The following is a 70,776-nucleotide window of genomic DNA, read 5'->3' on the forward strand; positions in this document are numbered from 1 at the left end:
TCAAGGAGGCTAAACCCTAGAAGCTAGCCTATGGTATGATTGTTGTATATGGAGTTGATCGCCTACGGACTACAACCCTCCGGTTTATATAGACACCGGATAGGGTTAGGGTTACACAGAGTCGGTTACAATGGTAGGAGATCTTGAATATCCGCATCGCCAAGCTTGCCTTCCACGCCAAGGAAAGTCCCATCCAGACACGGGACGAAGTCTTCAATCTTGTATCTTCATAGTCCAGGAGTCCGGCTGAAGGTATAGTCCGGCTACCCGAACACCCCCTAATCCAGGACTCCCTCAGTAGCCCCTGAACCAGGCTTCAATGACGACGAGTCCGGCGCGCAAATTGTCTTCGGCATTGCAAGGCAGGTTCCTCCTCCAAGTCCTTCATAGAAGATTGTAAACACCAAGAGTAGTGTCCGGTTCTGCAAAATAAGTTTCCACATATTGCCATAGAGAGAATAATATTGACACAAATCAAATCTGCCGACGTATTCCGCAGTGCGTCATCACACTACGGCCAAGTCCTTTACTCGAATCGTTTTTACTTTTCCACCTCAGCATGTTTTGCGAGGCGGTTTCCTTGGCACGTCTTGTCAAAGCAGAGATCGTGTACCCCCTTTACGGGATTCTCATCAATACGGACGTGGGTAACCCAACCGCGCCATTTATCACGGCGCTTGGGAGGCAAGCGAGTTTTACTAGGCAGGTGGGGACGCACAACCGCATCCGCCCATATAAGGGGACAAGGATCCACCCTTTTTACCTACGCCTTCTTCCTCCTCTGCCTACCCATCTCCTGCGCACTCGAGCTCCAGCGCCCAAGCCCGCACTTCCCACCTCGACCTTCTCTAGCGATGTCTGGAGTAGGAGGCAAGTGGAAGGTCTCCTCCGTCACGGAGGGCGACGTCAAAAATCTTAGGAAGGCCGGATACTTGTCCAAAGACATCGCGCACCGGCTTCCCGGGAAGGGGCAGCTCCTCCCCACCCCAAGGCCCCACGAGAGGGTAGTATTCCTTCCCCACTTCCTCCGCGGACTGGGTTTTCCACTTCACCCATTCGTCCGGGGGCTCATGTTCTACTACGGCCTGGATTTCCACGATCTGGCTCCGAACTTCATCCTCAACATCTCGGCGTTTATTGTCGTGTGCGAGGCTTTCCTCCGTGTCCGCCCCCATTTCGGCCTCTGGCTCAAGAACTTCAACGTCAAGCCCAAGGTGGTGTGCGGCAGCCAGGCGGAGTGCGGAGGCGCCATGGCGGGCAAGATTGCCAACGCCTTGTGGTTCGAGGGCTCCTTCATAGAGACCCTAAAGGGGTGGCAAGCCGGGTGGTTTTACATCACCGAGCCACGCGATCCGAAATGGATCGTAGCCCCCAAGTTCTGGTCTGGACCCCCCACGCGGCTCATGTCCTGGAAAGAGATGGGCCTATCATGGGGTAACGAGGAAGAGGTGACCAGACTGAAGACATGCATCCAGTCCCTGGTAAACAAGCCAATCAGGCTTGTAAATGTAGTCCAGGTCATGCTCGTTCGCCGAATCCTCCCGTGTCAACAACGGGACTTTACTCTGTGGGAGTTCGACCCGGCACAGCACCGAACCCTTAACAGGCTCTTCGGCACGACGTATGAAGACGTCGGGAAGGCGCTAATCAAAGGTGCCGAGGCTCCCGCATCCGCTTCCGAGGACCGCGGATACAGCTCGCAGCATCACGCTAGCGAGGTAAGCTATTTTCACCTTTTACAGGGCGTTCAGCTTTTTTCATAGTTTAACTCTATGCGGGATCTAAACTCCCTTACCTTTGACAGGCTTGGCGGGCGATATCCGGACCGATTAACTGTCTGGCTCCGCTGCCCGAAGACCCAGCCCCAGCTCTACTAGTGAAGCTGCTAGCTCCGACGCCTTATGTGGTGCCGGAAAAGAAGGCCAAGAAGAAGAAGACCACGTGGACTCGAAAGAGTGCCCATAGCGTGGTGGTGTCGGACTCGTCGTCTGACGAGTCCGAGATGCTCTCCTCCCGTGAGAACGAGGAGGAGGAAGAAGAAAACTCTCCCCCTCCAGCGGGGGGGGGGGAAAGAAAAGGAAGGCCGCCCCAACGGGGGAGGCCGAAGGGTCCAGGAAGAGGAAGACCCCTCCGCCGAACTACTCCCCCGACGCCGAAGAGGACGAAGAGGAGTGGCCAGATAGGGCCAAGCGTCCGGCGAAATCATAAGTATTCGGATATCAGAGTAACTCATGACGTTCCTTTGTCGCACAGCTTTCCCTAATGTCGAACATAATTATGCAGCCCGCCCCGGGCCGAACTCAACGAGTCGTCGAGCGGCTCCCTGGATTCATCGAACGTGAACTCAGTTCCGCCCGCTGTCTTCCCCCGCACTGCGGACGACGCCGAAGTGGCGTCGCAACGAGCTCCGGGGCAGGAGGATGTGGTCCTGGAGGAGCCGCAAGGTGACCTCCCGGACCCCAAGAGTAAAGGGGACAAGACCCCCCAGGGCTCCAAGTCTGGCTTTGTGCCGGACACCGCGCCAGAATCTTCAACAGTTCCGGACCGCGGTAGGCGAACTCCTTCCAAGAGGAGCAAGCCTTCTGAGCCGGCGGCCTCCGTCCAACCGGAGGTGCCAGACAATCTGCTTGAGGTGCTTGACGGCGCCTCCATCGACGAGGAGCACCGTACTATTATGAGTACGGTGATCCAAAAGGTTCAGTCCGCCAAGAGCAGACTGACTGAAGCTTGCGCTAGCCTTCTAACAGGCTTCGAGGTAAGTAAACATATATAAAAATAGTACCGCATAGACAGTAGCCCCTGATGCTCTGTTTGGCGTTCGGAAAGAAAAGCCGAATAGAGGATCTAGTAAATTTCGCAGGAGTCTAACAATAAAGAGTCAATATGCGTGTGCAGGCTTCGCTGCTATCCACCGCCGCACTGACTGCGGAGGTGGGTGTCCTGAAACAGGACCTCAGGCGGACCGAGCAAGAGCTCGGCCTTGCCAAGCGGCAGCTCGAGGAAAAAGAAGGTAGGAAATACCTTACAGAAAAAGTGCCTATAGAGAGGCGTGATTGCAAAAAATAACAGGATTGCACTGCTTATTATAGGGGCCACGACTGAGGTGGCGACCCTCAAGCAGGCGCCGTCCGAGGCTGAAAAGAAAACGGCCGCGGAGCGCACCGAGCGAGAGAAACTTGGGGCTCAGGTCGGCGAGGTGCAGCAAGAGCTTCAGGCTCTCATGAAAAAACATGAGAGTTTGGAGCTTGAGTCAAAGACCCAAGCGTCCGAGCTCGCGGCGGCCCTTGGGACTGCCAAGTCTGCCAAGGCCGAAGCCCAAAAGGCCCTCCAAGAGTTGGAGGAGATGAAGAAGATACCAGCGGGTAAGGCATTCTTTATGCAAAGCAGAAATATAAAATTAAACTACTTGTTACTTACCCGAATCCGGAGTTCTCCAGGGGCATTCGCAGATCTTCCCCGCAGCGTATCCGACGTCGCCGCATTCTACCGAGCTGAAGAGGGAAGCTCGACGGAGAAGGTGTTCTGGTCTCAGTATGCTGAGGCCAGACACCCTGTGCCCTTGAGTGACCAGCTGAAACAACCGGTCGAGCTCCACAAGGCGGCCGAACAGGCCATGAAGGGCTTCATAGTTCGGCTGTGGCCTGGAGAGGCCCTGCCTGGGAGCTACTTCGGGCTGGTGCGGCGGCTGGTGGAGGCCTGTCCAAGGCTTGAGGTCATCAAGCGCTCCGTCTGCATCGAAGGTGCCCGTCGGGCCCTTGCCCGTGCAAAGGTGCACTGGGGTAAGCTGGACGGTGAGAAGCTTGTGAAGGACGGGCCGCCGCCGGGGAAGGAGCATCGCAAGCCCGAGAACTATTACAAGGATGTTCTTGCGGGTGCCCGCCTTGTGGCGAATGAATGTACCAAGGATGTAATTTTTGAATAAACTCGCTCGTTTTTATCCTGTGCGCTGAAAACTTGTTCATAGGCGCTTAAGCAATGCTTGTTGAATTTAAAATATTATTTTCTGTGCAGCCGTTTATTAAAAAATTGAGAGATGGCCAGTCGTCGGCTTCTGCCCCCATGCCACTAGTGCTGGGGTGTTCGGGATAAACCTGAGCGCTCTTTTTCCCATAGTTGGGTCCTTCGAGGGAGGCGCTCAGCACAACGAACCAGGAAATCGGACTATAATGCTTGAACACTCTCACTTAGCCATAGAACTTTATAATTTTAAATTTCGGCGAAGCCCCTAGTTCGGAAGACCGAGTTCGGGGCGCTATCCACACCTTGGTCGGACAAATCCGGCTCCTCGCTCGAAGCGGCATAAGTCTTTAGGGACTCGAAAAACCTCTCGAACAACGACCGGTCTCTTGCCTCATCATGACAGTCAGTTTTAGCTTTCTCCACTGAGGTGCTTAACCCAGCTCAACCAGGGCACAATCGCAGTGGTTCTCCTAGTGCTACCTTAGCCGATATAGCAGAACGTAAGGCACCAAAACATAGGAGCCGGGCAAACCCAACTATTGACCCAAATCATGATTCGGAGCCAATGCATATAGTGCTATAAGTTCAGGGTGCCGCACTTGTGAAAGTGTACGGACTTCTCACACCATATTAAAGGGTACTGAAGCCCCTGGCGTACTTGCCGTACCATAGTGTACGGGTGCAACATGTCATTAATGAACATATATAAAAGAGAGTAATGCAGAAAATAGACAAAAGCTATGCATTGTTTATATAAAGGCTGCTGTCAGAGCAGAACGATACAAGTGGTATTATAAGGTAAAGATATTGGACTATTTAACATGTCCTAGCCAGGGGCAGGCCGCGGAATTGTATTCAAAACAGGTATACTGCTCGTAATAGAGACCACCTGGGGGTTCCATAATGCGGCATGGCTTGTCTGCCTCCCTGGATCTTGCATCGTTTGTGCGGCAGTCGAATTGCCGAACAGGTCGTCCGAAGTATGGAGTCCTGAAAGTAAGAAAAAAAATTAAAAAAAGAATCTGGCAGCCCCTAGTACGTTTTAAGCCGTATTTTGGGTGTGTCGTTATTGTGCCCCTTCCCCTGTGCCCATGGTATTTCAAGGGCGTAGTTATGTACGCGAGGTACTGGTTTCGCTATGTCGCGACAGCTGGGGTTGGGGCCGCATTGCTATGCTTGCTCAGAGTGTGCTAGGCGGTCCTGCTGTGGGTTACTCCGGGCGCGCTTGGCAGTGTCTGACTTTTTAATAGCCGGACTGGAGAATTGCCTGAGAAGGCTACTTTGTACCTCTGCTGCGAGAGCCGCCGTATGCTCCTCCGTACGGAGGGAGCGTTCGGTGTTTCCATTGACCGTAATTACTCCTCGAGGGCCTGGCATCTTGAGTTTGAGATATGCGTAGTGCGGCACCGCATTGAACTTTGCGAATGTGGTTCGTTCGAGCAGGGCGTGATAGCCACTACGAAACGGGACTATATCGAAGATTAACTCTTCGCTTTGGAAATTGTCCGGGGATCCGAAGACCACGTCAAGTGTTACTGAGCCTGTATAGTTGGCTTCTACACCTGGTATAATGCCTTTAAAGATCGTTCTTGTGGGCTTAATCCTTGAGGGATCTATGCCCATTTTCCGCACTGTATCCTGATAAAGCAGGTTCAGGCTACTGCCGCCGTCCATGAGGACTCTTGTGAGATGAAATCCGTCGATGATTGGGTCGAGAACCAATGCGGCGAAGCTGCCATGACGGATGCTAGTGGGATGGTCCCTTCGATCAAAAGTGATTGGGCAGGAGGACCATGGGTTGAACTTTGGGGCGACTGGCTCTATCGCGTATATGTCCCATAGCGCACGCTTCCGCTCCCGCTTGGGAATGTGGGTTGCGTATATCATATTCACCGTCCGCACTTGTGGGGGAAAGCCCTTCTGTCCATTGTTGTTCGGCGGCTTGGGCTCCTCGTCGTCGCTGTGCAGCCCCTTGTCTCTGTTTTCGGCCCTTAACTTGCCTGCCTGCTTGAACACCCAACAGTCCCTGTTAGTGTGATTGGCTGGCTTTTCGGGGGTGCCATGTATCTGGCACAAGCGATCGAGTATTCGGTCCAAACTGGACGGGCCCTGAGTATTCTTTTTGAATGGCTTTTTCCGCTGACCGGATTTATAGCCTTTGAATCCGGCATTGACTGTCGTGTCTTCATTGTTGTCGTTGTTAACGCGGCATTTTTGCTTATTCCGACGTGTCCTACCACTTTTGTCCTTGGTATCCGAATTACTAGGGTTCTTTGATAAGTTGTTACTGCAAGCTAGCCAGCTGTCTTCTCCCGCGCAAAAGCGGGTCATGAGTGTCGTGAGGGCTGCCATGGATTTCGGCTTTTCCTGTCCCAGGTGCCGGGCAAGCCACTCATCGCGGATGTTATGCTTGAAGGCTGCTAGGGCCTCTGCGTCCGAACAGTCGACTATCTGGTTTTTCTTTGTTAGGAACCGTGTCCAGAATTGTCTGGCCGATTCCCCTGGCTGCTGAATTATGTGGCTTAAGTCGTCGGCATCCGGCGGTCGCACGTAAGTGCCCTGGAAGTTGTCGAGGAATGCGGCTTCCAGGTCCTCCCAAGAACTGATTGAGTCTGCTGGCAAGCTATTAAGCCAATGCCGGGCCGGTCCTTTAAGTTTGAGCGGGAGGTATTTGATGGCGTGTAGATCATTGTCGCGTGCCATGTGGATGTGAAGGAGATAATCCTCGATCCATACCGCCGGGTCTGTTGTGCCATCATATGATTCGATGTTTACGGGTTTGAAACCCTCTAGGATTTTATGATACATTACTTCATTCGTGAAGCATAGCGGGTGTGCGGCGCCTCTGTACTGGGCTATATCACGACGCAGCTTGGAAGAGCTATGTCTGTTGTGTTCGGCCCGACCGGATTTGTTGTATCCGGAGTGAAGATCATTATCACATGCCGTAGGGCGCCTGCGCGATCCGTAGATCGATCTTGTTTGTCTTGCCTTATCCTCTAGTATGTCTCGCAGGTCGGGCGCATTTTCCCGTGCCTTAGTTGAGCGGCGTCGGGGCATGGCTTGGGTGGAGGGCCGAGAGGCCTCTCTGTCGCGGCCGCGAGGTGGCCGGCCTGCCATGTCATGCGCTGGTGATGTAGGTGCTTCCTCCTCTGATCGGGGTAGCGGCCTGCGCTTCGGGTAACTCTTGGAGGGGCGTTCGAGTTTATACTCTTCGGCCGCAAGGACTTCAGTCCATCTGTCAGCTAGCAAATCTTGGGCAGCTCTAAGCTGTTGCTGCTTTTTCTTGAGGCTGCTTGCCGTGGCTAAAAGCCTGCGTTTAAAACGCTCTTGTTCGGCGGGGTCTGATGGTATGACGATTCGTCGTCATCAAGGCTTGCCTCGTCTTCGGAGGGAGGCGTATAGTTATCATCCTCGACCACTCGGTCTGCCGCTCTCTCATGAGGGCTGGCTTCTCCATCTTCCTGTGCCGAATCTTGCTGAGGTGGGTGTTCTTCGGTGCTATCCGGGGTAGTATTATCTCCCGTGCCGGAATCACCATTTTTGTTTTGGCGGGATTTAGAGCGGCGCCGCTGACACCGGTGCTTTGGCTGTTTCTTGGGGGCATCATCCCCCACTGTTCCATCGCCATCTCCATCTTTTGGAGTGTCCACCATATATATGTCATATGATGAGGTGGCCTTCCAGCGCCCTACAGGTGCTGGTTCCTGTTCGTCTCCTACATCGTCGTCCATGCCGTCGATGTCTTCGGAGCTGAAGTCAAGCATGTCGGTTAGATCGTCGACAGTGGCTACAAAGTGGGTGGTGGGTGGGCTTTGAATTTCCTCATCGTCCGTATTCCACCCTCGCTGACCGTAGTCCGGCCAGGGCTCTCCTGATAAAGAGAGAGACTTAAGAGAATTCAGGATGTCGCCAAAAGGCGAATGCTGAAAGATGTCTGCGGCGGTGAACTCCATTATCGGCACCCAATCGGATTCGATTGGCAGGGGCGCGGGGGGTTCGGAGTCCGGGGAGGAGTCCGGATCCTCGGAGTCACGGGTAGTGCAGAGTGCGGGGCTAGCATTCGGCTCGATCGCCTCTGAGATCGCAGCCCCTGAGGCAGCGTCCAACCGCTGATCCTCGATCGGTGCAGTAGGCTCCGAATCAATGGTCGAAACCGATGCGTATGCGGCCTCCAAGGCGCTGTTCGGCGGCAGAGCTATATCATGCCCATCGAGACAGTGCGGCGCGCTTGGTTGTGGCTCGAATCCATCGAAGATCAAGTCCCCGTGGATGTCAGCCGTGTAGTTTAGGCTTCCAAACCTGACCTGATGGCCAGGGGCGTAGCTTTCGATCTGCTCCAGGTGGCCGAGCGAATTGGCCCGCAGAGCGAAGCCGCCGAAGACGAAGATCTGTCCGGGGAGCAAAGTCTCACCCTGGACTGCATCGTTGTTGATGATCAAAGGAGCCATCGGGCCTAAAGGCGACGACACAGAGGAACTCTCAATGAAAGCACCAATGTCGGTGTCAAAACCGGCGGATCTCAGGTAGGGGGTCCCGAACTATGCGTCTAGGTCGGATGGTAACAGGAGGCAGGGAACACGATGTTTTACCCAGGTTCGGGTCCTCTTGATGGAGGTAAAACCCTACGTCCCGCTTGATTAATATTGATGATATGGGTAGTACAAGAGTAGATCTACCACGAGATCAAGGAGGCTAAACCCTAGAAGCTAGCCTATGGTATCATTGTTGTATATGGAGTTGATCGCCTACGGACTACAACCCTCCGGTTTATATAGACATCGGATAGGGTTAGGGTTACACAGAGTCGGTTACAATGGTAGGAGATCTTGAATATCCGCATCGCCAAGCTTGCCTTCCACGCCAAGGAAAGTCCCATCCGGACAAGGGACGAAGTCTTCAATCTTGTATCTTCATAGTCCAGGAGTCCGGCTGAAGGTATAGTCCGGCTACCTGAACACCCCCTAATCCAGGACTCCCTCAGCGGCGCTTGCGGCGCCGCTTTGATTGCTTCTCAAGGGAGCAAGCCTTCGGTGCATCCTTCCTCTCCTCGTCGTCATCTTTTGGTGTGTCCACCATGTATACGTCATATGACGAGGTGGCTTTCCAGGGCCTAATAGGCGCTGGTTCTTCATCGTCTCCTTTATCGGCGTCCATACCGTCGATGTCTTCGGAGTCGAAGTCGAGCATGTCAATTAAATCGTCGACAGTGGCTACAAAGTGGGTGGTGGGTGGGCTTTGAATTTCTTCATCGTCCGTATCCCAACCTTGCTGACCGTAGTCCGGCCAGGGCTCTCCTGATAAAGAGAGAGACTTTAGTGTCTTCAGAATATCGCCGAAAGGCGAGTGCTGAAAGATGTCCGCGGCAGTAAACTCCATGATCGGCGCCCAATCGGATTCGATCGGCAGGGGCGCGGAGGGTTCGGAGTCCGGAGAGGAGTCCGGCTCCTTGGTGTCACGAGTCTCACGGAGTGCGGGGCTGGTGTTCGGCTCGATCACCATTGGGATCTCAGCCCCCGAGGCGGCGTCCAACCACCCATACTCAGTCGGCGCAGTTGGCCCCGAATTAAGGGTTGAAGCCGATGCGGGTGCGGCCTCCAGGGCACTGTTCGACGGCAGAGCTAGATCATGCTCGCCGTGACAGTGCGGCGCGCTCGGCAGTGGCTCGAATCCGTCGAAGATCAAGTCCCCGCGGATGTCAGCCATATAGTTTAAACTTCCAAATCTGACCTGACGGCTAGGGGAATAGCTTTCGATCTGCTCCAGATGGCCAAGTGAATTGGCCCGCAGTGCGAAGCCGCCAAAGATGAAGATCTGTCCGGGGAGGAAGGTCTCACCCTGGACTGCATCGCTATTGATGATCGTAGGAGCCATCAAGCCTGACGGCGACGACACAAAGGAACTCTCAATGAAAGCACCAATGTTGGTGTCAAAACCGGCGGATCTCGGGTAGGGGGTCCCGAACTGTGCGTCTAGGCCGGATGGTAACAGGAGGCAAGGGACACGAAGTTTTACCCAGGTTCGGGCCCTCTTGATGGAGGTAAAACCCTATGTCCTGCTCGATTAATATTGATGATATGGGTAGTACAAGAGTAGATCTACCACGAGATCAGAGAGGCTAAACCCTAGAAGCTAGCCTATGGTATGATTGTTAATCTGTATGTTGTCCTACGGACTAAAACCCTCCGGTTTATATAGACACCGGAGAGGGTTAGGGTTACACAAAGTCGGTTACAATGGTAGGAGATCTACATATCCGTATCGCCAAGCTTGCCTTCCACGCCAAGGAAAGTCCCTTCCAAACATGGGACGAAGTCTTCAATCTTGTATCTTCATAGTCCAGGAATCCGGCTAAAGGTATAGTCTGGCCATCCGGACACCCCCTAATCCAGGACTCCCTCACTCGTACTCTCCACCGCGTGGGCAGCCACTGCCGTGTCTTTCCCGGCTCCGTGGCGTTCCCTTCGTATGCCTCGCCGTCGTCCACCGCCCTGGTGCTCTCGGCGCGGCGTGGTCAACGATGTCCATCCAACGACCGTAGTGCTTCTTCAACCTCTGGTCTTCTTGCCCCATCCGCCCAAAGCAGCGCCGGTCGTGTCGCATGCTCCTGCCTCCCGTGGCCGGCTGTGCTGCCGCGGAGGCCTCATCGCCCCCTACTATTCCCATCGCTGGCGAGGCCCTGCGGCGACGGCAGCCTCACACCGCAGCCGAACCAGTGAACCCTCATACTCCTCTCCGCGCGGGCTTCCGCTGCAGCGTCTTCCCTTCCTAGGCCTCACCGTCGTCCACCGCTGTGGTGCTCTCCGCGTGGCGTGGTCAACGTGGTCAAGGAACGACTTCCATCGGAAGAGTACTGTACGTGGAGAGGCTGACAGCTGGGTCCACGGCCGCACCCCAATTTTTTGTGATTTTCCAAGCAAGTCACTTTGCCAGGCATGTTGGGCTGCAAATCTTTCAAGACGAGGAGAGATTTTATTCGGCTGGCCGAGAAAATGGCCCATCAGTAATGAGAAATAGGCTGTACATTTTTAAAACACATCAAACAATTAATTTTTATGCGTGGAGAATTTGTTGGATTTTATATTGATATACATTTATTTTTAAAATCAGTTTGACTGTGAGTCGAAATTTCAGGATTAAAAACAGTTCGGACCGCACCGAAATATGCAAAATTTCGTATAATTTTTTAACCGTGGCCGCAATATGGGTTGTAATGCTAACAAAAAGAATATGGGCTCCAAAAAAACCTTAATAATTAGCAAATGGGCTGTAAATTATTAGAAATAATGGCAGATGGGTTGTATGCTGTTTCCCACAGATTTGAGGCTTTCCTAAAAAAAGGTTGACGCACAAGCAGTGACTGTTGGATGGCCATCCAACGGCCGTCGTGCTTCTTCAATCTCTGCTCTTCCTGCTCCAGCCGCTCAAACGGGCGCCGGCGGGACTGCCTGCTCCCTCCTCCCCGTGGTCGGCTCTGCTGCCGCGCAGGCCTCACCGCCCCACTGTACTCCCGTCGCTGGCCTAGCCATCCCTCTACTCACCCATACCTGCTGTTATTCTCCGGCGACGGCAGATGAACTAGTAAACCCTCGTACAGTCGTACTCCCCTCCGCGTGGGAAACAACTGCCGAGTCTTCCCTACCTCCGTGTCGTTCCCTTCCTAGGCCTCGCCGTCGTCCACCGCCCTGGTGCTCTCGGCACGGCCTGGTCAATGTGGTCAATGACCGACATGCATCTGAAGTGGACTTTAGGTGGAGAGGCCGACAGCTGGGTCCACGGCCGCACGCAAGGAAATGCCTCCTTATTACGCGCAAAATAATGATTCCTCCACTTGACATCTGGGACCCACCAAAAGGGCCTCTGTATTTTGCGAAAAAAATGTTATCGCCGCTGACAGCTCGGACCCACCAGCTATATCTTCGCACGCAAGGAAGTGCCTCCTTATTACGCACAGAAAAATGAATACTCCCCCTGTTAGCTGGGACCCAGTATAGTGGCAGGCTGACTTGTGGGCCTACTAAGTTGACGGGGACGGAGGGCTTTGTCAACTTAGTCAATATGCACGATTCTAGCTCCAGTGACCGTACGATGTCCATCCAACGGCTGTAGTGCTTCTTCAACCTCTGGTCTTCTTGCTCCAGCCGCCCAAACCAGCGCCGGTCGTGCCTCATGCTCCTGCCTCCCGTGGCCGGCTGTAATGTGGCGGAGGCCTCACCGCCCCCTACTACTCCCACCGCTGGCCAGGCCATCCCTCTACTCACCCACACCCCCTATTATTCTGCGGCGACGGTAGCCTCACACTGCAGCCGAACCAGTGAACCCTCGTACTCCTCTCCACGCGGGCTTCCACTGCTGCGTCTTCCCCGGCTCCGTGTCGTCCCCTTCCTAGGCCTCGCCGTCGTCCAGACCACCGCCCTAGTGCTCTCGGCACGGCGTGGTCAACTTGGTCAACGACCGACTTTCATCGGAAGAGTACTGTACGTGGAGAGGCTGACAGCTGGGTCCAGACGGCCGCAAGGAAGTGCCTCCTTATTACGCGCAAAATAATTATTCCTCCACCTTACAGCAGGGACCCACCGGACGGGCCACCTTATTTCACGAAAAAAACGTTTCCCCCCTGACTGCTCGGACCCACTGGACGGGCCAGTGTATTTTGTGAAAAAAACGTTCCCCCCGCTGTCAGCTCGGACCCACCGGAAGTGCCTCCTTATTACGCACAAAAAATTAATACTTCCCCTGCTAGTCGGGACCCACCATGGTGGGAGGCTGACTTGTGGGCCTACTAAGTTGACTGGGACGGGGGCCTTTGTCAATTTAGTCAATATGAACGATTCTAGCTCCACTGACCGTACGATGTCCATCCAACAGCCGTAGTGCTTCTTCAACCTCTGGTCTTCTTGCTCCAGCCGCCCAAAGCAGCGCCGGTCGTGCCGCATGCTCCTGCCTCCCGTGGCCGGCTGTGCTGCCGCGGAGGCCTCACCGCCCCCTACTATTCCCACCGCTGGCCAGGCCCTGCGGCGACGGCAGCCTCACACCGCAGCCGAACCAGTGAACCCTCGTACTCCTCTCCGCGCGCGCGGGCTTCCACTGTCGCGTCTTCCCCGGCTCCTCGTCGTCCCCTTCCTAGGCATCGCCGTCGTCCACTGCCCTGGTGCTCTCGACGCGGCGTGGTCAACGTGGTCAAGGAACGACTTCCATCGGACGTGGACTGTACGTGGAGAGGCTGACAGCTGGGTCCACGGCGGCAGCAAGGAAGTGCCTCCTTATTACGCGGAAAATAATGATTCCTCCACCTGATAGCAGGGACCCACCGGACGGGCCACCGTATTTCGCGAAAAAAACATTTCCCCCCTAACTGCTGGGACCCACCAGCTACACCTTCGCACGCAAGGAAGTGCATCCGGGCAAAAAAACGATTCGCCCCCCTAACTGCTGGGATCCACCAGCTACATCTTCGCACGCAAGAAAGTGCGTCCGGGCAAAAAAAAGAAAACCAAAACGATTTGCCCCCCTGACTGCTGGGACCCACCAGCTACATCTTCGCATGCAAGGAAGTGCGTTCAGGCAAAAAAATGATTCACCCCCTGACTGCTGGGACCCACCAGCTACATCTTCACGGGCAAGGAAGTGCCTGACAGTCGGGACCCACCTGGTCGAAGCGTACATAGCATTGTCATTCTGGTCGCGAACGTGTACGTACATACTGGTCGATGTAGAGGCGCGCACGTGTCGTAGTAGAGGCGCGCACGTGTCATAGTAGAGGCGCGCACGTAGCATGTACACGTACGTACAGCGGCCAGGGTGCAAGAAAGAAAATACGGCCACGTATGTGTACATACGGGCGGGGTCTCGAACGCCTACTCGCGCATACGTACGGCAAGGGCTCGTGTACATGGTTGGGTCGGAACGGAGAAACAGCGTCGTCGTCATGTTCATGGGGAAGCAACGGAATGTGTGGTCGTGTTTATCGGGAGGGCTTGGATGGAAGAGGCGATGGAAACGAGGCCTGGCGTACCGCACAACGGAGGAAACAGACCTCCTATGATCGAAACAGGGGTCCTGTTGATCGGGAGGGGTGTGGCGTACCGCAAAACAGAGGAAACGGACCTCCTACGGTTGAAACGGGGGTCCTGTTGATCGGGAGGGGTGTGGCGTACCGCAAAACGGAGGAAACGGACTAGTGTTGGAGCGCTACGGTCGAAACGGGGGTCCTGTTCATCGGGAGGGGTGTGGCGTACCGCAAAACGGGACTCCACGGGATATTGTTCATCTCCATCGTCGAACCCCTCCAGCCTCCACGAGCTACTGTTCATCCACCGTCGACCTCCTCCAGCCTCCACGGGCTCCTGTTCATCCAGCCTCCACCGCGCGCTACTCCACCGGCTACTGTTCAACCACCCCTCCACCGTCTACTGTTCATCCAGCCCTCCATACCACGGGGTCCTGTTCAACCACCCCTCCACCGTCTACTGTTCATCCAGCCCTCCACACCACAGGGTCCTGTTCATCCACCCCTCCACGGGCACCCCTCCACCGTCTACTGTTCATCCAGCCCTCCACCACACCACGGGGTCCTGTTCATCCAGAGGCAACGCCACCGCTCACTGTTCATCCAACCCCCCCCCCCCCCCCGCAACGCTCACTGTTCATCCCATCGATCGGCTTCAGTTAGCAGCAGTAGCCAAGGAATCGCTCGATCGGGTTCATTTAACAGCCATCGATCGATAGCTCGGGTTCAGTAACGCGTAGCCTACAGTGCAATCGCTTGGGTTCAGTTAGAGCCCAACGCCTCGCTCGGGTTCAGTTAGAGCCAACGCCTCGCACACACGCGTGTACGTGTACGAGAGAAACGCGCATCGCTCGGCCCCCGACCTCCCACCGTAACCAGGAACTCCCCGAAATTTTCCTCCCCCTCGCTTCTACCACGGTTTTTTCCGTCATGGACGGCCCAAAGAATGTCATGCAGCTGCGTCTCCGGCCCGCCCAGGATGAAAAGCCCATTTTCTGCCATGATTTTTTGTCATAGAAGTAGGGGCCCACCACATCTATGATGATACCGGGTTTTGTCACAATTATCGTCATAGAAGTGTCATATGTATGACAGAAAAAAAATTCGTTCGGCCCAAAATGTCACGGATGTGTCTTTTTTTGTAGTGATTAGAACTAAGTTCATGATAAATTAAAGTTCAAGTAATCATATTACTTAAGAACTCCCACTTAGATAGACATCCCTCTAGTCATCTAAATGATCACGTGATCCATATCAACTAAACCATGTCCAATCATCATGTGAGATGGAGTAGTTTTCAATGGTGAACATCTCTATGTTGATCATATCTACTATATGATTCACATTCGACCTTTTGGGCTCAGTGTTCCGAGGCCATATCTGCATGTGCTAGGCTCGTCAAATTTAACCCGAGTATTCCGCGTGTGCAAAACTGGCTTGCACCCGTTGTATGTGAACATAGAGCTTATCACACCCGATCATCACGTGGTGTCTCGGCACGACGAACTGTCGCAACGGTGCATACTCAGGGAGAACACTTATATCTTGAAATTTTAGTAAGGGATCATCTCATAATGCTACCGTCGTACTAAGCAAAATAAGATGCATAAAAGATAAACATCACATGCAACCAAAATATGTGACATGATATGGCCATTATCATCTTGTGCCTTTGATCTTCATCTCCAAAGTACCGTCATGATCTCCATCATCACCGGCATGACACCATGATCTCCATCACCTTCATCTCTATCAACGTGTCGTCACATGGTCGTCTCACCAACTATTGCTTTTGCAACTATTGCTATCGCATAGCAATAAAGTAAAGCAATTATATGGCGCTTGCATATTATGCAATAAAGAGACAACCATAAAGCTTCTGCCAATTGCCGATAACTTCAACAAAACATGATCATCTCATACAACAATTTATATCTCATCGTGTCTTGACCATATCACATCACAACATGCCCTGCAAAAACAAGTTAGACGCCCTCTACTTTGTTGTTGCAAGTTTTACGTGGCTGCTACGGGCTTCAAGCAAGAACCGTTCTTACCTACGCATCAAAATCACAACGATTTTTCATTAAGTGTGTTGTTTTAACCTTCAACAAGGACCGGGTGTAGTCACACTCGATTCAACTAAAGCTGGAGAAACAGACACCCACTAGCCACCTGTGTGCGAAGCACGTCGGTAGAACCAGTCTCATGAACACGGTCATGTAATGTTGGTCTGGGCCGCTTCATCCAACAATACCGCCGAATCAAAGTATGACATGCTCGTAAGCAGAGTGACTATCATCGCCCACAACTCTTTGTGTTCTACTCGTGCATATAACATCTACGCATAGACCTGGGTCGGATGCCACTGTTGGGGAGCACAGTATTTCAAAAAAATTCCTACGATCACGCAAAATCTATCTAGGAGATGCATAGCAACGAGAGGGGAGAGTGTGTCTACGTACCCTCGTAGACCTAAAGCGGAAGCGTTTAGTGACGCGGTTGATGTAGTCGAACGTCTTCGCGATCCAACCAATCAAGTACCGAACGCACGGCACCTCCGCGATCTGCACACGTTCAGATCACTGACGTTCCTCGTACTCTTGATCCAGCTGAGGCCGAGGGTGAGTTGCGTCAGCACGACGGTGTGTTGACGGTGATGATGAAGTTTCCGACGCAGGGTTTCGCCTAAGCGCTACGACAATATGACCGAGGTGGAAAACTATGGAGGGGGGCACCGCACACGGCTAAAGACCAACTTGTGTGTCTATGGGGTGCCCCCTCCCCCGTATATAAAGGAGGGGAGGAGGAGGAGGGCCGGCCTCAAGGGGCGCGCCCAAGGGGGGGATTCCTACTCCTAGTAGGAGTAGGTTTCCCCCTTTCCTAGTCCAAGTAGGAGAAGAAGGAGAGGAAGAAGAGAAGGAAAGGGGGGCCGCCCCCTAGCCCTAGTCCAATTCGGTTTGGGCTAGGGGGGCGCTCCACCTCTTGGCCTGCCTCCTCTCTTCCATTATTAGGCCCATGAGGCCCAATAACTTCCCAGGGGGGTTCCGGTAACCCCCGGTACTCCGAAACTTATCCGAAACGACCCGAATCATTCCGGTGTACGAATGTAGCCTTCCAATATATGAATCTTTATGTCTCGACCATTTCAAGACTCCTCATCATGTCCGTGATCACATCTGAGACTCCGAAAAACCTTCGGTACATCAAATCACATAACTCATAATATATATCGTCATCGAACATTAAGCATGCGGACCCTACGAGTTTGAGAACTATGTAGACATGACCGAGACACATCTCCGGTCAATAACCAATAGGGGAACCTGGATGCTCATATTGGTTCCTACATATTCTACGAAGATCTTTATCGGTCAAACCGCATAACAACATACGTTGTTCCCTTTGTCATCAGTATGTTACTTGCCCGAGATTTGATCGTCGGTATCATCATACCTAGTTCAATCTCGTTACCGGAAAGTCTCTTTACTCGTTCCGTAATGCATCATCCCGTAACTAACTCATTAGTCACATTGCTTGCAAGGCTTATAGTGATGTGCATTACCGAGAGGGCCCAGAGATACCTCTCTGAAACACAGAGTGACAAATCCTAATCTTGATCTATTCCAACTCAACCAACATCATCGGAGACACCTGTAGAGCATCTTTATAATCACCCAGTTACGTTGTGACGTTTGATAGCACACAAGGTGTTCCTTCAGTATTCGGGAGTTGCATAATCTCATAGTCGGAGGAACATGTATAAGTCATGAAGAAAGCAATAACAATAAAGCTAAACGATCATAATGCTAAGCTAACGGATGGGTCTTGTCCATCACATCATTCTCTAATGATGTGATCCCGTTCATCAAATGACAACACATGTCTATGGCTAGGAAAATTAACCATCTTTGATTAACGAGCTAGTCAAGTAGAGGCATACTAGGGACACTCTGTTTGTCTATGTATTCACACATGTACTAAGTTTCCAGTTAATACAATTCTAGTATGAATAATAAATGTTTATCATGATATAAGGAAATATAAATAACAATTTTATTATTGCCTTTAGGGCATATTTCCTTCAAATGGTACCATATGGTAGTATAAGCCATATTGAATTTTCACCCCTACAAACTGCACTAGAATCACAAAAATATTCGATGCATTGGTGAAGATCATGGGCACTCTAAGACATTGTATAGCCGGAAGTACCTCACACACGACACAGGGGTGGACGACACTTGCACGATTGGTAATCCAGCCGTTTGCTATTGTTTTAGACATGTCCGTGGATGGTGTGATATGCATGCCGTGCAATTATCGGTTGATAAATGCCGTCCTTGTAGCAATGCTCTTAAATAGCCGAGAATGATTAAAATAAATGTAATTTGTACAAATCTTTTATACTTATTTTTTGTGATGCTACGCTCTTAATGAGTAAGCTTAGTTTCATAGATAAACATTGTTGTTAAATATTAGTTATAGTGTGCTTTGTTATGCATTTGTAATGTAGTACATGTTTTGTGCGAAATAGAAGTTGTATTTTGTAATAAAAATGCTCCTTGAACTATTTTCGACAATCGCATCAATTACACAGTGCATATGTTGTTGTGTGTGATAGTGTATATATTAATATTATTAAATATCATAGTAGAGATCCCTTGAGCATATGCTTAAACAAATATCTTAATAACAATCTCTAGTGTATGATTAGGTAATCAAATTTACAGAAACTTCGACATTGATTCTTGGTATTTTGGTGGTCAAACGTGTCTTGCAAATTATGATGTGTTCAATATTATTTTAACATTGTATGCATGCTATGCATTTAGTGTTGAAATATTATTGTTTATAGCAATTATCGACGAACATATGGATACTATTGATTCTACTACTTCTAGATACAAATGTTCTGATCATTTGATACGCTCACATGCAATGCACTTGATATCATATGGTGTATACAGGTGCTTGTTGATGATTAATGCACTACCGATATTATGATAGATATGTGGTCACGTATGAAAGTAGAGAGAGTGGTGGCGCAGAAGGGGACTTAGTCGGCGACGAAGTTGACACGCGATTGTTTACCCAGGTTCATGACCCTGGTTGGGAATAAGCTATACATCTTGCCTATCGAACTTTATTAGTTGATGCTACGATTACAATAGTGTCGAATTGGTATTTTGTTCTAGGTTACAAGGCTCTCCTCACTCAATGAGATGTCCCTCTAGCGAGGCCTTGTCCTTCCTTTATGTAGGTAGGCCAGGGTCGATAATCCAGTAGTTGCCTTTAGCGAGTACGATGCGAATCATGTGATCTTGCGATTGAGGGCAAATATCTTCGGTAACCACAAGATCTCTAACATAGCACACCCGTCCTTATTCCCTTGGAATGCATACTCTAGCGTAGTGGGACACAAGATGAAGGGAACTTGTCAGGTGAATGACGTGTGGGCACGCCCCCAAGGTATCATATTTCGACTAGGTACTTGTTGGACTCACCGAGAGTGGTCATGATTGATTATGAAAAATCATACATGAATAAACAATTGAATTTAGTCACCATGTATAAGAAAAGATCCACGTAACCATGCAAATGGAGAAAAGCTTTCTATTATATTATGCTACCTATATTCAATAATTTTTTTACAATTGTATATACAATATTCAAATACAACAGATCCTATATAAATAACTAGTTAATCTCAACCAATCTCTTTTTTTCTCACCATGCGAAGATGCCACCTTAAATATGCAATCATTCATGAAAAAAATGCACTATCAAATGACATACAATTCATCATTTGCATTTCCATCTTCAGCTATCATATTATTAAGCCGAACATCCATGCTCCATAAAACCAAGCCTCACTAAAATGAATCGCAACAAATTCTCGGAGCAACGCGCAGGGTTGTCGTCTGGTCAGGATCGTGTTTAAGGTCAAGTACGAAATTTTCTAAATAGTACATGCAGCGGAAGAAGACATAAACTATGAAATTTCAAAGAAAGCAATATCTAAGAATTCAATAAATTACTCAATCCATCTGATAATATAAGATATTTTTTTACATTATGAGACCGAGGGAGTAGAAATCAAATGCCTTTGGCTCACTGCCATCATGGTCGTCAATCAAGTCTGCAGGGGTCCTTATCCACATCTGTCTGCCAACGCAGCATGGCATCAGAGCAGACGCGCACGAGGCTCCCGTGGAAGAAAAACACTCTGGAGAGATCGATATCCGCTCGAGCTTCCGTGCGGGAGTGTTCCTCCGCCAGTATACAGAGAGGCATCGCACACTCTGACACAGACTGCTCACTCCACTCCCCACCGGCGCATCCATCATCGTCGTCCGCCGGAGATGCTCAGTCGACTGGCCGCACGGCGGCCCCGCCCAGGCAGCACCCTCGCCGCCGCCTACCGCTCCTCGGCGGCAGCCTCCTCCTCGGTCCTGCCCGACGCGCTCGACCGGGGCTCCGACGCCTACGCCCGCAACGCCGCCGCCGTCGGCGGCCTCCTCTCCGACCTGCGCTCCCGCGTCTCCCAGGTGCGTGAGCGCGTGTCGCCGGTCTCTCTCTCCCTTGCTTGACCAGACACCTTCCCCCCCTCTCTCTCTCCTGACGAGGCGGAGGGCGCTGCCGCTGCAGGTTCTGGGCGGCGGAGGCGCGGGGGCGGTGAAGCGGAACGAGGGGCGGGGGAAGCTGCTCCCCAGGGACCGCATCGACCGCCTGCTCGACCCGGGGGCCTCCTTCCTCGAGCTCTCTCAGGTCGGCCATCACTCATCAGCGAGACAGGCCCCTTTTCCTCCGGTGATCAGTTTTATCAAGCAACGGCGTTAAGGAAATTGTACTCCATGTTGGTCTGCTTATCGTAGTTATTCTCGTAGTCTGGCGATTGGACCAGTTACCATTTTCATTCCCGAAAAATGGGACTGAATTTCTCACCCTGCAGCTCTGAATGAAGTGAAAGATTTCTTAGTAGTTGCCATTTTCGTTTGAGGAAAACGGGACGAGTTTTTCACCCCGCGCCTTTCAAAAATGCATTCCCGTTTCTCTATTTTTTAGAGTAATCTTGTATTTATTTTTCAGGAACACGCACGTCTATTTTAAGGACGCATCCTGATTTCCTAAATACCTTAATTTAATAGAGCAGCATGGATGTCACGAATGCACTAAGTATTACATCAGAAAAGACACTGGATGCAAGTCTCAGTACGATATTCGTTTATGTGAAATAATTGACCAGAACGCCATTGTCTTCCAACCCATATTGTTATCTGGTAGGATGCTTCAGAATAGAAACAAATGTTTTCATACTTGTCCAACTTGTTGTGGACTATGAGCTGCTGATGATACTTTTCGCGATAAAGCTTGCAGGATCTGATGTTTATGAGGAAGCATTACCATCAGGGGGAATAATTACTGGCATAGGACCTGTTCATGGACGACTATGCATGTTCGTGGCAAATGACCCAACTACAAAGGGGGGTACATACTATCCAATCACTGTCAAAAAGCATCTGCGGGCGCAGGAAATAGCTTCTGAATGTAAATTGCCCTGCATATATCTTGTTGACAGTGGAGGTGCTAATCTCCCCAAGCAGGCAGAAGTCTTCCCCGACCGTGATAATTTTGGTCGAATATTCTACAATCAGGCTAAGATGTCTGCAGATGGTATTCCTCAGATTGCAGTAGTTTTAGGTTCTTGTACTGCTGGCGGGGCTTATATTCCTGCAATGGCTGATGAGAGTATAATAGTTAAGGGAAATGGAACAATATTTCTAGCTGGTCCACCCCTTGTAAAGGTTAGTATTGTCTGCCTACGATCTTGGGAAAATATCTAAATTATACATGTGCAAGTCTAAATGGCCAATTCTGTAGGCTGCTACGGGGGAGGAGATATCTGCTGAGGACCTTGGTGGAGCATCAGTGCATTGTAAAATATCAGGAGTCTCTGATCATTTTGCACAAGGTATATTTTAACATAAATTGCTGCATAATACGACTCGATTACTGCTCTTTTAGATATAACGAATGGAGGATCGTCTGCTTAATTTCTTAAAAGATGCATTTCTGGCAAGCTTTTAGTGTAAAAATTCTGCTTCTTTCTGTCATTATTTCTTTTTACATGTTCTACATCCACGGTGGTACACGTCCAGCTTGGCGGTTCCAAAAAAAGAAGTATTAACAAGTACCTTATTAGATGTCGTCTCTGAGCATTCTATGGAGATTGGAGAGTACTGTTTGTTTCTGCCCTGATTCATTTGATCATGCAAATAGTTTCCAGACCCTTGTTTGTTTCTTCCCTGATATATTTGATCATGCAAATAGTTTCCAGACCCTGATACTTTGCATTTTATTGTCACTCATTGGATGTTTCTATCTTAAACCATAGATCACCCTCTTATGTATCATTTTTTTCTATACATATTAGTTGGATGTTGTTGTGACTTAGACATGTTTTGCACTGTAAATTGCAATAGATGAACGCCATGGTCTTGCGCTGGGAAGGAACATTGTGAAGAACCTCCATTTGGCCGCTAAAGAAGCAAGTATACACAATTCTGCTTGTGATTACCAAGAACCATTGTATGATGTACAGGAACTTCGTTCAATTGCACCAGCTGATACAAAGCAATCTTTTGATATTCGCTCAATAATAGCTCGTATAGTCGATGGAAGTGAATTTGATGAATTCAAAAAATTGTACGGAACAGTAAGGATTTCTCTTATGCTTGATTACCTTTTGCATTCTGTATTGTGCGTTGTGCAACTCAAATCTGTTTCATTTGCATTTACACAGACACTAGTGACTGGTTTTGCAAGGATATGCGGGCAGCCAGTTGGAATTATTGGAAACAATGGCATTTTATTTACCGAGTCGGCACTAAAGGGTACCCACTTCATTGAGTTGTGTGCTCAACGCAATATTCCTTTGATATTCCTTCAAAATATTTCTGGATTCATGGTATGGCATCTTCTTTACTTTTCAGTTCATTCTTTCATTTCAATTCATGTTCAAAATATTGTCCTTTCCCACCTCCTATTAATCTACAAAACTTTGTATTTCCGTTATTTCAATGGAAAGTGGTTTAGGCCGGTTCAAAATAATAATAATTCATGGTCATAAATAAAGTGACCTAATCGAGATCGCGAACGCCCCTCACCTCACAAGTTGGCTTTTGACGGTGAGAAGACCCTTTATGACCCAACAATTGTTATGAAAGCATGATTCCAACAACAACAACAAAAAAAAAAAGCATGGTTCTTGCATATCTGGCATGAAGGAGTCTAGGGTTTGAAGGCCTAATGGACCGTGGGTGCCTGAGGACCATCCATGTATTTTGAAGGGGCATGTCAGACACATACAGTGGAGGCTACACACAGTTTGTGATGTCAACTAACATCAGAACTGGTGGAAAACACTCATAATTTTTTGTATTCATCACATAACTCATACAATCATCAAGAGTTTGGTTGGTTGACATCACAAGGTCATACGTCTAGCACTGCCACTGCACAGAGACCGCCCATCTACAGTAAAGGGGCAGATTGAGGCACAAATGAGTGAAGGGGCAGATTGTTGGAATAGTCTGGCATTGGTTGTACGAGGGAAAGACCCCTAAGAACTCTAACCACACAAGATAGCTTCTGGGGATGAGAAAATCTTTTACAGTCCAACAATATGAACTGCATACATACTAAATAGTTGGTCAGGGATACTAAAGTTTGAACATAACAGTTGGTTTTATTTTGGAGTACGAGCCTTCTAACCTTTTGCAGTGACAATGTTTAATAGGTTGGGTCGAAATCTGAAGCAAGTGGAATTGCGAAAGCTGGGGCAAAAATGGTTATGGCAGTTTCCTGTTCAAAGGTCAGACATTTCTACTGTTTCCCATTCTTGGTCTTAGTAAACTAGCGGCCTAGTCTTGCTTTCTTCCGCATTTACACAGCATGCCACATGACATAGCATGAGTAGAGCAGAGTAGCACTTTTGTCTATCTGTTTCCTGTTCTTTTTTTCTCTCTTTCGCTTTCTGGTTTTCCATATGTTCTAGTAGGGTTTCATATCTAGCCTACCCCAACTTGCTTGTGACAAAATGCTATTATGGAATCTATAGCTAGTCCTGTAATTTTATCTACATCTAAAATTCTATAAAATTATATGAATAGAATGACCCTATATATCTATATTTCTGCACAGGTTCCTAAAATTACCATAATTGTCGGTGGAAGTTTTGGTGCTGGGAATTATGGAATGTGTGGACGTGCATACAGCCCGAATTTTTTGTTCATGTGGCCAACTGCTAGGATATCTGTTATGGGTGGCATTCAGGTAAGACCTTTGGACCTGTCATTGGCTACAAATTGTCTTACTATTTTACTAGTATCATTACCTGGCGAAGGATGTCACAAATGTAACTCTTGGTATCAATTCCCTTGAAGCCTAGGGACATAGGTTATTAGGCAGCATTAGTAGTCCAAAATGTAAAGAATCTCAGGTGTTACTCAGCTGCAAATAAAAGTAGCCAGCATGCTACACTTTGTTGTAGAAACATTGTGCACGGTTGTTAGAAACTTTTTCGTGAGGCGCAACCAGGCAAAACAAAAGCAGAATGGCGGAATACCAATATGAGAGCAAAGCAGGCTCTCAGTCCATCAAAAGGCTATTTAGTTTTTTGTGTCTCCTAGGCATGTGCATTGGACATTAAAACGGAAACTGCGGTAGCATACATCGATCATGTTCTTGTACACGTGAACATATTTGCACTGGTTTCTTATGGATATTTTAAGCCTCAAACAAGAGCCAAGCTACCACTGGTTTTAACACATCTTTCTCTTGAACCATTTCAGGCAGCTGGTGTTCTCGCCCAAATAGAGAAGAACAACAGGAAAAGGCAAGGAGTGGAGGTATAGTGCATCGTTTATTGGATTCAGTAAACATAAGACAAATACTGGTATAAGATGAGACTTTCTTTGTTATGCAGTGGACCAAGGATGATGAAGAGGCCTTCAAAGCCAAAGTCGTCGAGGCATATGACAAGGAAGGAAGCCCGTATTACTCGACCGCTAGGCTTTGGGACGACGGGATCATAGATCCCGCGGATACCAGACGGGTTCTAAGCCTTTGCCTCTCTGCTTCCGCCAAGCCGGTTCCAGAAGACACGAAATATGGCGTGTTTCGAATGTAATTATGTAAGTCATGTATAGTACACATGTCACAGCCCTGTAAAATAAAACCTGCTTTAATGCTTCCAATATGAATTGAAATGAGGTGCTTATTCAAGGCTTGTTTCTCTGGGGAAATTTTGCTAGCCCTGCTGTATTGATTTTGTCCATGTGCTTTTCTAGTGCTTGGAATGGGCTAAAAGGCGTCTTGCTTGAGAACGAACTTTGCATTGTGTTGTGTGAAAAGAAACCAGCGCGTGTGGATGTTGGTTACCATGTGCACTACTTCGGGAGTAATATTTAGCAAGTAGCAGACCAGAGTGGTGACAACAAATTGTGCCCGGCTCCGGCAATGACGGTGGCACATCTCTTCGACTTGCTTAATAATCGTAGTTGGGTGGTCTACATATTTGATATAACTTTTATTTCCTTCGTTCACTTTTGTAAGACGTTTTAGATAGATATTTAAAACAACATCCAAAACGAAAGTGCTGGGCAGACGACACGCCATGCACGACAGTGGAACGACGCCGAATCCAGCCGTCGGCTGCACTTCATTCACGTGCATGGATGGACTGATATATATGATCGTTCACAAATCGTTCGCACACCATCGTGTGTATAGCATCGCTCCATCCAAAACAGTTCAATTTTATCTGTCTTAAACGTCTTACAAAAATGAACAGAGGGAGTATTATTTCGGACGATTGTGCCATGAATAGATCGAAAGTTTTTCTGCTGCGTTGCTTTAGAGTAACTTTTATTATTTCTGGTAATCATGCTATGAATAAAAAATGAATAGATCGAAGCTTTTAGAAGAAAAAAAAAAGAGAGTAGCAGACCAGAGTGGTAACATGCATGGAAGATTCAAGGCTTCTTCTCCGGCGTGTCCGGGGTCACGGCAGCCCATAGCTCCTCAATCTCCTCGAGCGCCGCCATGTTGTCGGGCGTGAGCGTGAGCTCTGCGTCGATGCTCCCGCCGCCCTCCCGGCCGGGGTACAGCGACGTCTTGCCGTCGAACTTGTTGGCCCGGCCGCTGCGCGCCGCCACGGGCCTCCCCCACCCGAAGTCGCAGCCGTACATGTCGAACCGCGGCGAGCTGCCCATCATGGTCCCGGTCGGGTCGAAGAAGCGATGCGTGTACACCATGGGTTTGGCCGTCCACGCCGCCACGCGCGCCCTGATGGCCGCGTCCGTGTGCGCCGCCACGGCCCGCCCCACGGCCGCCGCCACCCACCCGTGCCCGCGCTCCAGGAGGTCCGCGGCGCGCGCCGGCTCCGTCCCGATGGCGTAGATGGCGTTGCCGAAGTACTCCCTGGGCAGCTCCGGCCGCAGCCGCCCGCGGTTGTCGATGGCGGCGCGGCACACGGTCTCCTGCTCCGGCGCCAGCCGCCGCGCGCGGGTGATGCAGCGCCAGAGGAGCGAGGACAGCGCCTGGAACCGCGTCACCGCGGCGGCGCCGGCCGCGTCTCCAGCGGCCAGGAGCTCCTCCCGCGCGCGCTCCTTGAGCGCCGCCAGCGAGTCCGCCGAGAAGTGCAGCATCCGCTCGCGCAACGCCAGCGGGGCCGCCCGCTCGACGAGCTCCGACGCGTCGGCGCACGGCAGCACGGCCGGCCCCGCCGCGCCGCCGTCCGGCGACCAGCGCTCGAACGAGGGCCTCGGCGTCGGGGGCGCCGGGGCGAGGCCGAGCCTGGCGCGCGCGAGGGCCGCCCAGCTGTTGACGAGGTCCCAGAAGGCGGTGCCGTCGGAGAGCGCGTGGTTGTAGGCGAGCCCGACGAACACCCCGTCGGCGAGGTCGGTCACCTGGACGGCGAGCAGCGGCTGCTCGCGGCCGCCGTAGTTGACGGCGTCGGTGAGCTGGAAGAACTGCGCCAGCACGTCGCGCGGCACGTCGGCGTCGGGCGGGACGATGTCCGCCATGGCCACGCCGTCGGCGACGGCGTGCACGACCTCCACGCCCTGGCCGTCGCAGTCGATGTGGACGGAGCAGCCAACGACGGCGCCGGTAAGTTGGTCCCTGTGCTGCTCCGTGGCGCAGCGGCCGGCAACGGGGTAGTAGTAGACAAGCGCGTCGCCGAGGGCCGCGGCGAGGTGGTCGACGACGCCGGCGGCGGTGGAGAGGGCGGATGCCGAGGAAGAGGGTGAGGGTCTGTGGAAGAGGAGGCCCTTCTGGATGTAGTTGGCGGAGAGCATGGCGGCGTCCCAGGAGGTTAGCGGGATGCGCTCGCGCGGGCGCGGCGGCGGCGCCACCGTGCGCGACGACACCACGCGCACCACGGACGGCGACGGCATCGCGCTTGTCTGGGGAGTAGCAGGTTTGTTGCTAGCTGCAGGCTGGACAGTGAGTACTGATTTGGTTGGTTGGTGGCAGTAAAAAAATTGGACCTTTACCAGGCCAGCCAGATCGATCTCATATTTAATTTGGACACGTGATATCTAGCAGATACGCGCATAGCTTACACTAGTGGGGAGGAACCTAGAGTAGTAACATGCATATATCACTAGTCTATAGGTTACTATCTCCACAGTGGGTAGTAACATATGTGTTGTGTCATGCATCACTTTATTTATTAGATTGTAGACACATATTTTTTTGATATGTGTGATGTTATTGTAACTAGCTATGTTACTATATGTCTCTCTTTCTTCATTAATTGCATGCCACATCATCTATTTTGTCTAGATAAGTGTGATGGTACCATCTATGTTACTTTCACTGTGGGTAGTCTTAGCAATTCTATTTTAGCAAATCAGTCAGATTTCACACGTGGAGTGGAAAGTTGGGCGCCCTTCTTATAATTTCTTTTACTCCCTCCGTTTCAAAATAGACGGTGTACTATTTTTTGAAACGGCAAACCTCTTTTAAGTTTGACGAAATTTACAGAGAAATATATCAATATACATAATATCAAATCAGCACCATTGGACTCATCATGAAATGAATTTTTATTTTATATTATTTAGTATTGTCGATGTCAATATTCTTGGCTTTGAACTTGATCAAAGTTAAGGAAATTTAACTTTTCAAAATACTAACACACCTTATACTTTGGAACCGAGGGAGTATTTGGTTTGGCAAGTGCGGGAGATGATGGATTGTGTTTCTTTTTATTTCTAATGTGTGGAGTTTTGGCCCGCCATCGGCGGTGTGATTCAGCGTCACCTGCTAATCGAACTCGTAGTTATGTATTTGTGAAATTTTCTATGTCGGTGACTGTGTGTACTACATTATTCTACAGTATGGCATGTTGGTACTTCTTTTCTCTAGGTGGTGAGAGAGTGTTGTTATGGGCCTCAATCTAGGGTTGGAGCGGAGGAGGAGAGGAAGGAAGGGGAAAGGGGATCGGCCGAGGAGGACGAAGGTCAGCTTCGTTTCTCTTTAGATTCGTTTACAATAATTCTCGATGCCTCTCATCGACTCGGCCAACACGCTATAAAGCCAGGCACGCAGGCCTCACCACCCACACCACTCACTAGGCCCTCTCGCTCGGTCCACTGGTCAGCCCAGCTCAGGACCGCCAGTCCTTCGCTCTGCTTCGTCATGGCCCTTTGGTGTAGTCGTGTCGCTGACCAGTGGGGTCACGCCAGCGGCCGTGACAGTCCCCCCCCCCTCTTGAGAGCCGCCTTGTCCCCAAGGCGGAGACCGCGGGAAACGTAGTTGAAGAAGCTCTGGATCCTCCCATGTCGATAGCATGTCAGGCAGGTTGCCCCACTTGATACGGAGACGCAGTTTTGATCTGCCTCCCACATGAACCAGCTTCTCTTCCAGGATGGACTCCGGTTCATGCTTCGCCTGCAGAATAGCATTGTCAGGGGGTAAAGTATCACTTACTGGAACCACAACTTCTTCCGCCTTCTTCAACTGGGACACGTGCACCACATTGTGAATCTTGCTTGACGGCGGCAACTACAGCTTGTATGAAACCGCACCCACACGCGCAATGACTCGGTATGGTCCAAAGTAACGAAATGCCAACTTCTGGTGCGGACGTTGAGCCACCGACGATTGGATGAATGGTTGAAGTTTCAGCTGCAATGCATCCCCCACCTGGAATTCCCTGTCAGTGCGTTTTTTGCCTGCCTGAGCCTTCATTCGGTCTTGCGCTTTCTTGAGCTTTTGTTGCAAGTGTTGCACCATGATTTCTCGCTCTTGCAACCACGCTGCCAAGTCTGGTACAGCACACTCATCCACCTGCGCAATCCCGAATTCTCTGGGAAGATGTCCATAGATTACTTCGAATGGTGTGCGTCCGAGAGCCGAATGGAACGAGGTATTGTACCAGTATTCCGCTAGAGCCAGACATTTGGACCAATCGCCAGGACAAGAGTGAACTGCACTGTTGGTGAACGTAGCATAATTTTAAAATTTTCTACGCATCACCAAGATCAATCTATGGAGTCATCTAGCAACGAGGGAGAGAGGAGTGCATCTACATACCCTTGTAGATCACGAGCGGAAGCGTTCAAGAGAACGGGGATGATGGAGTCGTACTCGCCGTGATCCAAATCACCGATGACCAAGTGCCGAACGGACGGCACCTCCGCGTTCAACACACGTACGGAGCGGATGACGTCTCCTCCTTCTTGATCCAGCAAGGGGGGAGGAGAGGTTGATGAAGATCCAGCAGCACGACGGCGTGGTGGTGGATGCAGCAGTGATCGCAGCAGGGCTTCGTCGAGCTTCTGCGAGAGGGAGAGGTGTAGCAAGGGAGAGGGAGGCGCCAAGACTTGAGGTGCGGCTGCCCTCCCTCCCCCTTTATATAGGCCCCCTGGGGGGTGCCGGCCCTGGAGATGGGATCTCCCAAGGGGGGGCGGCGGCCAAGGGGGGTGGAGTGCCCCCCAAGGCAAGTGGAGGCGCCCCCCACCCTAGGGTTTCCAACCCTAGGCGCAGGGGGGCCCAAGGGGGGGCGCACCAGCCCACTATGGGCTGGTTCCCCTCCCCACTTCGGCCCATGGGGCCCTCCGGGATGGGTGGTCCCACCCGGTGGACCCCGGGACCCATCCGGTGGTCCCGGTACAATACCGGTGACCCCAAATCTTTTCCGATGGCCGAAACTACACTTCCTATATATAATTCTTCACCTCCGGACCATTCCGGAACTCCTCGTGACGTCCAGGATCTCATCCGGGACTCCGAACAACTTTCGGATTACCGCATACTCATATCTCTACAACCCAAGCGTCACCGAACCTTAAGTGTGTAGACCCTACGGGTTCGGGAGACAAGCAGACATGACCGAGACGACTCTCCGGTCAATAACCAACAGCGGGATCTGGATACCCATGTTGGCTCCCACATGCTCCTCGATGATCTCATCGGATGAGCCACGATGTCGAGGACTTAATCAATCCCGTATTCAATTCCCTTTGTCAATCGGTACGTTACTTGCCCGAGACTCGATCGTCGGTATCCCAATACCTTGTTCAGTCTCGTTACCGGCAAGTCACTTTACTCGTACCGTAATGCATGATCCCGTGATCAACCACTTGATCACATTGAGCTCATTATGATGATGCATTACCGAGTGGGCCCAGAGATACCTCTCCGTCATACGGAGTGACAAATCCCAGTCTTGATTCGTGCCAACCCAACAGACACTTTCTGAGATACCTGTAATGTACCTTTATAGTCACCCAGTTACGTTGTGACGTTTGGCACACCCAAGGCACTCCTACGGTATCCGGGAGTTGCACAATCTCATGGTCTAAGGAAATGATACTTGACATTCAGAAAAGCTACAGCAAACGAACTACACGGTCTTTGTGCTATGCTTAGGTTTGGGTCTTGTCCATCACATCATTCTCCTAATGATGTGATCCCGTTATCAATGACATCCCCATGTCCATAGCCAGGAAACCATGACTATCTGTTGATCAACGAACTAGTCAACTAGAGGCTCACTAGGGACACATTGTGGTCTATGTATTCACACATGTATTACGATTTCTGGATAATACAATTATAGCATGAATAATAGACAATTATCATGAACAAGGAAATATAATAATCATTTTATTATTGCCTCTAGGGCATATTTCCAACAGTCTCCCACTTGCACTAGAGTCAATCATCTAGTTACATTGTGATGAATCGAACACCCATGGAATTCTGGTGTTGATCATGTTTTGCTCTAGGGAGAGGTTTAGTCAACGGATCTGCTACATTCAGGTCCGTATGTACTTTACAAATTTCTATGTCTCCATTTTGAACACTTTCACGAATGGAGTTGAAGCGACGCTTGATATGCCTGGTCTTCCTGTGAAACCTGGGCTCCTTGGCAAGGGCAATAGCTCCAGTGTTGTCACAGAAGAGAGTCATCGGCCCCGACGCATTGGGTATGACTCCTAGGTCGGTGATGAACTCCTTCACCCAGATTGCTTCTTGTGTTGCCTCCGAGGCTGCCATGTACTCCGCTTCACATGTAGATCCCGCCACCACGCTTTGCTTGCAACTGCACCAGCTTACTGTCCCACCATTCAAAATATACACGTATCCGGTTTGTGACTTAGAGTCATCCAGATCTGTGTCGAAACTAGCATCGACGTAACCCTTTACGACGAGCTCTTCGTCACCTCCATAAACGAGAAACATTTCCTTAGTCCTTTTCAGGTACTTCAGGATATTCTTGACCGTTGTCCAGTGTTCCATGCCGGGATTACTTTGGTACCTTCCTACCAAACTTACGGCAAGGTTTACATCAGGTCTGGTACACAACATAGCATACGTGATAGACCCTATGGCTGAGGCATAGGGGACGACACTCATCTTTTCTCTATCTTCTGCCGCGGTCGGGCTTTGAGCCGTGCTCAATCTCGTACCTTGCAATACAAGCAAGAACCCCTTCTTTGACTGATCCATTTTGAACTTCTTCAATATCTTGTCAAGGTACGTACTCTGTGAAAGACCAATGAGGCGTCTCGATCTATCTCTATAGATCTTGATGCCAAATATATAAGCAGCTTCTTCAAGGTCCTTCATTGAAAAACACTTGTTCAAGTAGGCATTTATGCTTTCCAAGAATTCTATATCATTTCCCATCAACAGTGTGTCATCCACATACAATATGAGAAATGCTACAGAGCTCCCACTCACTTTCTTGTAAATGCAGGCTTCTCCATAAGTCTGCATAAACCCAAACGCTTTGATCATCTCATCAAAGCGAATGTTCCAACTCCAAGATGCTTGCACCAGCCCATAAATCGAACGTTGGAGCTTGCACACCTTGTCAGCATTCTTAGGATCGACAAAACCTTCCGGCTGCATCATATACAATTCTTCCTTAAGGAAACCATTAAGGAATGCCGTTTTGACGTCCATTTGCCATATTTCATAATCATAGAATGCGGCAATTGCTAACATGATTCAGACGGACTTCAGCTTCGCTACAGGTGAGAAAGTCTCATCGTAGTCAACCCCTTGAACTTGTCGATAACCCTTAGCGACAAGCCGAGCTTTATAGATGGTCACATTACCATCCGCGTCTGTCTTCTTCTTAAAGATCCATTTATTTTCTATGGCTCGCCGATCATCGGGCAAGTCAGTCAAAGTCCATACTTCGTTTTCATACATGGATCCTATCTCGGATTTCATGGCCTCCAGCCATTTGTCAGAATCCGGGCCCGCCATCGCTTCTTCATAGTTCGAAGGTTCACCGTTGTCTAACAACATGATTTCCAAGACAGGGTTGCCGTACCACTCTGGTGCGGAACATGTCCTTGTGGACCTACGAAGTTCAGTAGCAACTTGATCTGAAGTTTCATGATCATCATCATTAACTTCCTCTCTAGTCGGTGCAGGCACCTCAGGAACATTTTCCTGAGTTGCGCCACTTTCCGGTTCAAGAGGCAATACTTCATCAAGTTCTACTTTCCTCCCACTTACTTCTTTCGAGAGAAACTCTTTCTCTAGAAAGGATCCATTCTTGGCAACAAAGATCTTGCCTTCAGATCTGAGGTAGAAGGTATACCCAATAGTTTCTTTAGGGTATCCTATGAAGACACATTTTTCCAACTTGGGTTCGAGCTTTTCAGGTTGAAGTTTCTTGACATAAGCATCGCATCCCCAAACTTTTAGAAACGACAGCTTAGGTTTCTTCCCAAACCATAATTCATACGGTGTCGTCTCAATGGATTTCGACGGAGCCCTATTTAAAGTGAATGCGGCAGTCTCTAAAGCATAGCCCCAAAATGATAGCGGTAAATCGGTAAGAGACATCATAGATCGCACCATATCTAATAGAGTGCGATTACGATGTTCGGACACACCATTACGCTGAGGTGTTCCAGGCGGCGTGAGTTGTGAAACTATTCCACATTTTCTTAAGTGTGTGCCAAATTCGTGACTCAAGTATTCTCCCCCACGATCTGATCGCAAGAACTTGATTTTCCTGTCACGTTGATTCTCAACCTCACTCTGAAATTCCTTGAACTTTTCAAAGGTCTCAGACTTGTGTTTCATTAAGTAGACATATCCATATCTACTCAAGTCATCAGTGAGGGTGAGAACATAACGATAACCACCACGAGCCTCAACACTCATTGGACCGCACACATCTGTATGTATGATTTCCAATAAGTTGGTTGCTCGCTCCATTGTTCCTGAGAACGGAGTCTTGGTCATTTTACCCATGAGGCATGGTTCGCACGTGTCAAATGATTTGTAATCAAGAGACTCTAAAAGTCCATCTGCATGGAGCTTCTTCATGCGTTTGACACCTATGTGACCAAGGCGGCAGTGCCACAAGTATGTGGGACTATCATTATCAACCTTACATCTTTTGGTATTCACACTATGAATATGTGTAGCATTACGCTCGAGATTCATTAAGAATAAACCATTCACCATCGGAGCATGACCATAAAACATATCTCTCATATAAATAGAACAACCATTATTCTTGGATTTAAATGAGTAGCCATCTCGAATTAAACGAGATCCTGATACAATGTTCATGCTCAAAGCTGGCACTAAATAACAATTATTGAGGTTTAAAACTAATCCCGTAGGTAAATGTAGAGGTAGCGTGCCGACGGCGATCACATCGACCTTGGAACCATTCCCGATGCGCATCGTCACCTCGTCCTTTGCCAGTCTCCGCTTATTCCGCAGCTCCTGCCTTGAGTTACAAATGTGAGCAACCGCACCGGTATCAAATATCCAGGAGCTACTACGAGTACTGGTAAGGTACACATCAATTACATGTATATCACATATACCTTTCGTGATGTCGGCCTTCTTGTCCGCTAAGTATTTGGGGCAGTTCCGCTTCCAATGACCACTTCCCTTGCAATAAAAGCACTCAGTCTCGGGCTTGGGTCCATTCTTTGGCTTCTTCCCGGCAGCTTGCTTACCGGGCGCGGCAACTCCCTTGCTGTCCTTCTTGAAGCTCTTCTTACCCTTGCCTTTCTTGAACTTAGTGGTTTTATTCACCATCAACACTTGATGTTCCTTTTTGATTTCTACCTCCGCTGATTTCAGCATTGAATATACCTCAGGAATGATCTTTTCCATCCCCTGCATATTGAAGTTCATCACAAAGCTCTTGTAGCTCGGTGGAAGCGACTGAAGGATTCTGTCAATGACCGCGTCATCCGGGAGATTAACTCCCAGCTGAGTCAAGCGGTTATGTAATCCAAACATTGTGAGTATGTGCTCACTGACAGAACTATTTTCCTCCATTTTACAGCTGAAGAACTTGTCGGAGACTTCATTTCTCTCGACCCGGGCATGAGCTTGAAAAACCATTTTCAGCTCTTCGAACATCTCATATGCTCCGTGTTTCTCAAAACGCTTTTGGAGCCCCGGTTCTAAGCTGTAAAGCATGCCGCACTGAACGAGGGAGTAATCATCAGCACGCTGCTGCCAAGCGTTCATAACATCTTGGTTCTCTGGGATGGGTGCGTCACCTAGCGGTGCTTCTAGGACATAATCTTTCTTGGCAGCTATGAGGATGATCCTCAGGTTCCGGACCCAGTCCGTATAGTTGCTGCCATCGTCTTTCAGCTTGGTTTTCTCTAGGAACGCGTTGAAGTTGAGGACAACGTGGGCCATTTGATCTACAAGACATATTGTAAAGATTTTAGACTAAGTTCATGATAATTGAGTTCATCTAATCAAATTATTCAATGAACTCCCACTCAGATAGACATCCCTCCAGTCATCTAAGTATAACATGATCCGAGTTAACTAGGCCGTGTCCGATCATCACGTGAGACGGACTAGTCAACATCGGTGAACATCTTCATGTTGATGTATCTTCTATACGACTCATGCTCGACCTTTCGGTCTTCTGTGTTCCGAGGCCATGTCTGTACATGCTAGGCTCGTCAAGTCAACCTAAGTGTATCGCGTGTGTAAATCTGGCTTACACCCATTGTACTCGAACGTTAGAATCTATCACAGCCGATCATCATCTGGTGCTTCGAAACAACGAACCTTCGCAACGGTGCACAGTTAGGGGGAACACTTTCTTGAAATTATTTCGAGGGATCATCTTATTTAAGCTACCGTCGTTCTAAGCAAATAAGATGTAAAACATGATAAACATCACATGCAATCAAACAGTGACATGATATGGCCAATATCATTTGCTCCTTTGATCTCCATCTTCGGGGCTCCATGATCATCGTTGTCACTGGCATGACACCATGATCTCCATCATCATGATCTCCATCATCGTGTCTTCTTGAAGTTGTCTCGTCATCTATTACTTCTACTACTATGGCTAACGCTTTAGCAATAAAGTAAAGTAATTACATGACGTTTATGTTGACACGCAGGTCATAAATAAATAAAGACAACTCCTATGGCTCCTGCCGGTTGTCATACTCATCGACATGCAAGTCGTGATTCCTATTACAAGAACATGATCAATCTCATACATCACATATATCATTCATCATTCATCACAACCTTTGGCCATATCACATCACAAAACACTTGCTGCAAAAACAAGTTAGACGTCCTCTAATTATTGTTGCAAGTTTTTACGTGGCTGCTATAGGTTTCTAGCAAGAATGTTTCTTACCTACGCCAAAACCACAACGTGAATTGCCAATTTATATTTACCCTTCATAAGGAACCTGTTCATCGAATCCAATCCGACTGAAGTGGGAGAGACAGACACCCGCCAGCCACCTTATGCAACTAGTGCATGTTAGTCGGTGGAACCGGTCTCACGTAAGCGTACGTGTAAGGTTGGTCCAGGCCGCTTCATCCCACGATGCCGCCGAATCAAGATAAGACTAGTAACGGCAAGCAAATTGACAATATCGATGCCCACAACTACTTTGTGTTCTACTCGTGCATAGTAACTACGCATAGACCTAACTCTGATACCACTGTTGGTGAACGTAGCAAAATTTTAAAATTTTCTACGCATCACCAAGATCAATCTATGAAGTCATCTAGCAAAGAGGGAGAGAGGAGTGCATCTACATACCCTTGTAGATCACGAGCGGAAGCGTTCAAGAGAACGGGGATGATGGAGTCGTACTCGCCGTGATCCAAATCACCGATGACCAAGTGCCGAACGGACGGCACCTCCGCGTTCAACACACGTACGGAGCGGATGACGTCTCCTCCTTATTGATCCAGCAAGGGGGGAGGAGAGGTTGATGAAGATCCAGCAGCACGACGGCGTGGTGGTGGATGCAGCAGTGATCGCAGCAGGGCTTCGCCGAGCTTCTGCGAGAGGGAGAGGTGTAGCAGGGGAGAGGGAGGCGCCAAGACTTGAGGTGCGGCTGCCCTCCCTCCCCCCTTTATATAGGCCCCCTGGGGGGCGCCGGCCCTGGAGATGGGATCTCCCAAGGGGGGGCGGCGGCCAAGGGGGGTGGAGTGCCTCCCAAGGCAAGTGGAGGCGCCCCCCACCCTAGGGTTTCCAACCCTAGGCGCAGGGGGGCCCAAGGGGGGCGCACCAGCCCACTATGGGCTGGTTCCCCTCCCCACTTCAGCCCATGGGGCCCTCCGGGATGGGTGGTCCCACCCGGTGGACCCCCGGGACCCATCCGGTGGTCCCGGTACAATACCGGCGACCCCGAATCTTTCCCGATGGCCGAAACTACACTTCCTATATATAATTCTTCACCTCCAGACCATTCCGGAACTCCTCATGACGTCCAGGATCTCATCTGGGACTCCGAAAAACTTTCGGATTACTGCATACTCATATCTCTACAACCCTAGCGTCACCGAACCTTAAGTGTGTAGACCCTACGGGTTCGGGAGATAAGCAGACATGACCGAGACGACTCTCCGGTCAATAACCAACAGCGGGATCTGGATACCCATGTTGGCTCCCACATGCTCCTCGATGATCTCATCGGATGAGCCTCGATGTCGAGGACTTAATCAATCCCGTATTCAATTCCCTTTGTCAATCGGTACGTTACTTGCCCGAGACTCGATCGTCGGTATCCCAATACCTTGTTCAGTCTCGTTACCGGCAAGTCACTTTACTCGTACCGTAATGCATGATCCCGTGATCAACCACTTGATCACATTGTGATCATTATGATGATGCATTACCGAGTGGGCCCAGAGATACCTCTCCGTCATACGGAGTGACAAATCCCAGTCTCGATTCATGCCAACCCAACAGACACTTTCGGAGATACCTGTAATGTACCTTTATAGTCACCCAGTTACGTTGTGACGTTTGGCACACCCAAGGCACTCCTACGGTATCCGGGAGTTGCACAATCTCATGGTCTAAGGAAATGATACTTGACATTCAGAAAAGCTACAGCAAACGAACTACACGATCTTTGTGCTATGCTTAGGTTTGGGTCTTGTCCATCACATCATTCTCCTAATGATGTGATCCCGTTATCAATGACATCCCCATGTCCATAGCCAGGAAACCATGACTATCTGTTGATCAACGAGCTAGTCAACTAGAGGCTCACTAGGGACACATTGTGGTCTATGTATTCACACATGTATTACGATTTCCAGATAATACAATTATAGCATGAATAATAGACAATTATCATGAACAAGGAAATATAATAATCATTTTATTATTGCCTCTAGGGCATATTTCCAACATGCACATCGAAGGTAACTTTCCAGACAATGATTGACCCTCTCGGTCTGTCCGTCCGTCTGCGGGTGGTATGAGGAGCTGAGCCGGATGTCAGTTTTGCAGAGGCAAAACAGCTCTTGCCAAATGTTGCTCGTGAATATCTTGTCCCGATCCGAGATGATTGCCAACGGCAATCCATGAAGCCGAAAGATCTCGCGCATAAAAAGTTTGGCCACTTGCAAGGCGGTGAATGGATGGGACAGTGGCACAAAGTGAGCGTACTTGGAGAACTTGTCTACCACGACAAGAATGGTGTCATGCCCACCCGAGCGCGGCAAAGCTTCGATGAAATCCATGGATATGACAGCCCATGGCTTCTTGGGGATGGGAAGCGGTTGAAGCAACCCAACAGGTGATATCTTCTCTGTCTTCGCCTGTTGACACATCATGCATTCGCGAACCACGGTTTTGACTTGTTGTTTCATCCCCTGCCACGCGAAGAGCCGCTTGACTCGGTTGTAGGTAGCATGGAAGCCCGAGTGCCCACCTGCCGCACTGGAGTGCAGTGTTCTGATCAGGTTCTGTTGTACTTCAGTGTCATTACCAATCCACACACATCCATGAAACTTCAGAATTCCGTCTTGCAAGGAGAACCCTGGTTCGCTATCCGGGGCTAATGCCAGTCTTGTCATGCGCTGGGTAGCTGCGACATCCTGCTGATAGCTTCGTTTGATCGCTTCTAGCCAAGTGGGCTTACAAATTCAGATTGCTGCCGGTTATGTTTCCTGTCCAGGTGCGCGACGAGATAGCGCGTCCGCGGATTTGTTGGTCAGTCCTGCTTTATACTGAATAGTAAACTGCAGTCCAATCAGTTTGGTAGACGCTCGCTGCTGTATTGGCGTGTTAAGTCTCTAATCTGTTAAGTTGAGCAAGCTCTTTTGACCTGTCCGCACTACAAATTCTGCGTGCTGGAGGTAGGGCCGCCAGTGATCCACTGCCAAAAGGAGAGCCAGCCATTCTTTTTCGTAGGCCGACAGTCCCATGTTATGAGGGGCCAGAGCTTTACTTAAGTAGGCCACCGGGTGGTTGTTCTGCATCAGAACTGCTCCGATGCCCGTGGCACTTGCATCTGTCTCCACCACGAACTGCTGCTGAAAGTTGGGCAGCGTCAGTACCGGAGCCTCGATCATCGCTTGCTTGAGAGCGACGAAAGCTTTGTTGGCTTCTGGTGTCCACACAAACAGAGTATTCTTCCTGAGCTGATTGGTAAGCGGCTTGCTGATCACGCCAAATGAGCGCACAAAATTTTTGTAGTACCCGGCTAGCCCCAAGAAACCCCCGAGTTCTTTGGTATTGGTTGGAACAGGCCACTGCTGCACAGTCCGGATTTTGGTGTCGTCTGTGGCAACCCCTTGTTCGCTGATAATATGCCCCAAGTAACTGATTTTTCTCTGCGCAAAGGTGCATTTGGACATCTTGGCTTTGAGTCCGTGCTGATGTAGTAGCTCAAGGACCTGACGCAGCAACCTCTTGAGCGCCTCTAACTCCTCCGTGTGAACTAGGATATCGTCCATGAAGACAAGCACACCATGGCATAGCACGGGAGCGAGTACAATATGCATGCCCCCCTGAAACGTGACAGGCGCATAAGCCAATCCATATGGCATCACTCGAAACTGATAGTAACCCAAATGCGTTTTGAAGGCTGTTTTATGTTCGTCTTCTGGGCGCAGTTTGATCTGGTGATATCTTGCACGTAGATCCAGCTTCGAGAACCACTTGGATCCGACAATCTCATCTATGATCGGCATTGGGTAAGTGCTTTTGACTGTGATTGCATTCAAATGCCTGAAATCGACACATAACCTCCACGTCTGGTCCTTCTTCTTGACTAGCAGCACTGGGGAAGAAAAGGCACTATTGCTGGGTACAATAAGCCCCAGGCGAAGCATCTCTCTGACTTGTGCTTCGATTTCGTCTTTTTGCTCTGGTGTGTATCTGTACGGACGCATGTTGATAGTGTTTGCACCTGCAATGAGGGGAATGGCGTGATCCCACTCTATGTGCTCGGGCAGACTGGTTGGTTCTGCAAACACCGACTGAAAGTCATCGAGTATGTGTTGTATCGCATGAGGCACCGGATCACCCCCTTCTTGCTGTTCTGCTACACAAACCATCACAATATGCGCGATTGAGTTGCCCTGTTCCATCTCCATGAGCTACGACAGGGTAGCCTGTTGCACTTGTTTGACTTGTGGTTGCAACCCTTTTAGCACAACTTGTTGTCCGGCCTGGTCGAACTGCAATGTCTTGGCTGCCCAATCGACAAACATCGATCCACATTGTTCCAACCAGTCAATTCCAACTACCATATCATAGCATCCCAATGATGAGACGCGAACATCCGTGTTGAATTTGTACCCTTGAGTCTGCCACTTGCACTGTGGTACGATCCCAGAACATTTGAGCACACCCCCATCCGCGATCTCGACTGACACGGGATCCATTGGCAACACCTGTCCCGCCATCTTTTCTGCCACTGCCTCGCTGATAAAACTATGGGAGCTCCCTGAATCCACCAGTATGAGGACCTCATGCCCTTCGATTTCACCAGCCGAACCGTACGGGGTGTAGTTGCCCCCGTGGTGGCTAGTTTCGATATGGACATAAGTTGCTCTTCTTCTGAATCAGATTCATGTCGTTGTTGATCATTCTCCTCAGCTTGAAGCATCTCCCACAGCTCTTCAACCACGTGAAGTTGCACCATGGCCGTGCATTGGTGACCTTGTCCCCAACGCTCTCCACAATTGAAACAGAGTCCACGGGCATGCCTGTAGTTGCGAAGCGCCGCGATGCGATCTTCGCCGCGCCCTGGATCTTGACGGTGATTCGGAGCTCGCGCCGCGTCCAAAGCGCGACGATCTTCAGCAACCGCTTGGGGCGCTGGCAGTGCTGGCCATGGGGGAGGTGCGCCCAAAGCCAACAACGGACGAATTGGGGCACGGGCTGCACCTTGCTCGTGCCGCGGCTGCTCCTTCCGCGGCATGCCTGCCAATAGCTCATCCTGCAACGTGGCAAGATAAACGGCAGTATCCAAGTCTTGGGGCGGTGTAAAGCTACACCGGGTTTAATTTGAATTTTCAGACCATCTAGAAATTGAGTTGTAAAGAACAGGGGATCAAAGGCTGAATTATGCGCAAGCAAATGGTGCATAAGTTCCTCGAATTGCTCTAGATACTCTGCTACTGACCCCAACTGCCTAAGAGAATTAAACTGGCGCAATTGAGCTTGATACTGTTCCCAGCCGAATTTGGCGCAAACAGCGACACACAACTCCTCCCAAGTAAACGAACCCCGACATGCTTCCTAGACTTGGAGCCAATGCGTTGCGTTGCCCGAGAAGTGCAAAGTAGCTACCCGAACCCACATGTCACTCTGAATCCCATACACTTCAAAATATTTCTCGTACTTGGCCTTCCAAAAATGGGGATTGTCTCCATCGAATGATGGAAAATCAAGTCGGGGAAGCGACCAACTGTGATGAGGAGAGTGTGATACGTCTCCAACGTATCTATAATTTTTGATTGTTCCATGCTATTATATTATCAACCTTGGATGTTTTATATGCATTTATATGCTATTTTATATGGTTTTTGGGACTAACCTATTAACCCAGAGCCCAGTGCCAGTTTCTGTTTTTTCTCTTGTTTTAGAGTATCACATAAATGAAAAATCAAACGGAGTCCAATTGACCTGAAACTTCACAGAACTCATTTTTGGAAGGAAAGCAACCCGGGAGACTTGGAGTCCACGTCAAGGAAGCTTCGAGGAAGCCACGAGGTAGGGAGGCGCGCCCACCCCCCCTGGGTGCGCCCTCCACCCTCGTGGGCCCCTCGTGGCTCCCCTGACGTACCTCTTCCGCCTATATATCTCCATATACCCTAAAACAATTGGGGAACACAATAGATCGGATTTCCGCCGCCAGAAGCCTCCGTAGCCACCGAAAGCCAATCTAGACCCGTTCCGGCACCCTGTCGGAGGGGGAATCCCTCTCCGGTGGCCATCTTCATCATCCCGGCGCTCTCCATGACGAGGAGGGAGTAGTCCACCCTCGGGGCTGAGGGTATGTACCAGTAGCTATGTGTTTGATCTCTCTCTCTCTCTCGTGTTCTTGATTTGGCACGATCTTGATGTATCGCGAGCTTTGCTATTATAGTTGGATCTTATGTTTCTCCTCCCCCTCTACTCTCTTGTAATGGATTGAGTTTCCCCTTTGAAGTTACTTATCGGATTGAGTCTTTAAAGATTTGAGAACACTTGATGTATGTCTTGCCGTGCGTATCTGTGGTGACAATGGGATATCACGTGATTCACTTGATGTATGTTTTGGTGATCAACTTGCGGGTTCCACCCATGAACCTATGCATAGGGGTTGGCACACGTTTTCATCGTGATTCTCTGGTAGAAACTTTGGGGGACTCTTTGAGGTTCTATGTGTTGGTTCAATAGATGAATCTGAGATTGTGTGATGCATATCGTATAATCATACCCATGGATACTTGAGGTGACATTGGAGTATCTAGGTGACATTAGGGTTTTGGTTGATTTGTGTCTTAAGGTGTTATTCTAGTACGAACTCTAGGGCTGTTTGTGACACTTATAGGAATAGCCCAACGGATTGATTGGAAAGAATAACTTTGAGGTGGTTTCGTACCCTACCATAATTTATTCATTTGTTCTCCGCTATTAGTGACTTTGGAGTGACTCTTTGTTGCATGTTGAGGGATAGTTATGTGATCCAATTATGTTATTATTGTTGAGAGAACTTGCACTAGTGAAAGTATGAACCCTAGGCCTTGTTTTAACGCATTGCAATACCGTTTGTGCTCACTTTTATCATTAGTTACCTTGCTGTTTTTACAATTTCAGATTACAAAAACCTTTATCTACTATCCATATACTACTTGTATCACCATCTCTTCGCCGAACTAGTGCACCTATACAATTTACCATTGTATTGGGTGTGTTGGGGACACAAGAGACTCTTTGTTATTTGGTTGCAGGGTTGCTTGAGAGAGACCATCTTCATCCTACGCCTCCTACGGATTGATAAACCTTAGGTCATCCACTTGAGGGAAATTTGCTACTGTCCTACAAACCTCTGCACTTGGAGGCCCAACAATGTCTACAAGAATAAGGTTGCGTAGTAGACATCAGAGTGCACCGGGGAAAACTGCTCTCGCTCCTGAACGACTCCTACAGACGCATCGGTAGGAAGTACAAGGGAAGGTAAATTGAACGCACCCTTGACCGGAGGAGGCACCAGGGTGATGACCACCCCGTGAGCCGACCCCCCGGGTTCGATGATGCCGCCGTGGCCCTGGGGCCCGTGGTGCGTCGTGGCGGGCTCTGGATGCGCCTCCGCGGAGCGCCCTACTGGATCCGCCACCGGATCCCTTTCCGCGCCGCTTGGATCGGCCAGGGCGGGGTGGAGTGCGATCCGTCCCACTTGCGTACGCAGTTCGTCGAGTTGGTGCTGGAGGTTCATAACCGCCGGTCGCCACAGCTCGAGGGACTCTTGAATCGCCTCCAGGCGCGCGTCGTTGGCCTCGCGGCCCTCGTTGACGGATTTGATGAGTGCAGCGATCTGCTCCTCCATGTCTGCCGCCTTCTGCGCTTGTTTGGTAGTGTAGCGGGGGCGGGGGTAGGCTGTCTCCAGGGCGACTGACCTCTGATACCACTTGTTATGGGCCTCAATCTAGGGTTGGAGCGGAGGAGGAGAGGAAGGAAGGGGAAAGGGGATCGGCCTAGGAGGACGAAGGTCAGCTTCGTTTCTCTTTAGATTCGTTTACAATAATTCTCGATGCCTCTCATCGACTCGGCCAACACGCTATAAAGACAGGCACGCAAGCCTCACCACCCACACCACTCACTAGGCCCTCTCGCTCGGTCCACTGGTCGGCCCAGCTCAGGCCTGCCAGTCCTCCGCTCTGCTTCGTCATGGCCCTTTGGTGTAGTCGTGTCACTGACCAGTGGGGTCACGCCAGCAGCCGTGACAAGTGTGTGGTATGATATTAGAAGAGTTGGGCGCGCTTTACTATGCCATTGATGTCATTGGCTTTTCATATTTTGTTTACTCCATCTATTTGAAAATATAAGGTGTTTAATTTTTTGAAATGTCAAACCTCTTTAAGTTTGACCACATTTGTGTGGAAATATCCCAATATCCATAATATCAAATCAGATTTTTAATTAGGTTCATCATGCAATGAATTTTCATATTTCATTTATTTAGTATTGTGGATGTCGATTTTTTTGTCTCTAAACTTGGTCAAAGTTAAAGGAATTTGACTTTCAATAAACTAATACACTTTATATTTTGAAACAGGGGGATTATTTGGTTTGGTTAGTGGGGAAGATAATGGAGTGTTTTTTTATTCATATAATTCGGTGTTTTGATGGGCCTTTCGTGGTGTGATTTTGTGTTTTTTGCTAATCAATTCATACTTATGTGGAGCAATTTTCTGCATCGATGGCTGCATGTACTACATTGATCCAACAATTTCACATGTTGGCGCTTCTTTTTTCTAAGTGATGAAGGTGCGCGGAATTAGTATGGTTTTATAGGCCGGTTGCTTTCGATTGATTTAAAAAATTGTTGATCCAGTCTAAATTATGAACCAAATTCAATATTGAATTTCTAATTTGAATGAGAGAGCTCCAAAATAAGAGAGCATTATCAATTAAAAGAATTGAGTGAGAGATTGTGGACTCGGTCAAAATCCGTAACCCAATTCCAAATTAGTGGCCTCAATTGAATAAGATTCCTCCAACCTAGGGAGCTTAGTGATATAGTAGATGGTGAATTAAAATAATTAAATGGGAGAGATACTTGAGAAATTATTGACCCGGTCAAAATCAAGTGACCAAGTTTTAAACTGAGGACCTCAATTAATTGCGAGGACTTCAAAATTAGAAAGCATAGTGTATAGTATAAAAGAATTAAATGAGAGCTTTGAGAAATTGTTGACTTGATCAAAATCAGGTGACTTAATTTTAATTGGACACCTCAATTGATTGTGAGGCCTTTACCCTTAGGGAGCTTATTGATATACTAGATGTTTTTATAGGCCAACTGCTCCTGACTGATTTGAAAAATCGTTGACCCATTCAAAATCATTAATCAAATCCAAAATTGAACACCTCAATCAAATGGAAATGCTTTAAAATTAATGAGCATGATGAATAAAAATAATTTAATAAGATAGCTTCTTCAGAAATTGTTGACCTGATCAAATCGAATGACTCAATTTTAAATTAAAGACCTTAATTGAATGTGAGGCCTTAGAAATTAGGGAGGATATTATATTTATAGATTCCAATCAAGAGGCGGGCTGTACTGAATGGGTAGGTGTAAGTGGCACCAGAATCCTTTTTCTTTTTCTTTTGAGTTGGACGGCCACAGAGATAAACTACGAAATTTCACACCCATGGCATTACTCGTGTACGAAGTTATGATAGCTAACTACTATTCCTTTCGTTCCAAAATATAAGACATTTTAACAGCTCAAATTAAACTGCAAAAGTCGTATTTTTATGAACAGAGGGACTAGAAAATTTCGTTGCAACAAAAATAGATTTTGGTGCAAGTTATATAAGTTTTCACCCGTGTGTTGATTTCACATGACACATATGTACATTTTCTCATCGAAACTGCAGGTGTCCATTTTTCGCAAAAATAAAGGAAGGCTGCGAGTGTCCATAATATTGACAAAATCCACATAAATCAATGTAATCGAAGATTGTTTAACTCATAACATGCTAATACAAATATGAGTATTGGAGGCATTAAAAATCTCTATCCACCTGAGGTGGGTTTTGTCAAGAAGCCCCCTCCTATATGAGTAAATGAATAATCCCTAGCGAATATAAACCCTTGGAAACCGAACCGTTGCGCCGTCCCTTCTCCAACCCCCCCCCCCCCCTCTCCCATGTAGCAACCACTGTATTTTTCCATCATCGGCTAGTCCGCAAATAGGCACGGCAGGGTTCCCCCGGCGTAGGCTAGCACCGCCCAAGGAGACGACTTCCCCTTGTGGCCGCCATGAATGTCGGACCATGACCCGAGAGGAAGGCTCCTCCTCCCCCGCCACCATGAATGTCATTGCAAGTCGATTCATTGCAACATATATAGCTTTTGGTGCAAGTTATATAAGTTTTCATCCATGTTTCGATTTCAGATGTCACGTATCTACATTTCCTCGTCCAAACTGCAGCTGTCCATTTTTTGCAAAAAAAGAAAGAAAAAACATTTGCAAGTGTCCATAATATCGGCAAAATCTAGACAAATCATTGGGATCAAAAACCGTGTAGCTTGAGTGTTTAATTCATAACATGCTAGTACAAATATGAGTAATTGAGGCATTAAAAATATCTATCCACCTCAGGCGGGTTTTGTTGAGAAGCCGCCTCCTAGATGAGTAAACCCTAGCAAAAATAAACCCTCAAAAACCAAATTGTTGCACTGTTCCTTCTCCACACCCCCCCCCCCCTCTCCCGTGTAGCAGCGGATGTAATTCTCCACCAATGGCTAGTCGACAAATGGGCGCGGTAGGGTTCCCCATCAGTCGAGGGCTAGGGCATGATCGGTGACGCGTTGGCTAGCACCGCCCAAGGAGAGGGCTTCTCCTTGTATCCGCCATGAATGTTGGGCCGTGACCCGGGAGGAAGGCTCCTCCTCCTTCGCCACCATCATCCCCGTAAGGGGCGAGCATAAGGGGTTTGACACGGGTTCCATCGCTACCACCATTGACCCCAAGAAGGAGGACCAGGTAAGGCCGCCATAAACAGACTAAGGAAGTGAGGTGGAGCGGCCCATTATGTTGGGTTTGGTGGGCATGTGACCTCCCGCAAGATCCGATCTTGCGAGAGGCGAGAAAGCCATGACCATATCAGTAGAAGTTATCTCTTGATAGAGGTCAAGAACATACATCTATGGCGTTGACACAATGCAGAGTGATTGATGTCAAGAGTCTTCTATCAATTGGCGCGGTTGGCCGATAGAATCCACAGGAAAAACATAATCAACAAAATATAAATAATTATTTCTTTTGTTTGCTCAATACAACTTTTTTTAAAATATTGTTGCATATGTTTATTGCAGACATTTGAAAATATATGAATGTATTATGAAATGCAATGCAAGTATGCAACTATGAGACGAATGTGGATGTGTATAACACAGATCATTAATGTGTGATCGATGTTTGCTATGAATTTCCTGTGAAATTGATTTGGAATGCATGGCTGGCTACAAAACAAGAGTTAAATTTTAGCCCGGAAAGATCAATGCATGTGATTTTGAAGAATAAATTGCTTCCAACACTTAAGTATTGAAGGCGGTTCTGCAGCAAACCGTCTATAATACTTAAGCATTTGCGTAGTTTTCCCCTATAAACTGTTGTGTCGAGTAAATTATTCCAAGTAGTTTTCGAACCGCCTCAATGCTAAAGGTTTTACATTGTTGCTCTATTATGTACCAGTGACAATGCAATGTCCAAAAACATGCAATGTTTAAATACAAGTCTTCAGTATTGCCACTTCTTTAATTACTTCTATAATATTCCACAAAAGGGAAACATGAGTATAATAGTTGGTTGATACCTCCGATAGTAACAAAGCCACACATGTGGGAGTGTAGAGATGGAAAGGAGGGGAGGGGGCTTATTTTTGCCCCACTATGGAGATTACTGTGGACGATATGTGGAAGAACCATGCCACCAATTTCATTGCGGTCACCACCGGTGAATTGTTGCTCATCATCTTTGCCGAGGCTGGATAGGGTCTGTCCGAGAAGACTACGATTGCATCCCCTGCACTGTTCTTATCACGTCAAATATAATTTAACGAGGTTGGTCTATCACTTTCGTAGCAACGATTGATTGCATAACTACGAATAAAACAGCTCATGTGCATGGACTAGCGGTTAATGAAACCAGTTTTCCAAGAATGTTGGTGGGATACTCGTTGTAAAATAGTATTCACTCCTTTCAAATATGTGAACCCCTTGGACTTAAGTTTAAATTTGATCACAAATTTGACTAAAAAAATATGAGTTATATGGAGTAGATTTTTACGATGTATGTTGCATTGATCCACCTGGTGGTGAATAAGGTTAAAAAGGAAAGGTGGGCTGAAAGAACAATATACTCCCTCCATCCGGAAATACTTGTCGGGAAAATGAATGTGTCTAGACGTATTTTAGTTTTAGAATCCATTTTTATCCATTTCTCCAACAAGTATTTTCAGACAGGGGAGTACATTATATGGACCAGTTCATCATTAAGGCATCAACGTGAAAAGTTGTGCCTGACATAAAAATTAAATCAGTGGACAAGCCAAAGAAAAACATGGACGAAACTATTATCTATGTCGAATTTTTTTTAGAATGGCACATCAGATTACAAACCGCAACTTTCCACTTAAGTTAAATTCATTATAGAAGGATATAGCATGTTTCCCGGTTGGATAACTTGATATTTGAAGTTAACTTTCATACATTAAAGTGATTTGACGTCTCGAGTCAAAAATTGCACAATTCTCAAGCAAGTTATTTGGCAATTAATTACAGCGCGAGGCTCTATAAATTTGCTCATGCTACAGCTTGTGACTCATGAATTAATCACTCACTTTAAGGTGCTCGTAGCAAGTACTCCTCGACTGTTCCACGCAAAAAGACACGTTCTTGATTAAACTAACAGCCATGGGTCGGAGCTGGGGCGCGCAGCCACTCAAGCTCCAAAAAAAGACAAAAACAAATAGCAATTTGACAACTTGCAGGGCGGATTCATCAGCCGTCGCTGCTCTAGCTAGTAGAGCATTCATCCATGGCGCCGGGGGCGGAGGAGGCGGAGGGGGCTGGCAGGAGAGGGGTCCCTTCCCTGCTCGCCGGCGGCGGAACCGGGCAGGAGGAGCACATCGCCACCGACGTCACCCAGGCAAGCCTCCACCCCTTCCCCTGTATATCGACTCTGACGGAGATTGAGGTGGGCTGAGGGATTCAGGAAAGGCTCACGCGGAGCGGTTGGTTTGCTTCAGCTGATAGGGTGGACGCCGCTGATCGAGCTGAAGCGGATCGCCGGCAAGGAGGGGGTGGGTGCCCGCATCGTCGGCAAGATCGAGGCCTACCAGCCCCTCTGCTCCGTCAAGGACCGCGGCGCTCTCAGGTATGTAAACTCTCACAAATCATGGGATGAGATTAGATTTGAGAGCTAGTTTTATTAGTGTCGGCTGACCAAATGAGGTGGATGACACTGTTGAACTGAACCACTGACCTTCAGTAAGCCACCCTTTCTATTGTTTACAGTTGCCTAGAACACCAAAACATCTGTAAGCAGACTTTTTTTACAAGAAAATAGTGACTTCAGCTTCTGATCGGGTCTTGCTGTTGTCAGAACAGTAAAACATATGGTAAGTATTGGAATTATGAGCTTATGATGTGTCTGCTTCTTTATGTATCCTTCAGGATGATAGAAGACGCCGAAGAGAAAGGGCTGATTTCACCTGGTGTCACGACTCTAGTCGAGCCGACAAGTGGTAATTTGGGGCTAGGACTGGTGCTCATTGCTCTGAGCAAAGGGTACAGGTTCGTCGCGGTGATGCCGGGCCAGTACTCGCTGTATAAGCAGATCTTGTTGAGATACATGGGTGCTGAGTTGTTCATAACCGGTAAGATTAAGATAGATAGCATCTTGGTTGATTCCTGTCTCAAATGAAGAACAAAAACACAGAAGCTTACTTGCTTGCTTAGTTCTGATTTTCCTTGCATACCGATTTGTTTACAATGGCCAATTCCTATGATTTGTATTGGTGACTTGCTCCATTTGGTGTGAGTAAATTGGCAGATCCAGCACTTGGGTTTCCGGGGCAAGTCGAAAAGGTTGAACAACTCAAGAAAGAATTGCCCAATGTACATGTTCTTGATCAGTTCTCGAATCCAGCAAACCCCGAGGCACACATTCGATGGACTGGTACATCTCAAGATGACTTGACACATGCTGTTCATAATTAATGAAGGAGCTCTATTGTTGCAAGTTAGGAGTAGCTTTTAAAGTCGTGCCCAATTTTCAGGACCCGAGATTTGGAAGGATACTGCTGGAAAGGTGGATATATTTGTTGCAGGTTCAGGCTCAGGAGGCACAGTATCTGGTGTTGGGAAATATTTGAAGATGCAAAATCCAAATGTAAAGATCATCTGTGTGGAACCTGCAGAAAGTCCGGTTATTTCAGGTGAAATCATCAATAAAGGACTACTTCCCCCATATCCCTTGGAAATCATTAATAATGACTATTAGGGTCAGACGAATATTTTTGTAGTGTTTCTATGCTTCAAAGAATTAAACTACCAGGACATTGTGCGAAATTATATTTACTGTACAGAATGCGCACAATTACTTGGCATATAATATTTGCTACAAAGTGAAGTACTTCTCCCTTTACAGTTGTAACTCTGCTTGTTGTTAACTTTCAGTCCGTTAGTTTAACCCACCATCTTCTTTCAGGGAAAATATTTCACATGTCACCCCGAAAGCATTGTATTCATTTTTTAGGCAGCAGATAAGTGCCAATATATTGTGCTTCGTCGTATCTACATGCTTGAAACCTGTGGTGGTCCAGATAATTATATCACATGGCTCCACATATGCTTCAGATTGTGTGGTGCCAGTTATGAAGATCACCCGAACAGCATCAAAATAGTACCTACCGTGACACTGACACTGACACTATTGCCTTGCTTGTTGTCATTATTCAGGTGGGGAGCGAGGTAAGCACAAAATCCAAGGAATAGGACCAGGATTCGTGCCTGAAATCTTGGACAGCTCGATCATCGACGAGGTGCTTACCGTGACCACCGAGGAAGCAATGGTGAACGCAAGGAGGTTGGCAATGGAAGAGGGCCTGCTTGTGGGCATATCTTCCGGGGCAAACTTGGCGGCTTGCTTGAAGGTTCTTACATCACCGAGGACCAATCTGGGACAAACTTTCTTTGAGTTATCTTAAGATTTCTCTTCCTGATCTTTAGTAACTTTTGAAATCAAATATATTTTTAGGTTGCGGCGAGAGAAGAGAACAAGGGAAAGATGATTGTGACCATGTTCCCCAGCGGGGGCGAGAGATACATGAACTCTGACCTCTTTGCAGCTGTAAGAGAGGAGTGTATTGCCATGACCTTTTGATCTCACATGCTACAAATTTAGAGTTGTTGTATGTAAAAGGTATATGTAGCTAGTTATCGTATTGTGTTGCACGACCTTGATACGGAGTTCATCTACAAGGGACCATGAATTGTTGTTAGTCATTGAATGATGTATTACCAGATCATCGATGCCACAACGGCACCAAAACAGAACATCTATGTTGTGAATTTGGTGTCCAGTTGGTTCTTGGTACATGGTACAGAACATCTATGTTGTGAATTTGGTGTCCAGTTGGTTCTTGGTACAGAACATCTATGTTGTGAATTTGGTGTCCAGTTGGTTCTTGGTGTGTGCAGAAATTTGTTTTATTTTAGAAAATTGAAGATTTTTTTTCTGTCATGTGGACTCTGCATCATAGATGCACACATCCAATATTTATTACGTCCGTCACATACCAAGGATAACAAGTTGAACATCGTCCCAGACCATGAAAACTCTACTCTCCAATAAACATAATTTTTCCTTTGATGAATCCACAGAAACAAGTGCACCGCTCGGTTCTCCCGGGGAACATATCTCGTGCACCGGGATATCTTGTGCTACCGGTGCACCCAGTCTCCGTATTTTGCATTTTACACATTGTAAAATTATGAACTTTGTGAGAATATAAATACGATACATATCTATAACAATATAATATTTTAGATAAAAACTTCACAGTGCATACTTACAAACAAAATGATAAATTATGGTAAAAACCGTGGCTAATATGAATTGTACCTTCAAACCAGTCCATTTTCATTATCAGCAATGAATTTTGTCATTTTTAGTTCTTATACTATGATTTGAATATGTATCTCAAATTTTATGGGGCGATTGATTCTTATAGCTACTATAATATAATTTGTTTTTAGAATTTTTCAACATTTGTAAAATGACTAATTTCAATCGGGTGCACCAATAGCACTAAATGCCTCGATGCACCAGATATTTACCCGGTTCTCCTGTCCTTTTATTTAACTAGAAGATACCCCGCGCATTGCCGCGGAAATTCTTTACAAATTTAGGAGACATGAGAATTAAGAAAAAAGTTTAGTTGATAATGTAAGTTTAATAGCTGCAATACATATCTCACCGGGCATCAAATATAAGTACTAATGTCTAGAGACTACTCCATATCGTTCAGAACAAAAAAACATAGATAACTGTCATGCCATGGAAATTATTACACATGCACGTATGTATGAATTTATGATGATGCGGTTGTAGCTAGGCGTCTATAGTTCCAGTTAAGAAGAGGACGCTATGGCACACTACGGTAACATCAAGAAAGAAACATCATCAAGTGCAGTAGAAATAAACTGTAATCTTTTTTTTGACATAAATAAACTGCTTCTGCTGGCACATATCAGTTGGTACCGTAAGGATGACTAAATTATTACACCAAGTAGTCCGACATCAAAGCAGCCAATGTGGTGACAAATCGAGCAGCAAGGCAACAGATGTGTGGTGCATAATGAAGTTGGGCATGGCATAATAAATGGCAACGAATACTGCTTCCATTTTTGCATGTTTTTAGGCGTCAATTACTGCATGCATGCGTGCATGCACTTGATGCAGCAGTTCTCCACTGTCTATCGGACGACTATGGTGGATTGATCTAGCATATCCAATGGCTAAATTAATTTAGGTGATGTGGCTCAAGGAGAAGGCAAAGAATTCCTTGTAGTGGGGGCTAGCTATTTAGATATAGTAGATTACCATAATATGAAGAGCCGATAACCAGTGAAACAGATGTGAAGTTTGGTGGTATAGTGATTGGGAAGAAGAGATGTGTCAGCTAGGCATGACAATGAGGTCACACGTCAGGTTGTGCAATGTTGGCTCCGGAAATGTTTAGCTTCTAGGAAATTAACAATACATGGAAATTAAATTGAATAGAATTAGGCTGGTATATACACAACTAATTAAATGAATTGGTGTGCGTGACAGTAATTATACTAAACATTTATACTTTTATTAAAATAATTCAGTAGCTGTTACATTATTTATTACTTAGTTTGCAAAATTTGTAGTGTTTTTTGTTGCACTGTTTGAATGTATGCACTTCATAAAATAAACACTTGTATTATGCTAAATTTAAAACGTCTTTTGTAAATGAAAACAAGTTACATTAGCCTTCCGAAACATTGTCCCTCAGCAGGATATTTACGAAGAATCCTCTTAATGAAAAAAAGATTGAAATAAATAAATAAATAAAAGATGGTGCGACTCTCAGGATTAATTTTGTCACTCTCATGAAAATTTTCTTTGTGTATATTTGAGTGTGTATGTGTCTTCTCTATATATTAGCATTCTTAAAGAGTGTACCGTGGTTTCTAGTGTATGGTTAGGAAAGCACATTAATAGAAACATCTAAAATACATGTTTCTTATGCAAGCTTTTCATCGATTGTTAACATGATTCTTTACGCGTTGTGTCATCATATATGTCTTGCATGTTACCGTGGGTTAAGTATTCGGTTTACATTATGTGCTTAGATTGTACTTGTATTGAAATATCATGGCTTATAACAATCACTAGTGAATATAAAAAATCATCGTTTTTTCAACTATCGCATGCATATGATTTGATATACTTGTCGGAATGGACTTGGTCTCATCTAGTGTGTACAACTGCTAATTTTTTTGAAAAGGGAAATATATTAATATCGCGAAGATACCAATTACACCCAGCCTCTGCACCTACAAGATGTCTCAAGATAATCCAGGATGCACATAGCCAAAGGAGAAAAACAAAATAGAAAGGGAAAACAAAGGTCCCGCCACAACGATTAACTCCTCTCAGCAGTAGCACACCAACCACCACCAAATACAACACCCAGAAAACATAAGAGGTCTCCAAAAGCAATGCCTTCAAGAAGGAACAGTGCACAAGCGTCGTCGTTGTCTGATCCAAGATCTTAGGTTTTCACCCAGAAGGAAGTCCGAGCTCTCAAAACAATTCCTTCAACAAAGCAATTGCTAGGCACAACCAATGAAGGTCTAATCTTAGGCTTTCACCCTAAAAGTCATGACTCAGCACCCAAAGAGCACCACCAAAAATGAAATCATGCAATGCTGCCGCCCCCACTTATCAGTTTTGCTTCTGAGAGTTATCAGACACCTAGCTGAGTCCATCGCCACCAAGGCCCCGTCCGACTAACTGATTCTCAATCTCAGCCACCATGACCTTCCCCATCGCTGTCTACTCCATGGAAATTGAGAGGCTGACATATCCCATAGTATCAACAAAATCCAAAGTTTCACGTTGTGCCCTGAGAACCTTGTAGGATGATATGGACGCGCATCAAATGATATTGTCCAATATAGATCACTCTCAATAGTTTCGAAACCCGTCGATGGCCAGATCAAGGAGGGCCGATCATGACGAACATTGTCGTGATGCGGGCATAGCACGAGGACCGCCACCTTTATTCGCGGTAGCAGGCCCCCACGCCGCCCCGAACCGGCCTACCGCTGCCTGGCTGGCCACCATCGGCACCACCACAGCGCCTACCCGGTGTCTTCAGGCCCCCAAGCACGCAATTGTAGCCGACGTCAGATCTGGACGATAACAGAGATCCACGACCATCACCTCCGCCGTCATCTGGCAGAGAGCAGTGGACACGCTGGATGCCCGCGCGATACGCTGGAGCCGAGCCCGGACATCGCATCATCGCAACGCGGTGCTTGCACATGGATCAAAGCATGCCGGCCAGATCCGCCATGGAGGAGACCTGCCCGTGGAGTCCATCGGTGTCCATGCTACCTCTTGAGCACTGTTTTGGTTTTCCCTTGAAGAGAAAAGGGTGATGCAGCAAAGTAGCGTAAGTATTTCCCTCAGTTTTTGAGAACCAAGGTATCAATCCAGTAGTAGGTTACACGCAAGTCGCCTTGTACCTACACAAACAAATAAGAACCTTGCAACCAACGCGATAAAGGGGTTGTCAATCCCTTCACGGCCACTTGCAAAAGTGAGATCTGATAGAAATAATAAGATAAATATTTTTGGTATTTTAATGATATAGATTGGAAAGTAAAGATTGCAAAATAAAATAGATTGGAAACTTATGTGATGGAAGATAGACCCGGGGGCCATAGGTTTCACTAGTGGCTTCTCTCAAAATAGCATATTCTACAGTGGGTGAACAAATTACTGTCGAGCAATTGATAGAAAAGCGCATAGTTATGAGAATATCTAGGCATGATCATGTATATAGGCATCACGTCCGCGATAAGTAGACCGAAACGATTCTGCATCTACTAATATTACTCCACACATCGACCGCTATCCAGCATGCATCTAGAGTATTAAGTTTATAAGAACAGAGTAACGCATTAGGCAAGATGACATGATGTAGAGGGATAAACTCAAGCAATATGATATAAACCCCATCTTTTTATCCTCGATGGCAACAATACAATACATGTCGTTTCCCTTTCTGTCACTGGGATTGAGCACCGCATGATTGAACCCAAAGCTAAGCACTTCTCCCATTGCAAGAAAGATCAATCTAGTAGGCCAAACCAAACTGATAATTCAAAGAGACTTGCAAAGATATCAAATCATACATAAAAGAATTCAGAGAAGATTCAAATATTGTTCATAGATAATCTTGATCATAAACCCACAATTCACCGGATCTCGACAAACACACCGCAAAAAGTATTACATCGAATAGATCTCCAAGAGAATCAAGGAGAACTTTGTATTGAGATCCAAAGAGAGAGAAGAAGCCATCTAGCTAATAACTATGGACCCGAAGGTCTGAGGTAAACTACTCACACATCATCGGAGAGGCTATGGTGTTGATGTAGAAGCCCTCAGTGATCGATTCCCCCTCCGGTGGAGCGCCGAAAAAGGCCCCAAGATGGGATCTCACGGGTACAGAAGGTTGCGGCGGTGGAAATAGGGTTTCGTGGTGCTCCTGGATGTTTTCGGGGTATATGAGTATATATATAGGTGAAAGAAGTCGGCCAGGGGAGCCACGAGGGGCCCACGAGGGTGGGGGCGCGCCTCCCTGCCTCATGGCCACCTCGTTGCTTCCTTGACGTCCACTCCAAGTCTCCTGGACTTCGTTTGTTTCAAAAATAACTCTCCCAAAGGTTTCATTCCATTTGGACTCCGTTTGATATTCCTTTTCTGCGAAACACTGAAATAGGCAAAAAAATAGCAATTTGCACTGGGCCTCCGGTTAGTAGGTTAGTCCCAAAAATAATATAAAAGTGCATAATAAAGCCCATTAAACATCCAAAACAGATAATATAATAGCATGAAACAATAAAAAATTACAGATACGTTGGAGACGTATCAGTCCACGAGAGCACCCACGCGAGACTGGCCGCCGCGCCGAAGCGCTCGAGGAGCCGCCGCCGGTATCACTCGGGACGAAGGTATGATAGTGTGAGGGGCAAAAACCACCCCGCCGCCACCATCCCGGAGCTCGGCAGCGTGGCGGGAGGAGAGGGGGCGGGGACGTGTGGAGGTGGTCGGTGTTTTCCCCTGACTTGCCAAATGCGGGCGACGCGGGGGCGGCGACGGTGTTCCTTTTACCGGCGGCTTTCGTGCATCGTGTACAACTGCTACTACGAGTTACTCAACTAGAATTCATCTTAAGTACCAACACAAAATTAAACATATCAAACTAGTTAAGAGGGCCTTAGTAAAGGATCACATGTAGAAGATTTAAGCACTTTTCGAGTGGGGTTCACAAATGTAGCTCGATAAACTACTAGTTTCCTAATAGCTCCCTCCAAATGCAATTTTACAAATGGAAACATCAAGAAAAGTAGATTATGCAAAGCAGAAAAAGGGAGAGCGAAGGGGAATGCAAACACAACTATGTAGTTCCCCAAGTTCGGATTGTTTGCACGATGTATTCATTTAGAGAGGTTTGAATACCAATTTGTAAGATCACCAAGGTCTTGGCCACCAAGGCATTTGTATCTCCTTGAGATAGCTTACCATGGGGGGCCCAATTTCGTAAACTAGATAAATGTGTGGTTACATGTAATATTCATCTTTTTTGAGAAAGGACGCCTTATTACTTAAAAGGTTTAAGCATTACTCTCGGCCTCTGCATATCTGAGATGCATACAGTCATAACCAAGTCCAAGTTGCAAATAAACCAAAAAAGGTGAAATAAACGTAATCATATGGAGATTGTATAACGCCTAAGACGTAGGAGGGCCAATCCGAAGATCATTCTACCATCCATGTCGAGTAAAAGTATCCCTTGACGTGGCCTCCAAGCATGTACACGCCTTCATAAATAGGTCTCGATTCTCCACATATTGTAGAGACGACCATAAATGAAGCGTACCGATACATCTCTAGATAACCTGCATAAGATAAGTACTTTTATTGTCAACAACCTTATCATTTCTACATAGTCAAAGTGACCAAATAACGGCAAGCGCTCCCACCCTAAGAGGAATTATAAGCCTGTAATCAATCTCATGTAACTAGTTGTCGAAAATATTAGCAACACTACGTGGAGGATACAAGCCAGAAGCTACTTGGATGACTGACAATATAGAACGAGCCAATTTGCATTGAAAAAAGTGTTTCATTTTCTCATCGTGATGACAAAACACACATTCCGTACTTCCATGTCAATTCCTTTTAATAATATTATCTTTGGTAAGAATACTCCTCGAGAAATACCATACAAAGATTTTATTCTTAAGCGGTATCTTCATCTAATCTTCTTATTGTTATCAACTGGCACCTCTGGCTGGATCAGAGCACTATACATAGAGTCTACCGTGAATTTATCATTCACTTGTAGACTCCATTATATTGCCGAGGAGGGTAGTATTTTTAACCTCAAGGTCATGAATACCCAGCCCTCCTTGGTTTGGGACGGCAAACCACACTCCATTTAGCCAGTCAATATTTCTTTCCCTCACTATCTCTTTGCCAAAAGAATCTTGATCGGAAATAATCCCATCTATGCAAGACTCCTTTGGGTAGTTGCAAGAAAGAAATCATATATAGTACCATATTATTTAGCACTGAATTTATGAGCACCAATTTTCCACACAGAGATAGCAGTTTACCTTTCCAACCACTTAACCTTTTTTGCAGCCTCTCCTCGACGTGTTTTCATTAAACATTTGTGAGTCTCTGGCACGTATCGGCATCCCCAAATAACTGATTGGAAACTGGCCTATCCCGCAGCCAAACAATTCAGCGTACAGGTGGGCCTCTTCTTGGGCCTTGCCAAAACAAAATTAATTTCATATTCCTCGCTTTTCTATAGGTCATGATCCATAAAGAGAATTGTATCGTTGGCATATTGAAGGATAGAAAGTCCACCATCAACAAGATGATTAACTACCCCATCAATTTAACCATCAACCTTTGCCTGCTCAATCATGATAGCTATATTAGCCACTATATTAAATAGCATGGACGATAATGAGTCACTTTGTCTCAATCATTTCTTCATTTGGAAGTAGCAGTCAACGTCATCATTGACTTTAACGGCCACACTACCTCCGGAAACAGAGCTATGGATCAAAGCGCGCCACTCCGTGGAGAAAGCTTTCATTCTGATAGTTTCTTGGAGAAAAGACAACTTGACTTTATCATAAGCTTTCTCAAAGTCAATTTTGAGGACTATCCCATTCAACTTCTTCAGGTGTAGTTCGTGAACCATTTCATGAAGGATTACCACCCCATCTAGGATGTTTCTACCTTGCATGAAAGCAGTTTGGGAAGGGCGAACCACATGGTCAGCCATCGAGTTTAGCCTAATCATCACAACTATCGTGAAGATTTTAAAACTAACATTAAGGAGGCAGATAGGCGAAAATCGAATTCGGTGCCCGGGTCCAGATGAACACGGTGAACAGTAACATCATAAAAAAAGGAAAATAAGTAAAAAATAAATCTTTTTTTTGCTTGGAAGATGTTTGAGTGCATGATGTGGGTGCAAAATTTTATCCCGTTTGGACATCTGTGGAGCTCGTGGCAAAAAAGAGAAAACTGGCAAAAACAGTGCATGAACAGTAACCTTACTCAAAGAGCCAAATTTTGTCTTTTTTGTCGCGCACTCCTCGAGTGTTGAAACTCCACCAAATTTTGCACGAACATCATGCACACAAGCATCTTGCTTGCAAAAAAATTCGAATTTATTTTATTTTATTTTCTATTTTTTGTGAATTTTTTATTTTGCCCGGGCTCATGTGAGCCCAAGCACTGAAACGCCGCTCTCGCAGATAGGTCTATATTGTTGTATCCTTACCGCCTCATTAACCTTAGGTAATAAAATTGACTTGTCGAAGTTTAGACAAAACAAATCTAGTTGTCCAGCATGAAGGTGACCAAATAAATCTAGAAGGTCTGGTTTGATAACCTCCCATAAGTTCTGATAGAACTCAGCTGGAAAACTATCTGGACCCGGGGACTTGTTGTGTTCCATTTGAAAAACCGCCTTCTTTATCTCCTCCTCAGAGTAAGGAGTTGTCAGAAGGTCATTTTCCTCAACAGGAACATGGGGAATGTCGTCTATGCGAAACTCCTCCATTGTAATATATTTGATTGGTAGGTAGTTCTTCACATTCAGCTTGATCATCATACCAAATAACAATGAAATAATAATATAAATGGACCCTTTAGGACATGTACTGCATACCATCTTAATTAGCTTGGGAGAGACCATATAAGTAACAACATTAGAAAACAACAATGAAGAAGTATACCAGTTCAACATGTCTAACCATAGAAATTTGACTTGTAGATCAGGCTTTATGGACCAAGCGATTCCCCGTCGTGAGATCCATGATCAACAACTGCAACATCTCGAACATATTGATCGATGAAGGTTGCTCTCTTTAGTTGGTGTGTGGCTAGAGTTGCTCCGAAATAAATACCTTCACTCCAAAAAAAATTGTCTTAAGCGAAAACACAACCGACGGACCATCTTTTTGAAGGGTCTGATGAGAGTAAAGCCCACATTCTTTACTAGAAGGTTTGAAGGACGGGGTGGTACCATGAGATTCTGGGAGGGTATCATTCTGGGAGGGTATCTAACTAGAACACACACCCTTGGCCTTATAGTACCTGAACCTCGCCACAAGCACATCGCAGACGATGGGAACGTCAACTCCCACTAAACGAACATCACCAGCATGCTTGAAATAAATCTAAAAAATATGCGAGCACCCGTGCCAAGTATAGAACTTGAACTTGGGTGGACTGATTCCACTACAAGAATCCTAAGCATCTGAGTTACGCTCGGTGAAACCAATTTTCTAAGAGCATCTTCAACAACAGATAAAAAATGCAATCAAGACAAAAAGACTAATTTTTTGGCAAAAGATTTCTCTAACAATAGACCAAAACCTGCATGGCCACCAAATACTTTTTTGTTCCGGACCAAATAATTGCTATATGTGTGGCATACTAGCAAAAGAGCCCGTGCAACGGAAGAAAAAATACCACACTCCACTAACCCAATAACTATGACTCAAGATCCCAACAAGCAACATCCTTCATAACACATGACATCTCATCTATGTTGCCACTTATCCTTCTTCCCACCTTCGCCGGCAGTGGCCTCACAGTGCTCACACAATCCAAACACGTTTGAACGTTGTCAATCCTAAGACGTCTCTCTCCCGGTATAAGATGAGACATGCATGCGTTGTTATAGATGATTTCTTTTGTCTCCAATCCTGGTTTTGCTTAGGTGTTCATTTCCAATATGAATCGGCACCGGTATGAAAGAAAGATGGATACCGTACTCTTGATTAAGCTTCCACCCTAAATAGTATTTTAAAATAACATCATATTCAGATTTTACTTATTTTTCTACTCAAATTCCACATATAACATAGATATTATTGCGGGTTGATTAAACTAAATATCAGGGGGTTTCCTACAAAAATAAAAATCTGGCTTAAAACCGACTTGCGGGTTGATTACTAGAAATGTCAAGGGGGTTTATGTAAAAGCAAAAAACTGACTTAAAATTGAGCTGCGGTTTGACTGCCAGAAACATCAGTATTTTTTGTGAAATAGCATGACGGATCAAGAATATCACCTCCCTAGGTATAGATTTGTTCTCCACTAGTACAAGGCCAAAAACAAAAACCTTAGTCCCGGGAACCCCAATGGTCCGATCTTAAATTTCCCGACGCCGAATCGCCTCCCGCAGCAACCGCTAGCCTCGCGGTCGTGCCTCCTACCATCGGGGGTAAGAGCAAGTACAATATCAGGCTTATAGCTTGCCTACATGGCAATTTTGCTTATATGGAGGAGAGAGATATGAAAGAGTGAGGGGAATGGGCTTTCACGCAAGAGTCTAGCTATATGCGGATTCCTAGGCTGATACAATAAATATGAAGAAAGAGATAGAGAGAAGATGAGAAAAGGTAGTACTCTTATAGCAAGGCTTATAGCTAACCTTATTGTATGAGTGGCTATAAATGATGGCTTTATATAACATGGCAACATTATATAGCAGCAGTTGGCTATACTATTAACCATGCTCTAAGAAGTCAAAGGTCGTCCACCACATAGGGCTTGGGACGCCACCTTTCGCAAGGGAAGTGTCACAGGACCCGCTGACGCCGCCAAGGCTCCCTTGCATGTGAAGAGGCCACCACATGACCCATCGGTCGGGGCTGCACCCCGCACGAAGAAGGCAACTATTGTGCCGACGACCCCGCTGCCGGCTATCCCTCCCATCACACCATCGGCTCTTCGAACACCGCTTGTTGTCTCGTCAACTCACCTCCCACCGGCCGCCACACGAGCATGAGCCAGCTTCACCCGTCGCCACAACCGTCGGCGTCTCCAATGTGTTCGCTGAAATGATCGGAAGGTAAGCAAATTTTGTTTTTCAGTTTTCTCATTGATTTTCTTTTCTTTTTTTGCAGGAAAACATCCAATCTATACATCTCCAATCATTGCGGTACAATAAACACTAAAAATAATAAAAATTACATCCAAATCCGTAGACCATCTAGAGACGACTACACACACTGAAACGAGCCGAAGATGCGCCGCCGTCATCGCCCCTCCCTCACCGGAGCCGGGCAAAACTTGTTAAATATAATATTGTTTAGATCACTAAATTATCATGTCATGGTTTGTTTGGATATCAGTCATGGAGTGGAGAAGAAAGAAGTCTAATTTCTACTCTCCAGGTTTTGGTCTGCTGTGAAATCGGAAAATTTTCTGAAGACCTCGTTCTTCAATTTATTGGTTTGCCGTTGGAGATGCTCTAAGCACCTGGGTGTGACGCCGGTTTAGAATAGGAGTACTTTGATCGATGGGAAGCAACAAATAAACACACACACTCTCTCTCTTCCCTAAAAAAACTCTCTCTCTCTCCAAACACCCGATGAATATGACATGTCAAAAATGAAAGAAAAAAATAGATGTTTTATGGCATGTATAATGGTGCTATCTTAGCAGTGTCACATAGGATAATTGGTGAGGTGGAAGAGAGAGAAAACATAAAAAAAGGTTTGCCTTCTCTTAATTAAGAGATGATCTCTTAGCAACAATTATCTCACCACATATTTATGGATATCTAGTTATTGGAGACAAGACTAAAAATAATCCATTGTACATCACGTTTTATTGTCTTATCTAGACTAAGATTAAGGCAGCCTTATCAATCATTGTACATGAGCATTTGTCTTAAGCACCTGCATTGTCCACATGCTCTGAGGTTGCGACTCGGTAGCTATCACAAAGCCTGACACTGGACAGAAAATCCCTCGTTCTCCGGTGAACAGTCAACTGGATAGGATTGGGTTGGTACGCAGATGCAACGGGGGGCCAAATGGCGGCAAAAAAAGGACACATTCTTGATCTTTAAATTAACAACCATGGGGTCGGAGCGGAGCGGAGACTGGTCTGCGCAGGTCCAGGTACCAAAGCTCAAAAACAAATACTCCCCTGTCTCCTCCTTGATCCGAGTACCACCAATTTGGCGATTTGCAGGACCAATTCATGAGTTGTTGTCTGCGCTAGCTAGCTGCCCTGTCTCTTCGCTCCCGCGAGAAGCCAAGAAACAGGGGAGCGCCGCCCGCGGCGCAGCAGCAGCAGCTTCATCCATGGCGACGGGGGAGGGGGCGGACGGGACTGGCAGGAGAGGGGTCCCTTCCTTGCTCCAGGACGGCGGGACCGGGCAGGACGAGCACATCGCGTCCGACGTCACCCAGGCAAGCCTCGACCCCTTCCCCTGTACATCGACTCTGACGGAGGTTGAGGTGGGCTGGGATTTAGGGGAGGCTCATGCGGAGCGGTTGGTTTGGTTCAGCTGATAGGGTGGACGCCGCTGATCGAGCTGAGGCGGATCGCCGGGAAGGAGGGGGTGGGTGCGCGCATCGTCGGCAAGATCGAGGCCTATCAGCCCCTCTGCTCCGTCAAGGACCGCAGCGCTCTCAGGTACTGTTAGCTCGTTCTAACCAGGCTCGTTCACTTTTACAAATCTTGGGATGGTATCAGTTTACAGAGCTAGTTTCATTTCTGCTAGTTGAGCAATTTGTGAAAAGTCAACGGGGGCTAAAAGGAGCTAAATTTCCACTTATGCTAAGATTAAGGCTTCCTGTAAAGTGTAAACCATCATTTTCATTGTTTGGCTGTAGGGATTGGTGTGATAAGGTGGTGATTTCAAGAATATCTTCTTGCACTTCCCAGAATTGATCTTGCAAGTGCTGGGAAACTATGAGCTTATGTTGTGCTATCTCTTCATGTTTTCTTCAGGATGATCGAGGATGCTGAAGAGAAAGGGCTGATTTCACCAGGTGTCACGACTCTAGTCGAGCCGACCAGCGGTAATTTGGGCCTGGGATTGGTTCTGATTGCCCTAAGCAAAGGCTACAGGTTCGTCGCGGTGATGCCGGGCCAATACTCGCTTGATAAGCAGATCTTGTTGAGATACATGGGTGCTGAGTTGTTCATAACTGGTGAGATAGATAGATAGCATCAGCATAGTTGCTTCCTGGCTCAAGGAAGCACAGATGTTTGCTTGCTTGATTAGGTCTGATTGATTTTCCTTGCAACCGCTGTGATTTGTATCTGTAACCTTGTTTCTTTTGTGTAACCACATGACAGATCCAACACTTGGGTTCCCAGGAATAACCGACAAGGTCGAACAGCTCAAGAAAGAATTACCGAATGTACACGTTCTTGATCAGTTCTCAAATCCAGCAAATCCTGATGCACACATCAGAATGACTGGTACTGTCCAAGATGACTTGACCTATGATATTCAGAAGAAAGGAGTACTTTCTTTTGATCTGTTTTTACAAAAGAAGATTTATGCTGTTTTCAGGACCTGAGATTTGGAAGGATACTGCTGGCAAGGTGGACATATTTGTTGCTGGTTCAGGCTCAGGAGGCACGGTATCTGGTGTCGGAAAGTATCTGAAGATGCAAAACCCAAATGTGAAGATCATTTGTGTGGAACCTACAGAGAGTTCAGTTATTTCAGGTAATAAAAAATCTGATGTTGAACTTCAAAACTGATGGAGTGCTTACCACGTATCCCTTGGAAATCATCAGTAATGGCTAATTAAGGTTAGATAAATATTTTGTAGTGCTTTTATACTTCAAAGTACCATACTTTTAATTGAAATGATATTTACTATAGAGAATCTGCAAAATGATTTGGTATCTTATATTTGTTGCAGAATATCCTAAAAAAAAACGTTACAGAATGGAGTACTTTTCTTTGTGCAGTTGTAGCTCTGCTTGCTGCTTAGTTGTCAGTCCATTAGTTCCACTCGTTGTCATCTTTTTTTTTTGAGAAAATGTTTCACTTGTCATCTTGAAAGGATGCTTTCATTTGTTAGGCAGCAGATAAGTATCAATGTGTCACGCTTTCATCGTATCTTCATGATTGATTGAAACATGCGGTCCAGATAATTCTCTGGCTACACGATTGCTTCAGATTGTGTGCCATTGCTTCAGATTGCTCCATTAGTGACAGTGACACTCTGTTGACTTACGTGTTGGTATTGTTCAGGTGGGGAACCAGGAAAACATAAAATCCAGGGAATAGGACCAGGATTCTTACCTGAGATCTTGGACACCTCGGTCATTGATGAAACGGTCACCGTGACCACCGAGGACGCAATGGTGAATGCGAGGAGGTTGGCAATGGAAGAAGGCCTGCTTGTGGGCATATCTTCTGGGGCAAACCTGGCAGCTTGCTTGAAGGTTCACATCTCATATCTAATTCGACCTTTTTTTGTATTAATGGAAAATGGAGAAACATGGTTTCAGTTTTTCTTTGCATTTAAATAAATAAAAAAATGGGCTATTAACTTCGTTTTCGGTTCTCTTGACTTTACTTCTTTCATATTTAACAACTCTTCCAAGTCAATGTATCTTCAGGTTGCAGCGAGAGAAGAGAACAAGGGGAAGATGATTGTGACCATGTTCCCGAGCGGGGGCGAGAGATACATGAACTCGGACCTCTTTGCAGCTGTAAGAGAAGAGTGTATTGCCATGACCTTTTGATCTCACATCTTATAAACTCGAAAGAGTTGTATGTGAAGGGTATATGTAGTCGGTTACCTTAATGTGTTGCAGTGGACAACATTCCTACGGAGTTTACCTTCAAGGCTGCAAGGGATCATGAATTGTTATTAGTCACTGAATGAATGCCCAGGAATGTGTTACTAGATAATCATGCCACAGCGTCACTAAGAAAGAACATATATTTTTCAATTAGCTATACAGAGCATAATTAGCATACATCCGGCCCCTGCATGATTAGGATATACACACGACAACAAAATAAAAAAAACACCAGCAATAACAAGGTCATATGGGACCAAAAGCATGCCTAAGACGAGGGGGTGGAGGGCTATCCGTAGACTGTGCCGCCACCCATGTGGGATAAAAGCATTTACAACGTGATTTGTTAGTATGATTTGGTGCTACAATATTATGAATGTTTCTTCGTGAAACACCATTTTCAATCTTGGAAACTAGCGGTCATCCCTTCATAATGGACATAAAGGATATTAACGGTAGCCTCATACTGAATGAACTAAGTGCCACTTCAATTCTCTAGACTTATCTTCGTAACTATACAGAGTAAACAAATAAAGATCCTGGACAAAATAAACCAGATACCCGCTTGAGCCTAGTTCTATTTTTCTTTGCTGAAATTCTAAGACCAGGGGATCTGGATAGCCAATTGTCCCTCCACATATTTATACTCGAACCATCAACCACCCTCCAAATAATACCATTTTTCAACAGATCCAGTCCATGCGTAATTCCATGCCAAGTAGATGACACTGACTGCGGGAAAACATTTTATTGCTTCTATTGGATCAACTCGGTTCTTCACTGCGTGAGCAAATTTTGTTCTTGTTCCGGAGAGCTTGGCATTTGAGGATTGATTTATTTATTAGTAAAGCTCTGCTAATTTTGTGGATAACTGTCCTTTTCCTCCTGTCGCATGAGTGAAGAGTTGGTTTCTTTAAAAGGGAAAGGGGTGGTGGATGAGTTGAGGCAGCCGCCCTCGGCTTCTAGGTTTCATGTGGAGTGGAAACCCCCTCCTTCTGATTGCATTAGGACTAATGTTGATGCCTGCTTTGTGGAGAGTACTAAGGCCGCCAGTGTAAGAGTAGTGTCCAGGAATTCGGTTAGAGACGTTATTATCTCAACGTGGGATTATATTGGACGGTGCACTGTTGTGGATGAAGCAGTGCTTAGGGCTTGCCTTGACGGTCTCTATATCAGTATGACCCTACATATGCCTATTATTTTGGAAACTGGTCGTGCGTTTGTCACATCCCTAGCTTAGTCATTGCTTGTTATTGCATAATCATCATGTTTAAATTCAAATGAATTTGAAATGGGGATTGATAAACCCTAGCACCAAATGAAATTCAACTAGGATCAAAATAAAAATATTTTCAACGAACCCAAAATGCCCTTCAAAATTGTTCATGTTTAAGGCGAAAAGGTGAAGCCCTAACCATAAATGGTGCTAGCAAATAGATGCTCTTACATTATGTACTTACATTCGTAATTTTACGTAACATAAAATATTTTTTACGGCGAGTACATATTTTCTTACGTTCTCTTTTTATATATGAAATAAGACAAAATTTACGAAACGTAAAAATACATTGCATTGATGTCAAAATAGAGAGGGGGTGAAAAATAACTATTCATCACCCAGGGTGACGAATAACGCGACCCAAGGTTACGCTATTCTAAGCGTGAGTGTAGAATAGCTTATTCTACACTCCTAGTAACGCTATATACAAAATCTAGTAAAACAATGTACGAAATGTAGTAATTTTGAAAATATTTTTTCTACTATCCATGTTTGTAATTTACTACATTTTCAGAAAAAATACTATATTTTATATATTGCATTACTACATTTTGTATGTACCGTTACTAGGGTGTAGAATAAACTATTCTACACTCACGCTTAGTTTAGCATTACTATAGCTCCAGTAATTTTGAGACTTGGTGAGGGCCACTAGAATAATTCAGATAGTCCCCACAAAAAGTTCCAGAATTTATGAAAATGGTTTGGTCTCTGAACTAAATCAAAACAGGACAACAAAAATAGAAAACATAAAACAAAATAGGAAAGGCGGAGAGAACTTACCGCAGCCCACTGGCCGACCCTGTGCTGCGCAACCCAACTTAATACATAGCGAGGCAAGCATAAAAGCGTTCTCAAAGTGGAGTAATAGTAGTAGATGCATAATCGTTTTGATCTACTTGCCATGGATGTAATGCCTATGTACTGATCGTGCCATGAATAATATCATAATTGTGTGCTTTTCTATCAATTTTCCAACAGTAATTTGTGTACCCACCGTTGCTATGTTCTTGAGAGAGATGTCTCTAGTGAAAGCTATGCCCCCCGGGTCCATTTAAATCACATTGCTAAAATCCTAAATACCTTGTTGTAATTTATTTACTTTTTATTTAGTTTTGCAATTTATATATCTCCCACTATCAAAATTAATCCTTACAATTAACGAGTACAAGAAGATTGACAACCCTCTTGCCCGTGTTGAGTGAAAGTATTTGTTTGTGTGTGTGTAGGTACTGCTAAAAGTTGTTTGCGTGGATCTCTTATTGGTTCGATAAACCTTGGTTCTTAACTAGGAAAAATACTTTTCTTCCACTATACTACTTCACTCTTCATCGTCGAGAAAATCCCAACGCTTATCACAAGTAGCACCATGTGACGGGGCCTTCTCGAGGGGTGGAAAGAGGTGCCTTCCCACCCGTTCCTTCAGTGGTTTATGGCGAATACTTGGTGGAGTGGGGCTTGGGTTTGTGGATGTCGGAGTGGCGAGTCTGGGGGGTTGGTTGGATGACTGAGTCTGAGATGAGCATCACTGCAGTGGTGCTAGCGGTGCCTCTTGGTCATGTGTATGGTGAGTTGTGTTGTGGCGGTTGATCTCGGTGAGGTTGCTGCTGATGCTGGTGGCCAGATCTTGATCCAGATATGCGGTCATGGAACCTTCGCCTTGGGTCCCTTGGAGTGGTGGACCCGGTGTCTTGAGTCCATCTGGGTGACGACGTCCTCCTGTCATTTGTCGAGTGACGACATCCACCTCTCGTCTCAGCGCTCGACGATGATGTTTTTATACGTGACGTTGTTCGTCTCTCGGTTCTTTCTTCTAGCCGGTAGGGTTGACGCTCCTCGGTCTGAGACAGATGGCAAAGGATCCTCTTCGGCAACAGTTTCGTGGAGCTGTTGTGATGTAATTTTGTGGTTTCTTTCAAGTGGCATGTGTTAATGGACTGTCGCAGTGTCTTATGGTGGTACGACCTCTCCTATACTTTTGTCTGGCATCATGCTGCCAACGTCTAGTAGTTCACTCATGGTGTTTGTTAGCGTAGATCATCTTGCTCATTTGTCGTTAACACTCAGAATGGTTAGGATGTGTCTTTATTTGTAAAAGGGACGAAAACCTATATTGAGATGATGATATACTATATTTTCTCTCTTCGTTGGAATTTCGAAATACATGTGTTGCAACTACCACATGAAGGATGGGACATGACTGTCTTTGTCTGAATTTTCGTTACTTAACAGCCAACAAATAGAGAGTATAGAACGAAAGACAACCGTTTGGTATTCTGGAACCGAGCATGTCATTCCTATACATGCACTTATTTTTCCATGACGAAGCACGGGACGCTTAACTCGTACAATGTGTAATTGTTCACGTCTTCCAAGTGGTCATGAATTTTATAAACTAGAAAAAAAAACACATTTGCATGCAAAGAGGAAATGTATCTTTGGATACTCTAAGAAAGAACAATGTAGGGTCCCTTTGATCCGCAAAATTTTCAAAATGTAGGAATATGAAAAATACAAAGATCGAAGTGCCATGTCATATTGAACCCTAGTACTAGATTAGTGAACCCAAGGAATTTTGAGTATTTGATGTCACAAAAAGCAAAAAAAAATGTATAAAGAGGCTTGAGTGGATAAAAAATGCCTCCAAAAGAAAGCATTTTAGAAAATTACAAGGATACAAACATTGCAAAGTTCGCATGAAGTTCCTTCGAATCAAAATTCGTATGTGCATTTTTACCCCCACCCACGGATCCACTTCACAACACACCTCACCCCAGCCAATCACGTCACGCCAACCCCCAGCACACGGATCGCCCCCCACGATCCGCGTGCCCACCCCGAAACCCGATCCCAGCCGTCCACCTCCCTCCGATCCAACGCCCCAAACATCATCTCCCTCCTCCAGCCCGCGCCTTCTGCCCCCAAAATTTCCCCGACCCGCGCCCATCCCTCTTCTCCCCTATCTATTTAATCCCAGCGCCTTCCCCACCACACCAGTCACCACACCACACCACAGCCCAAATCCCACGCCGGCGAAGCACCCCCACTCAAACCCTAGCCTCCTCCACCCCCCCGCTCCGATGGCCCGCACGAAGCAGACGGCGCGCAAGTCCACCGGCGGCAAGGCGCCGAGGAAGCAGCTGGCCACCAAGGCGGCGCGCAAGTCGGCCCCGGCCACCGGCGGCGTCAAGAAGCCCCACCGCTTCCGCCCCGGCACCGTCGCGCTCCGGGAGATCCGCAAGTACCAGAAGAGCACGGAGCTGCTCATCCGCAAGCTCCCCTTCCAGCGCCTCGTCCGGGAGATCGCGCAGGACTTCAAGACCGACCTCAGGTTCCAGAGCTCCGCCGTCTCCGCCCTGCAGGAGGCCGCCGAGGCGTACCTGGTGGGGCTCTTCGAGGACACCAACCTGTGCGCCATCCACGCCAAGCGCGTCACCATCATGCCCAAGGACATCCAGCTCGCCCGCCGCATCCGCGGGGAGCGCGCCTAGGTTTAGCCGTAGCAGTTCGTGTCTTGCGATCTGGTTGTAAGGGCGTGTGCTGG

At 47.0% G+C, this 70,776-nt stretch overlaps 5 protein-coding genes across 7 annotated transcripts in view; 4 read left to right on the plus strand and 1 right to left on the minus strand.

Annotated features, from left to right (window-relative positions):
- Positions 1-20,202: 20,202 nt before the first annotated feature.
- On the plus strand, positions 20,203-25,258 carry MCCB (3-methylcrotonyl-CoA carboxylase). 2 transcript variants are annotated; one of them, XM_048705598.2, is made up of 10 exons: positions 20,205-20,520; positions 20,621-20,740; positions 21,343-21,777; positions 21,854-21,944; positions 22,456-22,688; positions 22,776-22,940; positions 23,772-23,846; positions 24,176-24,307; positions 24,826-24,882; positions 24,960-25,258. In XM_048705598.2, the coding sequence occupies exons 1-10, from the start codon at positions 20,335-20,337 to the stop codon at positions 25,161-25,163; spliced, it is 1,698 nt and encodes a 565-aa protein (XP_048561555.2). In that variant the 5' UTR covers positions 20,205-20,334; the 3' UTR covers positions 25,164-25,258. The 2 variants fall into 2 exon arrangements, with proteins under 2 accessions (XP_087393801.1, XP_048561555.2); XM_087537675.1 differs by lacking the exon at positions 20,621-20,740 and having other exon boundaries at positions 20,203-20,520.
- A 500-nt stretch (positions 25,259-25,758) lies between these two features.
- Positions 25,759-27,765, minus strand: LOC125542531 (putative acetyltransferase At3g50280). Its single transcript, XM_048705599.2, has one exon. The coding sequence runs from the start codon at positions 27,430-27,432 to the stop codon at positions 26,008-26,010; it is 1,425 nt and encodes a 474-aa protein (XP_048561556.2). The 5' UTR covers positions 27,433-27,765; the 3' UTR covers positions 25,759-26,007.
- A 21,170-nt stretch (positions 27,766-48,935) lies between these two features.
- LOC125542529 (cysteine synthase-like) lies at positions 48,936-51,685 on the plus strand. Its single transcript, XM_048705597.2, has 7 exons — positions 48,936-49,162; positions 49,263-49,390; positions 49,690-49,892; positions 50,069-50,194; positions 50,295-50,453; positions 50,977-51,170; positions 51,275-51,685. The coding sequence occupies exons 1-7, from the start codon at positions 49,052-49,054 to the stop codon at positions 51,398-51,400; spliced, it is 1,047 nt and encodes a 348-aa protein (XP_048561554.2). The 5' UTR covers positions 48,936-49,051; the 3' UTR covers positions 51,401-51,685.
- Positions 51,686-63,122: 11,437 nt separating this feature from the next.
- LOC125518392 (cysteine synthase) lies at positions 63,123-66,062 on the plus strand. Of its 2 annotated transcripts, XM_048683251.2 has the most exons (8): positions 63,123-63,294; positions 63,368-63,588; positions 63,687-63,814; positions 64,133-64,335; positions 64,484-64,609; positions 64,704-64,862; positions 65,397-65,590; positions 65,768-66,062. In XM_048683251.2, the coding sequence occupies exons 2-8, from the start codon at positions 63,481-63,483 to the stop codon at positions 65,891-65,893; spliced, it is 1,044 nt and encodes a 347-aa protein (XP_048539208.1). In that variant the 5' UTR covers positions 63,123-63,294; positions 63,368-63,480; the 3' UTR covers positions 65,894-66,062. The 2 variants fall into 2 exon arrangements, with proteins under 2 accessions (XP_048539208.1, XP_048539207.1); XM_048683250.2 differs by having other exon boundaries at positions 63,276-63,588.
- Positions 66,063-70,213: 4,151 nt separating this feature from the next.
- Positions 70,214-70,776, plus strand: part of LOC125523414 (histone H3.2) — a 671-nt gene continuing 108 nt past the window's right edge. The window contains exon 1 of the mRNA XM_048688446.2: positions 70,214-70,776. This exon is cut by the window's right edge and continues 108 nt beyond it. Coding sequence (XP_048544403.1) covers positions 70,313-70,723 — 411 coding nt within the window. The 5' untranslated portion in view covers positions 70,214-70,312 and the 3' untranslated portion in view covers positions 70,724-70,776.

The sequence above is a fragment of the Triticum urartu genome, chromosome 7A, assembly GCF_056163025.1.
Source record: "Triticum urartu cultivar PI428250 chromosome 7A, HENAU_Tu73, whole genome shotgun sequence".
NCBI lineage: Eukaryota > Viridiplantae > Streptophyta > Magnoliopsida > Poales > Poaceae > Triticum > Triticum urartu.

What these genes read in the sequence shown, in the direction of transcription:
- MCCB (XM_048705598.2), top strand. Translation starts at nt 20,335, where the DNA reads ATGCTCAGTCGACTGGCCGCACGGCGGCCCCGCCCAGGCAGCACCCTC. An exon ending in CTCTGATCATTTTGCACAAG is followed by an intron (nt 21,945 to 22,455) that starts GTATATTTTAAC and finishes AAATTGCAATAG; the next exon opens with ATGAACGCCATGGTCTTGCG. An exon ending in GGAAAAGGCAAGGAGTGGAG is followed by an intron (nt 24,883 to 24,959) that starts GTATAGTGCATC and finishes TTTGTTATGCAG; the next exon opens with TGGACCAAGGATGATGAAGA.
- LOC125542531 (XM_048705599.2), bottom strand. Translation starts at nt 27,432, where the DNA reads ATGCCGTCGCCGTCCGTGGTGCGCGTGGTGTCGTCGCGCACGGTGGCG.
- LOC125542529 (XM_048705597.2), top strand. Translation starts at nt 49,052, where the DNA reads ATGGCGCCGGGGGCGGAGGAGGCGGAGGGGGCTGGCAGGAGAGGGGTC. An exon ending in TCGCCACCGACGTCACCCAG is followed by an intron (nt 49,163 to 49,262) that starts GCAAGCCTCCAC and finishes GGTTTGCTTCAG; the next exon opens with CTGATAGGGTGGACGCCGCT. An exon ending in AGAAAGTCCGGTTATTTCAG is followed by an intron (nt 50,454 to 50,976) that starts GTGAAATCATCA and finishes GTCATTATTCAG; the next exon opens with GTGGGGAGCGAGGTAAGCAC.
- LOC125518392 (XM_048683251.2), top strand. Translation starts at nt 63,481, where the DNA reads ATGGCGACGGGGGAGGGGGCGGACGGGACTGGCAGGAGAGGGGTCCCT. An exon ending in TGCTGAGTTGTTCATAACTG is followed by an intron (nt 64,336 to 64,483) that starts GTGAGATAGATA and finishes ACCACATGACAG; the next exon opens with ATCCAACACTTGGGTTCCCA. An exon ending in TGCACACATCAGAATGACTG is followed by an intron (nt 64,610 to 64,703) that starts GTACTGTCCAAG and finishes TGCTGTTTTCAG; the next exon opens with GACCTGAGATTTGGAAGGAT.